At 34.7% G+C, this 67,500-nt stretch overlaps 3 protein-coding genes across 7 annotated transcripts in view; 1 reads left to right on the top strand and 2 right to left on the bottom strand.

Annotated features, from left to right (window-relative positions):
- Positions 1–9,401: 9,401 nt before the first annotated feature.
- Positions 9,402–18,133, bottom strand: LOC144958700 (ubiquitin-conjugating enzyme E2 G2-like). Its single transcript, XM_078890843.1, has 5 exons — positions 17,933–18,133; positions 14,976–15,057; positions 13,963–14,081; positions 12,603–12,743; positions 9,402–10,358 (listed from the first exon to the last, which is right to left on the bottom strand). The coding sequence occupies exons 1-5, from the start codon at positions 17,973–17,975 to the stop codon at positions 10,246–10,248; spliced, it is 498 nt and encodes a 165-aa protein (XP_078746969.1). The 5' UTR covers positions 17,976–18,133; the 3' UTR covers positions 9,402–10,245.
- A 266-nt stretch (positions 18,134–18,399) lies between these two features.
- On the top strand, positions 18,400–43,584 carry LOC144959112 (armadillo repeat-containing protein 8-like). Of its 5 annotated transcripts, none has more exons than XR_013642564.1 (20): positions 18,402–18,587; positions 22,075–22,169; positions 23,146–23,217; positions 23,878–24,020; positions 25,030–25,127; positions 25,653–25,757; positions 26,185–26,341; positions 27,503–27,642; positions 28,967–29,170; positions 30,405–30,491; positions 31,832–31,996; positions 32,511–32,597; positions 32,704–32,796; positions 33,157–33,306; positions 34,710–34,808; positions 36,079–36,174; positions 37,315–37,396; positions 40,321–40,438; positions 41,050–42,854; positions 42,892–43,584. XR_013642564.1 is itself a non-coding variant. In XM_078891536.1 (19 exons), exons 1-19 carry the CDS (start codon positions 18,585–18,587, stop codon positions 41,078–41,080), a joined length of 2,001 nt encoding a protein of 666 aa, XP_078747662.1. In that variant the 5' UTR covers positions 18,400–18,584; the 3' UTR covers positions 41,081–43,584. The 5 variants fall into 5 exon arrangements, 3 of the variants coding, with proteins under 3 accessions (XP_078747662.1, XP_078747661.1, XP_078747660.1); XR_013642563.1 differs by having other exon boundaries at positions 18,425–18,587; positions 32,677–32,796; XM_078891536.1 differs by having other exon boundaries at positions 18,400–18,587; positions 40,345–40,438; positions 41,050–43,584.
- A 5,147-nt stretch (positions 43,585–48,731) lies between these two features.
- The window catches only part of LOC144958491 (electroneutral sodium bicarbonate exchanger 1-like), a 68,137-nt gene continuing 49,368 nt past the window's right edge, over positions 48,732–67,500 (bottom strand). The window contains exons 12-20 of the mRNA XM_078890479.1: positions 65,728–66,030; positions 63,379–63,492; positions 62,680–62,844; positions 61,597–61,722; positions 59,278–59,403; positions 58,246–58,314; positions 56,674–56,850; positions 55,496–55,609; positions 48,732–49,675 (exon numbers count right to left, since the gene is read on the bottom strand). Coding sequence (XP_078746605.1) covers positions 49,385–49,675; positions 55,496–55,609; positions 56,674–56,850; positions 58,246–58,314; positions 59,278–59,403; positions 61,597–61,722; positions 62,680–62,844; positions 63,379–63,492; positions 65,728–66,030 — 1,485 coding nt within the window. The 3' untranslated portion in view covers positions 48,732–49,384. The remainder of the gene's footprint in view (positions 49,676–55,495; positions 55,610–56,673; positions 56,851–58,245; positions 58,315–59,277; positions 59,404–61,596; positions 61,723–62,679; positions 62,845–63,378; positions 63,493–65,727; positions 66,031–67,500) is intronic.

Raw genomic sequence — 67,500 nt, 5'->3', positions numbered from 1 at the left:
GGTCTTATTCATATATTCAGACATTGAATACTATTTATATAATTGATAAATTGTATATATGCATAAAATTTACACAGAGCGTTAAATTGTTTTTAGAAGCTATGAGAGAGAGAGAGAGAGAGAGAGAGAGAGAGAGAGAGAGAGAGATGGAGAGAGAGAATGGGTAGGAGTGAGGTGTCTGTTCAATGTTATAGTTATCATATAACGTTATGACAAGTGTAACTAAATGACAAATTGCCATATTTGTGGACAATAAAGATCTATTATTATTATTATTAAACGACACTTTACGATACGATTATAAAGGCTCAAGTTTGATATAATGTTTCCATAATTGACATCACGAGGTTTCTTGTGATGGTACCCTGAGATTTATCTTTAATACGTATATTAATTGGTGGGATCTATAGCGGTTTAAGATTAACTCATGACCTCCGGTGATTCATTAGCCAATTAATTGCTAAAAACAATTACTATTTAAATCACGTTGTTTTACAATTATCCCCTCTCTCTCTCTCTCTCTCTCTCTCTCTCTCTCTCTCTCTCTCTCTCTCTCTTCTTTTTGATAAGTCATTCACTTACACTCACTCACCCACTGACTGAGTCACTCACTCATTCATTGACTACTTATCAACCCACTTAGAAACAGTCTCACTTACTTACTCACTTAGTCACTCGTTCACTCAGCCATGCACTCACCGTCTTGTTTGTTCACTCGGTCACAAAATCACCTCAACTTTTTTTTTAAAATACAGAATGACGCTGAACCCGGCTCTTTGTTATTCTGCGGTTGTTTTTTTTAAACACAGTAGATATATGCAATGTTAACCAAACAGCACATACTGTGTTATTTACAACAACAAAAAACGGCAGTATTGTCTTGTCGCCATTTGGACAGGACTTTAACTCACTGAACCCTAACACCGACTATATCCGTAGTTTACCAGGGGTTACTTTTACCCCATGCCGATTTATTACTTCTTCTGAGACAAATTATTGGCGTAGTATCAAAGCTAATGTTTTTAGTTTTTACATTCTTATAATAGTTGAATCAAACTATCTATGTATATGTTAATTTTTAATACATTTTTTCCGATTTTGAAAAGTAGCAAAAATCTCTAGGATTGAGTGAGTTAATAGTCTATCGCAAAAACAAAAACAAAAATCATTCAAATACGTATCTATTAATTCCTCACCTTGATTTCAGTTCAATATCGAAGGTGATCAATGTCCAAATCAATTGAATTATGATATATAATCCACTTACTACAACAGTATGCAATAATAATATTATCTCACCAATGACTTAATGGTGTTTATGTCTCTAACACTTTGATTAACTGATTGGTCGGGATTGGACCAGTTCTTTATAAACACAAATTAATTAGTGGATAAGTTACTGTAGATCGTTATGGGTATGAGGTTTAAATCTCTGCTGTCACAACGCTCTCGTTAATGTATTAGCCTATATTTATTATAAATAACATCATCACTACCGTAGTTATCTGCTGCCAATAAAACAGATCAAGCTACTACTGTAAATATGGTTTTCTTTTGGCGAGCTTTAATGTTTTTGTTAAATATAAAATAAAATAGAGAGGGGGGGGGGGGGACTCTTTAAAAAAACATATTCGTAACACAAGACAATCTTAATCTTATAAAAAAGGTACTTTTCGCGCTATGGAAAATTGAGAATTAAATCTGATTAGAGCATAATATATCCCATGGTTTTAATTAAACACATAGGAATCGGTCAATCAGGGGGCAGCGTTGGAGCTAATTATAAAGCCACTCAACATTTGAAAGGTTTACACCACTCGTTAAGAATAAGAAAATGTCAGTCGAAAGTCTAGATTGGTCTTTCATGCTTGATTTCACTTAGTCTATAATCAAATTAGAGTCACCAAAACACATAATATAATGTTCTTGGACTAACTTCCATATAAGTACATAATAACATACACACCGCCTGGATTTGTTTGGGTCGATTGATTTAATACTAACCACTGAATACAGGCTACGCATAGTACGATGACGTCATGTGACATTGTGTGGGTTTTGTTTTGGGTGTTATAGTATTAGATGGAATTAGAATGTTAGAGCGATTAATCACTGAATGTTTATAAAGAGAGTAATTATACATGCAGTGACCATTTTTGGAACACTTTAAGCTAACAATGACTCATCCTTTCCAATTAGTGTTGTCCATCCCATAGGCTATTTATTAGTCATGCCGATAATGCAGTGGTTAAAATTGCTTTGATTTTTAAAAGGGTATTTTACGGCGCTTGCGACACATTTAGGTCATTTCAGCGCCAGTAAAAAGGAAGAAAATGAGCTAGTGAAAACATTAAAGAATTACAAGTAAAGGACCCCAAGAAAAAGCAAGACAAGGAAGACTGATTCCAGCGAGGGCCAGGACAAAACTGAACAATCTCTTTCCAAGTCAAAGATAGAAAGCAACTCGGAATACAGATATATGGTGATAGAAGACACACCACGTCAAAGGACTGTGTGGTCTTGCAGTATGACACTCGCTTTCGGATCGGAAGGTCCTGGGTTCGAGCCTCTCTCGGCGCATAGTTGAGTCCTTGGAGAAGAAGAAGTAGTAGTAGTAGTAGTAGTAGTAGTAGTAGTAGTAGTAGTAGTAGTAGTAGTAGTAGTAGTAGAAGAAGAAGAAGGGCGTGGTGAGAAAGAGGGGGGGGGGGAGGAGCGGGAGGGGGACAGCGCATGGTGGCAGAATTTGAAACCGAAAAGAAGTGGGGCTAGGTATGAGGGAGGCTGGGAGTTGAACTAGAACTGGGCGCGAATGAATGGTGGGTTAAGGCAGAGATGATTGTATGTGACACGTATTAATTATTAGTTCCTCGGGTTTGGGATAATTAAAATGGACATTTAACTAACATTTCCCTCCTGGTGGGTTCGTATTGTTCTCTTGCTGCTTTGTGTTTTAAATAATCAGCCCTGCATGAAGCTATGTGAATGTGAGCACGTTGAGTGATGTAACAACTCACAGTGTCGATCGTAGAGGAGACACGAGAGCTGATCATGTAGCTACGTATTTTGCGCCATTCATCTTTGTTTTCTGCCTTGTACGGTGTCACCCAGTTTTTTTTTTTTCTTTCTGTTGTCGACCTCTTTTCCCCCCTCCTTCCAATGTGTCCTCATTTTGGCTATTGAGTCGTGTCGTATCACATGACCAAACCACGAGAGCTTTTTTTTTTTTTCTTTTTGAAGATAGCAAGTAGATAGAAGCTCTTGTTGACCTGCCGGTGTTGTTATTTCACTGAACACAAATGCATTCGCCTTGTGTTGTTTTTTTTTTCTTCCTGGAAATGCCGAGGTGTTTTCTGTAACATCTATTCTCGAATAAATGTAGCCTCTTCGTTGACTCTGCTAACAGTGTTCGGCTATCCTTATGGATCTGAAAAGCTTCAGTTTCGTTGATGTAGTATAATAAATTTGATATTTTATATAACGTGACGCAATATCCAATAAACGTTCTCAAAGAGCTTTACAAAGGCACCCTGACCAACAGCAACATGTAATATGTAGAACGAGACATGACACTTATAAGGCGATATAACAATTTTTTTTCCGACAAAGGCAACACTGTTTAATGGCCAGGTACTCATTTTACACCTGAGTATGGTGAGAGAACGTGAGTAAAGAGCCTTTTTCAAGGCCTCAACTATGCGCCGAGCAACGCTCGAACCCAGGACCTTCCCATCCGAAAGCGAGGGTCATACCACTAGACCACATAGGCGCACATAATAAGGAATCAAAATGTATTTCACGCAAATGAGTAATAAAAATAACATGAATAAGTCAAAAGAAAAAATTATAAATAAATGAATTATAAAATAAAATAAATCGACTAATATTATTGTGAAAATTAATATAGAGAATCATCACGGATTCACCGTGTTTTATGCGCTTTACTTTACATAGCTGCATTTCTTAGATGGTTCTATAGATAGTTCGAAGTTGACGACACTCAGATATTTGTTATTGTTTTTTGCCATCAGCGTTTATGAGTAATTCTCGCTAAACTGTATTAACGAGACAAAAACGATCATGGTTACACAAAGTTTTGTGTGTTGGTCCGTCATACCTCCGGATGGCAATGTTGTGAGCTTCTTAGTCAAGCGCATAGTATCAATTAAACAAACGTATCGTTTTATACTACAATATAGGGCGTCCTATTTGTACTGGCGGAACTCCAACTCCAATGTTATCCTTTCAACATAAAGGGTAAGAAGATACTCATAAACACCCGAGTCGAGGGGAGTAATGTGTGTTTATTTTCTTGGTGACAAATTATGGATCAGGCATTGTTGTAAGTTAGATAAAGATCTGAAAAAGAGTGCATGAAACATTGCCAGGATAACATCAACTCATCTCATTCTCGATCTCGTGGCTAGGGTAGTCATAGAAGATGTTTGTTTTTAAGGGTTTTACGACGCTTGCAAAACATTTAGGTTATATCAGCGCCAGTAAAAATGAAGAAAATGGGATAGTAAAAAGTTCTAGAATTACAATTAAAGCACTCAAGAGAAAGTAAGACAAAGGGGAACTGGGAACAAATGAGGATCAGATGTATATTCCAAGAACAAACCACCAATGTACTTAGTTTGAGATCATCTTTCAGTCTCATCCGGACACAAACTCAAGATCCAACAAAGAGAAATACACTCAAATGCTTACATTATACATTCAAAATAACAAATATAATAATATATAACAGAGAACTGATTTACAAGGGAAAAAATATCATCTCCCAAAACAATAACTAGGTATGCATTTGACTGTTTCCCTCCCAGCCCGGACTCCGGCAAGGGCGGGACAAAATCAAGTAATCTCATTCAAAGACAAAAAGCATGTTGGAAAACAGATAATAAGGGGATAGAAGACACAGTAAGTGCATTCCCGCCCGCTATACGTGGTCAGGAGCCCCACTCAATGGTCATAGAGGAGACATGATAGTTGAGAGAATGCTTTACAGTAAGGGCCCTCCATCCAGATCCATCCTCAGCTTTCCTCATTAGTGTTCGGCTGGCCAGACAAAGCAGAGAGAAAAATACAAGAGAAAAAAAACCCCACCCCCCTCGTGAAGCAGACAGCATCCATTGTCTGCTTATTCTTCTTCTTTCAGCTTCTCTCGCATTTTGCAGGGTTGCCATAATGAATGAATGCCACATCTGCTCCGTGCATCTCGGTTCAGCGCATCATCTTCCTCCAAGCCCAGTTATTTCATATCATTATCATCCTTTACCTTACTATTGTCTGCTATCTGTCTCAAATCAAATGACGCTGTCTATAGCGAAATCCTTTGCATTGGCATATCCCGTCAGATCATTATTGAACTCAGCAACTCATCAGATTGAGGGGGCAGCGTGACTCAGTGGTACGATCTTTGCTACCTACCCGAAAGGTACCGAGTTCAATCACCCGCCGCTGCGTTGTGTGGCCTTGACCTCGCCCTAGCTCACTTTGCGGCTGACGCCTGGGTTATTCCAGTCTTCCTTTGGAATAGACCCTAAAGACAAATGTCCCCTTGGGGATGAATAAAGGGAATTTTATTTATATTTTTTTTATTATCACTACCGATTAAATTGCATACCGTCAGATGGGGTTAATTTGCCTCCAGAGGTGACTTTGTCTTTGCCGATTTGGAGCATTTTTTTGGGTATTCTCAGGCTTTTTTTTTTTTTTTGGGGGGGGGGGGGGAAAAATTGAGCTTTTATATAGCGCAATATCCACTAAACGTGCTCAAAGCGCTTTTCAAGGGGTACCTGGCCAACAGCAACATTTAACATGTAGGATGGGACACGACGCCTGTTAGGCGATATTACAAATTTTTGAAATAGAGACAACGCTGTTAATGGCCAGGTACTCATTTTACACCGGAGTATGGTGAGAGAATGTGAGTGAAGAGCCTTCTCCAAGGACTCAACTATGCGCCAAGCGAGGCTCAAACCCAGGACCTTCCGATCCGAAAGTGAGCATCATTCCACAAGACCACATATCCGCTCTCTCTCTCTCTTTCTATTATCTATATATATATATATATATATATATATATATATATATATATATATATATATAAAACAGTACTTAACAGAGCGACGAAACCAAGCAATCTCATTCCAAGACAATGAGAAAAACAAGTTGGAAAACAGATAATTTAGGGGTATAGAAAACAGTAAGTGACCTCCCTGCCCACTATGGGAGGTCAGGAACCCCATCCAGGCCAACCAAAGACCCCCACCCATTGACTTTAATGGAACTGGGCAGTTGATTCCAGTCCCTTTCCTTCAGTGTCAAGTGCTCTACTAATGGAGCCATCCCAGCTCTCACTTCCGAAATAACTTTAAAAACATCATTAAATTCATTGCGTGACATAAGTGAACGATCGTGTCAAAATGGTGTTATGTTTGAGTGATTGAAACACCAAAAGGTCTAAACCTATAATTAGAATGATCTAAAAATTGACATGTTTTTAGTCTTTAGGAGCTTTAAAAAAAAAACAAAAAACATTTTTTCTCCTAAACCAGTTAACTGCCGTACTATGGAAAAAAACGAATTAAAAAATTTGGCCAGAAAACAAGTCCTTCAAATAGTGATCAATCGATCTAAATGACCCTTATCCGGGCAAAGCTTCTCAAACCTGGGACCTCACCTTCAAGGAATCCCTGGTTTGAGAGTTTTTGCCAAAATGAGGATCATTTTTAAATCGATTGATATTTGAAATTGAAAAACAAGTTTTCTGGCCAAATTTTTAAATGCGTGTCTTACCAGAGAACGGCAGTGAACGGTTTAATAAACAGTGTATATGTATATTTCACCAAAGTTTCCTGTTTTTGACCGTGGATTGAATTTTCAGCATATAGTTCACTCCCACATATAACCCGTTTTGACACAGTAGGTCACATCTTCTTTATTGCGTCAAATTTTGTCACCAAATGGCGTCGCATACATAACAATAATTAGGTACAGACAATACAAAACACTAACTTTACATATATATATATATATATATATATATATATATATATATATATATATATATATATATATATATATATATATATATATATATATATATTGCATCACATTTATTCATATCAGCGCCAGTAAAAGGAAGAAAGTGGGATAGTAAAAAGTTCTAGAATTACAATTAAAGCACCCAAGAAAAAGTAAGACATAGGGGAACTGAGAACAAATAGGGATCAGATTTAGATTCCAAGAGCATACCACCAATGTACTTAGTTTGAAATCACCTTTAAGTCTCATCCGGACACAAGCACAAAATCCAACAAAGAGGAAAACACTCAAATGCTAACATTATACATTCAAAATAACAAATATAAGAATACATAACAGAGAGATGATTTACCAGGAGAAAAATATCATCTCCCAAAACAATAACTATACATTTGACTGTTTTCCTCCCAGCTAATACTCCAGCCACGGCCAGGACACAACCAAGTAATCTCATTCCAAGACAAAGACAGAAAGCATGTTTAAGGGGATAGAAGACACAGTATGTACCCCCTTGCCCACTATGGGAGGTCAGGAACCCCACCCAGTATTGTACGTTGAAATAGATGATGATGATAATGATGATGATGAAAATAATATAATGATGATGATGGTAATAATAATAATAATGATAATAATAATAATAATAATAATAATAATAATAATAATAAATAATAATAATAATAATAATAATAATAATAATAATAATAATAATAATAATAATAATAATAATATAATAATAATAATAATAATAATAATAATAATAAATAATAATAATAATAATAATCATAATAATAAATGGAACACGTGACTGCAAAACAAATAAAGGATACCTCGTAAGACACAAACAAATAAATAAATATATCCAAATATTAGGGGGAAAAAATGACTGGAGAGAAAGTCTAATGCCTGCTAAACACTTGCAGTTAGAATGCTGGTTTGACTCACTGCCAACTCACTCACAGGACTGTAGGAGTGGATGGGAGTCAACCGGTGGAACGGACAGGTTGGTCTGCTTTAATCCCAAGAGCCATCAAAGAAATCAACAAAATGTCGAGTAGAGATCAAATGACTGACTGAACAATGGTGACTGGAATTAGAAGGGATAGATAGATGGATGCCCTGTGGCTAACGTCTGGGTTATTCCAGTCTTCCCTTGGAATAGACTGTAAAGAAAAATGTCCCTATGGGATAAATAAAGGGAATTTTATTTGTTATCGTTATCTATTAGTTTTAACTGAAGTGTGTAGCAGCCATTATTCTAATTACTGGCAATGTTTATAGAACACCTTTGAAAATAAGGAGTAATTTAGAAAACAAACATCGAATATGATATGATGATAAGCATTAGATTAGATCTTCTCTCTCTCACTTGAATTTTCTCTCTCACTCTTTCTTCCTCCTCCTTTCCCTCTCCACTCTTTCCCCGTCTTCTTACCCCTACCTCCCTCTCTCTTGATTTCAATGGTCATTTAAGGGGGGGGGGGGCGGGTCCTGAAATCATGATTTTGGCAGAAGTCAATTTGGCCATTGTATGCTCATATCAAGTTAACTCACTCAATCCTAGAGATTTTTGCTACTTTTCAAAATTGGAAAAAAAATGTATTAAAAATGAGCATGTGCATATATATTTTTATTCAACCACCACTAACATAAACATGTAAAAATGAAAAACATTAACTTTGACGCTACGCCTTTAATTTGTCTCATAAAAGTGTATTAAATGGGCATGGGGAAAAAGTAACCCGGGTAAATTATGGATATAGTCGGTGTTAGGGTTGAGTGAGTTAATATATCACTGGATGGTATAAAAGTCTGAGCATATGAAATTGTGATCAATGAACTTAAGACCTTTAGGAGTGATACAATTCAAAATGGCGGCCTTTCTTTGGCAACCAAAGTAGGACAAAGTAGGACATTTTCAATGTTTTTAAATAACTTTCTAATTTAATTTTTTCTTTAAAATAAAGATTTTTTCAAATGAAGATTTTTCAAGCCACACGCATTAAGTTTATAATAAATTCATATCTTTATAAATTGTTTCCCCTTATCTATGACATATCATTTCTGAGAAAATTATAAATTTTGATGATAATTGTTGGTAAAAAAGAAGTTTTATCAACTTACCTTTTAACTCATTACCCGATGTAAATGATTTAGTATTCTCTGCAAAGTTTGATGCAAGTAAAATTAATGACCAAAAAAATATCATTATAGAGGGGCTAAAATATGGGATGACAAGGCCAAGTTTCCATTGTGACAAAAATAAAAAAAACAAAACATTTTACAACTTTTTACTAACAAAAATGAAGCCAAGCTTTACTAAATCATAATATCATCTCCTGACCCCCCCCCCCCCCCCCCCCCCCCCCCCCATCCTATCATCTCCTTAAAACAAAGGAGGCGACCATTAAAACCAGAATCTGTATTTTCTCTCGAATTTCAACCAAAATCTGTAAATGTGTTGATGTTCATACCGTGAACCAAACTGTTTGAGCATTGTTTACCTCACATGAAATACCTTTTATCTGGACAATAAAGATTATTATTATTATTATTATTATTATTACTAAAATAATCTGTTTATTCCGACACTTCTGCACAGTAGGCATTGGATCTGGGGTTCCATATAGCTCAGTTGGTGGAGCACTCACTACCCACGAAAAGTTACCAAAATCAATCCCTGGTGCCATTGAGATTTTTAACTGACTCCCTATTCACCCAGAAATTAATGGATACCTGGGTATTTCAGACCTGGTGGAAAGTACTTTACAATAGACTATCATCCTATCCAAAGGATAGCAAGCAATTTTTATTGTCTGTTTCACACTATAGAAAGCCAGATAAACTCCGGTTCGATGGGCCTAATGGCTCTTAAGGACTACTTTTCAGGTGATAGATCTCAGACTTATTAACTAACCTACCAACAACCACAATATTTTAATCTTATTTTAATCTTTAGATTTATTTTTTCATATTTTATCAAGAACAGAACATATCTTTTTATCTATTTCACTTCTTTTTGTATGAGCCTTTCGACAAGTTTTATTCTTAAAACTTATATCAATATCTGTTCTTATAGGCACTTTTGAACTCCACTTCCAGAGCATTTTAAAACAGCTTTTCTCACTCATTGTGGCCAGCACAATTCCCAACAACTCTTAATAATGAATAAAATTTATATGCAATCATCCACCAATCCTAGAAGCCAAGCGATTTCTTCACCGCTATATTTGCAATTTCCTCAAATCCTTTCCTGTCATCTCGCCACGTCTTTGCCGCATCGACATTCGCTGCACTTTCATCATTGGGTTCTGAAAAAAACAAGGAGTTTATAAATACAACAGACGTTTCACATATCAAGTTTCTTAAATGCTTGACAAAATGCCATGTTTTAACCCTCTCCTTACTAACGACTTATCTCCCTTCGACTAAAGCTAAGACTTTTCAACTCAAACGTGAAGTCTGTCCTACTGTACGGATGTGAAACTTGGAATGCACCACAGGCATATATAAGGAGGGCACAGATTTTTGTAAACAGGTGCATGCGTAAGCTACTCAGAATAAAATGGATGGATAGAATTAAAAATGAAGAAGTGTGGAAAAGAACACAGCAGAAACCAGTGGGAGAAAGAAACAGGAAGAAGACGATGGAGGTGGATATTGGACACACCCTTAGAAAGAATGACTCCACTATAACAAAGAAAGTATTGGACGGAAGAAAAATGTTTGTGAAGTCTATAAGGACTTCATGCTGTTTTGTAAAGCTCGTCGTATTGAACAAATTATGTCTAGTATGGATGTCCTTATTGCTTTTAAGTTTGAGTGTAAAAAAAATAAATCTTTGTGTTGAGGAAGTATGGCATTTCGGGAATAATGCTGAAAATAATTTCTAAGGATAGAGTTAAAGTAAAGCATTCTTTACCCAAAATTAAACTATTTAATTTTTTGGAAATTTTCTACTTCTTGCTACACTATTAGGTCATGTCTATGCCAGTAGAAAGAAAGATGATGACATGTTCAAGGGATTTTAGACCTGGATTGCTGCAACTGAGAGAAAGTAAAAGGTAACAGGGACTGTTTGTTTTGTTTTTAAGGGTTTTACGGCGCTTGCAACACATTTAGGTTATATCAGCGCCAGTAAAAAGGAAGAAAATGGGATAGTTAAAAGTTATAGAATTACAATTAAAGCACCCAAGAAAAAGTAAGACATAGGGGAACTGGGAACAAATAGGGATCAGATGTAGATTCCAAGATCATACCACCAATGTACTTAGTTTGAGATCACCTAAAAGTCTCATCCAGACACAAGCACAGGTCCCAACTAAGAGGAATACACTCACATGTTTACCAATCATATAATATAATATGTAAACTCAACATAATACAATGTATAACAGAGAGATGATTTACAAGGAAAAAAAAATAATCTCCCAAAACTATAACTATACATTCGACTGTTTCCCTCCCTGCCAAGGAGCTCCGGCAAGGATCAGGACAAAACTAAGTAATCTCATTCCAAGACAATGACGGGAAACAATTGGGAAACGGGTATGGGGGGATAGAAGACAAAGCATGTACCTCCCCGCCCACTATGGGAGGTCAGGATCCCCACCCAGCAGGGACTGTTTGAAAAAAAAAAAAGTTCCCAAGAGCAATCTCATCTGTATCAAGTGTAGGACTACTTTAAAATCCCATCCATACATAAGCCTTAATCCTTAGATGCCCTCTGAGAAAGATATTATATTCAGATTGCAGAGGAATAAACACATCGATACCTAACGATAGCACACATTTGGGATATGATTTACATGAAAAAAGAACTGAAAAAAAACCCCAACAAAAACTCATCTATCTGACCGTCTCCTACTTAGGAAAAAAAAATTAATGACATGAAAGTTCTAGCAGATGATCCAATATTATAATATTTGATCTCACTATAAGGTACGCACCTTTTAGAAATATCTAGTATTCTATTTTAATTTGTCCTTCCTTACAAAGGAGAATTCTATTTCCTGCCAACCAATGTTTTGTTTATTCATCTTAACTACGCCACTACCACATTATCTCATTCATCTGTGGTGTTCCATTCATCCTGTTTTGTTGATAAAGGGGAAACCCGAAACGTTCATTTGATCTATAATTCAGTGTAAAGTGCAAACATGTCTCATTCAGGCTGATATTTAGATTTTGTTGAGATATTTGTATAAAGGTTAAAACTGTATAGTAAATGTTCAGTACCATTAAACGTGTGTTATATTCATCAGTTATACTGGCAAACACGCTAACAATGAATAAGGGTATGCTACAGCTGAAGTAAAGGGCCTTTTAGTAATTAATTATATTACTCATAACTATAGCTGAAACAATTAAACATGTTAGACCTGTTAGTACAACTTTTTTTTTTTTTACAGAGACAACACTGTTAACGACCAGTTACTTATTTTACCCCTGAGCACAGTGAGATGTGATATATGTACTTGGTAAAGATATTTATAGTATATGGTAGGATTTTAATTGGGGGTATTCGTCAGGTTTATCATATGTGTAAGTCATACCAGCTAACATGCTGACAACAGACAAGAGAATCTTTTCAACACTCTGCACTGGGCTCCACCTTTCTGCACTAGTCTCGTATCCCATAGGGTCATCTCCTGGTGCATGTAGGATGGAGATACAAACTCGACCATCTGGGTAGACTGAGAAAACAAATTTTTGCAGGATCTTAAAAAGGGCATTTTCCTTATATTATGTGGGTTTTTTTAAATAACATATTTCCCATTTTCAGAATTTCTCATTTATTGTTTGATTCAAATGTTGAGATGTTCTGATTCATCACAATAATAATAATAATAATAATAATAATAATAATAATAATAATAATAATAATAATAATAATAATAATAATATTTGTTTGTTTGTTTGTTGCTTTAGGTCTCTTCCAACACAAGTGAGGTTATATGAGAGACCGCTGAAACAAAAAAAACAAGCAATCTAACAAAAATAGTACAAATGTAAATCAAAATCATAACCTAAAGACATCATAAGCTAAATTATAAATAACCAAGAACAAACAGGCAGAAGATTTACAGAAAAAAAAATATCCCCTGTCAAAAATACAATCACAAACCAAAGAAGCAGGATAGGCTAGTAAAGAGAAGAAGAAACGACATCACTATCGGATCGTACACCCATGCGAACATCATAGGTATATGATTCAAGGGTGATGCTCCCATCCAACCACCCGCTATAATAATAATAATAATAATAATAATAATGATAATAACAATAAATAATAATAATAATAATATTAATAATCGTGAACAGTGAACATGTGCATCAACGCCCATTAGGCTTGATGACTCTGGGTGCAAAATCAACACAATACAACTGAAAATAATATTGCATGAATCAAAATATTATAGTCAGTAAGCACAATAATAGGAGTAGGAATGTCTTGACAAATGCAATGACAAAAAGATGCATTATCAAATAGTTGAACATTCTGAGTGTGGTTGCTTAATGTACATAGTTGGTGAGCTTGTTCCATGTCTGGGGGTCAAACATTCATAATCTTAACATCACCTTGTGAGTCATTACGGTATCTTAGTTACTAAAATTGAAGTTTAACTTTCCCATTAAATCATGAAACAATGATTTCACAATTTGATGATGAAAAAAATATAACATCAGGCTTTAAAAAAAACAACATATTTTTGAGGGGGTTGAAAAAAAAGAAAGGACTTTGAACCATATAAAATTGAAGTTTAAAAATCTCAACATAAAAAAGAATTAATAAGTAAAATAAAATAAACGATAAAATAGAGGCTATTTTTTTATATCTCAAAAATAAAAAAGATTAACAATCAAAATCAAACAAACAACAAAATAGAGAATTATTGTTTTTAAATTTCTTACTGTTTGGGTGAAAAATGTCACATGTAAATTTCATCTTGGGGGGACTGAGTGGGTAATCGGATGGGAATGTCAGTCGAGTAGGAAACACACCCCCTTCAAAACAAGAATCTTGGGGTCCCCTGTGATGAGAAAAAATTATCGAAAAAAAACGAAGGTGATGAGTATATTGTTATAGTTGTCCTTTTTGTAGTCGTGTAGCCTAAGTAATGAAGACCTCTCTTAAAGCTTGAGCTCTTTGGTCAAGAGGGAAGGCAACCAAAGTCATGGAACAATGAGACACTAACTAAGAAAATCTTTGAAAAATGAAATAAACAAAGACCGAGTTTGTAGGCCTTAATCTGCGTTATGTCTTGACAATCCCGATTCCTGATCACTGATCGGAAATTTGTGGGTTTCTTTTATTTGTTGGCATTGTATTGGAGAAAACATTGTGTTGATTAGCTCTTATTCCATTACTTGTTTACCTTTGAGTTTTTACATTGCTTAAGTTATATCAGCAAAATAAAGAGAAGAAAATGAGATCATTAAATTATTCTCGATCCAAGCATCTTCCATAGGGTAAAATACAATTTTCAAAGACTTGCCAACCAACTTAAACCATTTGAAAAGATTTATAATACTTTTCCGAATATTAATGTTCAGTTTTTTATATTCTTTCCTAAAAATCATATTTTCAACAACTGCAACCATCCAAAATTTTAATTTTAACATTTTTTGATTTATGGAGTCTTATCAAGCTAGTAGGAAAATCCTGTAATGCCTGTGATAATCATTTGTCTGGCTACTCAGGTTGTCATCGAGGTGGAAATGACATTTAATGACTTCAACTATTCCACTTTTATCATTATTTCCCCCTTTTTGTTACAAACTGTTGACTTTTTCCATCATATTTTAATCAACATTCCCATATTATCATATTTTGGATCTCAAAGTGTATTAAAATATAAGAAATAATACAGCTTGGCAGGCTTGTTTCATTAAACTAAAACAGCTTAAATTGTGATATAACTTACATGATATATGCTTCCCATTCAAAGAAATTTTCTTCATCAACAGGTCCTGCAATAATGCCTTCTGGGGGATTTAAAGTCAGCTCTGTAAACACAAAATCATAATCCAAACTTTACAATTATCTTTTTTCTTGGGTGGGTGAGGGAGAGGAGGGGGGATATCGTGTAATAAATTCTCATAACAAAATATCTTGACTGCACCCCAAAACGATCTTGGTCCCTTTGTTTGTGAAGCAGTGCTAGACTATTATTATATCAACTGAGCAAACAGCAACCCCTATTGCCTATGCCTATATACTACAGTACAACCCCTGGATAACGACATTGCCCGGGCCGGGCAATATCGTTATCCAGGGGTGTCATTATTCTAGGGTTTTCAAGATGGCGGAAAAGGGGGGCATGATGAGACCTGTGAATACAGTGCCTGAGAGAAAACATGTCCAAAAAACGTTAGAATTAGTATTTCTCCTGTTTACAAAGGGTTTAGATGCTATGCGCTTGGCTAAGAAACAACATTGCCCTCTGGAAATATAACGGACTAACAAACAAAACCATGTGTAACCTTGAACGTTTACAGTCTGGCTAATACAGTTTAGTGAGAATTACTCATAAACACGGATGGCAAAAAACAATAAACAAAGATCTAAGTGACGTCAACTGCAGTACATCTATACCAGTTTCGCTTTCACTTTCAAATGTGTATTGTCTTTGTTTTGATCACAAGCATTGCTTGAATGCCATTTAACAAAACTAAGAATAAAGCAAGAAAATCAATTACCAATATTATGATAAGTCCACACAAGAACATAGATGCACACATCTAGTTTTGATTTTAATTTAAATCAAATCCATACGATACTGCTGATGATATTTGAATATTACCAAGATTCTTTTTTATGTGCACCAAAACTTACAAAAACTTAAAAATTAGAATAGTAGAACTAAATAAAAACAAAAACAAAAACAAAAAACACCCCCCCCCCAACCACAAAAAAACAAAACAACAAAAACTAGGTATTAATCATACTAAGATCCGATGTGGACTGATGCTTAGCGGAACAACTAATTTTTAAAATGAAAATAATAAAGTGAAAGAGGCTGTTACTGCTTTCCTGGCTATTTCAACATATTATTACGTATAAAAGACCATAAATATCTTTAATTACCCCCCCCCCCATTGGACACAGCATTGCCTGATATCAGTAAACCTCAACCGACCTCAGACAGGTAGCTAACATGGACGGTTAATGGACCCTTGAGAGTACCATCCACTGATAAACTTCTTTTGCTGTAAGCAAGCGCTGATTCCACAGAGTGTAGTAAACATGTGTTCTGATTGGTCAGTAACAAAGCAATCTCATTGGCATTGGGAGAGGGAAAAAAGGCATTTAGACTATGAGACGGCAATGCTATTAATCATCAACATCAACTGGCAACTATTGTTATAACGATGTCGCTAAACAGGGGTTTTACTAAAATGTATGTCGTTATTTTGGGTTTTTTATTACTAATGACATATAGCAAAAAATTCGGGACCAGAGGTCAATGTCGCTATCCAGGGGTTGTCGTTATTCAGGGGTGTCGTTATCCAGAGGTTGCACTGTATATCTAGGTAGTCTGATTCTAGCCTATAGACAGGTGGTGATTATCCATTGGAGAAGTGAAGCGCTGGTTTGGGTTATAATTTGAATAACACAATTTCACATTCACCGTTACATTATTAGGTACTTTGGTAAACGTCCATTTGGCCCTCAAGCAGGAGCCGATAAATGGCCTAGTGGCTGTGACCCGATTTTTTGGACATTTGAGTGATGGGTCTCAGAAAAAGTTCCATAGATTTTTTGTTTATGGATGGATTTTAATGATTTATGTCTTATTTTCTTCAGGAGAAATTACTCTATCGTTTGGTGTAGTTTATTTTAAAATCAATGACAATTTAGTATAACTTTTGATTATGGATAAAATAGGGTATAGTTTAGCTTTGGATAATTAAAAGATTAGAACTTGGTAAATCAAAATTTCATGCTGGCACGTTTATTTAACATCTAACTTTTTTATAAAATTAAATTCAGGGCAAAGTGGTATACCGCATCCATGAAATTCGTTCCAGTAAAATCCTTACTCAAATCTTAGCGGCCATTTTAGACCAGTTTTGAAATCCAAATGGTGGTTACTACCGAAATGCAACAATTTTCAGGTCACAAAGTCCGTCAGTAAATAACAAAGGCAAATAGAAGACCATTTTTCAGCCTTTAAACTAACATAACTTTGTTTCTGCTTATCTGATTTTCACAATTTTGGTATCATTAGAATCGTGTTGAAAAGCACTTTAAAATGATATAGGTTTCATTGAGCTCAATCCAATTTGAATTTTTTACCAAAGTACCTAACATTATTTTTCAGTTTCTGAACAGTTCTGGTATCATTTTAAAGAGCAGAGATCAAGCTTTGTGATAGAAATCAATGTAGGCACATTATATCAAAAATTATAATTTGATAAAGATTATGTTATTTTAAAACTTTTGTAATATTTTTCAAAATTGAGAAAATGCATATATCTACATAGAGTAACATAATTCGTTTATAATTTATCTATGTCTATGCCAAATTTCATCAAGTGAAGGCAGCGCAGTATGTTGAATTTTGACCACCAGTGACCAACCCTCCTTTCTCCGTGTTTCAATTAGTAGTCAGGTTATTGAGAGGCTGTCCACAGATTTTGAGTTGAGTAATTTGAGTTTGAGTAAAATCATCATAACAATAACAATAACGTGAGAACCGTTTATCCTTGATCTAAAAGTAAGCTATCATATTAAATGTTTTTAAAAAGCCTATTTGTCTATATAAATATTTATTTGTTGTATGCAGCATATAATAAATAGGCCTAATAAATTAAAAAATTAAAATGACAACATTTTAATTTTCATATTAAAAATTTAAAAAAAAAAAATCAGCATTACGTTTATATTCGGCCATCAGCCTTTTCAAAGCAGCTCCAGCCATGTCTCATGGACTTTGAAAGGAAAATTTATCTGGTTCTTTTCCTCTTTTTAAAATTCAAAATCACCGGCAAAAATATCACTTCGAGCAACCAGAAGGAAGAAATAAAATGTTGCTCCCTACTAGGGTAATTCACCGAAAACTGAGTTGTTATACCGAAGGATTTTATTGACATTTCAGCAAATAATTTCGGAGTTCAGTCCCTTGGCACACTGACGTTATTTTTTACATTCGTAGAAAATAGAAAGAGAAAATTACATTCAGTTACTATAGTCGTAATTATGGCAGTATTAAATCGCTTTGGATTTTTTTTCAATATAAAATAAATGTTTATTATTTCATTTTTCGGTTGTTTTTGTACTGGCTTGCAAAGGAGGTAGTCGTCCCTGCATCCCATAGAATAGGGAGGCTTCGTACCGAAATAAGAGAGGTCGCAAGGCAGAGTTGTTTCCGGTTTCGATTTTGAGCTGGTGATCAGTGATCAGTGATCAATATAGACGCTATTATCTACTATGTTGAGGAAAATACTGATGTTTACATCCAATCCTTTGCGGTTAAATTATTAAAGGCATTTCAAAATTTCCAACACATCTTTATTTTTTTCATCAGATTATGGTGAGAAACTGATGCATATTGTTGACGCTCTGGGACTGGGATATATTTCTTCTCTGCCTTTGCCTTTGACTGACTTTGTCTTCTTTGTTAGGCACTTTGATAAAATTTTCAATCTCAAAATATCTTGATTTGACTCAGTCAGGGGGATGGGACTTGAAAAAAACATAAAATTTGATACTTTATTTGTTTCTCTACGACCTACGGTTCCAGAGTTATTTATATTTTTCTATTGAATTTTTTTGTCAATTTTACATTTTACAGAGAGAATCTGTGATCTCACTGCTGCCTCAAAACCAGCATCTCGCGGCGATCGGGAAATTTTGAGTTTTACAGTCAACATGGCCCACTTATTGTTTTCAGTAATTTTGTTTCAATTAGAAAATAAATGGCAAGTGTTAGGTATCATTTTAATGGTCAGAAAATAAGCTTTATTTTCATATAAATCATTTTCATGGATGAAAAGTATGGAAAAAAATTAAGGGTAAATGAACATGGAAAAAAATTAAATATGAGGTTTTTGTCCTAAAAAGTGGGGTTGATGGCGGAAAAAATAAAATAATGAGCGAGTGTCTCAATGTTGGTGAAATTTGGCAGAGATATTCTTCAATTAATTGTCTATCGATGTATGAAGTATAATTAAAATGTATCCATAATTTAAAAAGTTCTTATAATTCAAATATTTATGAATTTTTATTACATAAGATTTCTGAGAAATACAATCAAGAATTAAGAATGAAATACACCGTTAGAAAGCTTGTTTTGTGCCCTTTATAATGATACCAAAGTTAGTCACATAGGTTCACAAATAACGCCATGGTGACCAAAACAGTAAAGGGTCAAAAATAAAGTTCCAAAAAACGAATTTCACCTTACAGTGAACCTATCGGCGGCCACTGGACTGGAGTTATCAAAGTGCCTATCTTTGTTGACCACCGCCGGCCGCTGGTTTGGAGTTGGAAGTTTGAGGCAGCAGAAAGATCGCAATCACAGATTCTCTCTAACTTTTTGACTAAAATTTCCAACAGAAAAATATCAAAAACCAGAGAACCGTCCGGGTGGTTGGATGGGAGCATCACCCTTGAATCATATACCTATGATGTTCTCATGGGTGTACGATCCGATAGTGATGTCGTTTCTTCTTCTTTTTACTAGCCTATCCTGCTTCTTTGGTTTGTGATTGTATTTTTGACAGGGGATATTTTTTTTCTGTAAATCTTCTGCCTGTTTGTTCTTGTTATTTATAATTTAGCTTATGATATCTTTAGGTTATGATTTTGATTTACATTTGTACTATTTTTGTTAGATTGCTTGTTTTTTTGTTTCAGCGGTCTCTCATATAACCTCAATTGTGTTGGAAGAGACCTAAAGCAACAAAAAAACCAGAGAACCGTCTATGGTAGAGAAACGAATAATGTATCAAATTAAATGTTATTTCAAGTTCTAAGTTCTATCCATCTCCATGACTTCACTTTCACTTTCACATCTTATCTAATTAATTAGAATTATCTAGTCTATAGTTATTATTATAGGTCAAAACCTAGGTGTAGGAGTAGGAGGACTTGGGCTAGACTAGACTGTCTATTATTTATTAGTATTATTAGTAGTCCTCAGTCAAGTCCTAGGCTCCGTAAATAATACCTACTGGTCAGCAGGTGTTTTGATTGAGTCAAAATTTTGTCAAATTTTTATCAATTCAAAGTTCCTACCATTGCCATTGGTCATAGTCATAGCCATAGAGTAAGAGAAATAGAAAAGGAGTAGAAGAGGTTTGAGTTGGAGTGTATGAGTATGAGAGAAGAAAGGAGAATGTGAGTCCAGGAATGGAGATAATGGGCTCGATACTGACTAAAGATACAAAAATAAAATATTTAATTGGAACTCTTTGAATTTGAATTGATCAACAAACTAATTATGTTTATACATCAGGTTTCTTGTAAAAGAAAAATTGGGAGTAAAAGATCATTGAAAATATCTTCATGGAAATAGCGGTGATCTTGGAACATAAACAAGTTTTTTTGGGACGCTATTTTCACTGTATGTATCTGCCAATCATAAGCACTGCAGCACTATTATACCATTGTCATTTCGTTTGAGTCCCATCACTAGCGCTACTACCCACCTAGTCCTTCCCACCAGCAATATCATTATTGTTCACTGAGTCCCTACTACCAGTATTAGTATTATATCACTCATACATACGCATAAACAAGAAGAAAAATAGGTGCCATTCTCGAAGCAGATCTACCTCATGTTATCTGTTCTTGTCGCAGACCTACCCTCTACCAACACGCATTTCTGTTCTCATAGCAGACCTGCTGCATGTAGCAGAATGGCACAGAAAAATACATTCTAGTTTTAGTAACATCATCAGTGACGATTCTGACAGTGACTTTTCGTATTTTTAACCGGCACGGTTCGTGAGCTGAAATTTAATAGAAGGGGCGGGGGAAGATGCTCAAAAGTTCTAAGAAATGCACGTCAACATTTCAATTCTGAGTTATCCAATGATATCTTATATTTGTGAAAATAGCATACCATACTATTATTATTATCACTGTACGACTGTACGGTGAAAACAGCGGCTTCGTTTTAGTAATTCTTCTTTGATTTTGATTTGTTAAAGTTGTTATATAATGTTAAGCTTAGTTGTAAATAGCTGGCTACTAAATTGTATAATTATTCACTCTCAAAGACTTTTTTTTTTACAGGTGAAAAAATTTTCCTCACTTTTTTGACAATATTTGAAGAAAATATAAGTTTTACCCCAAAGCTATTCAATCGAAACAAAATCAAAGTAGCCAGCTATTTGCAGTAACATATCATTTATTTTAGTTCCAAATTTCAAAGCTCTAGCATTAAAATTTTTTTAATAGAGTCAAGTCCGAAAAAATGTTTACAGTGATTACATAACCGTTTTGAGAAAAATGCAATATTTATCAGATTTTGAGCCCACTAACGGTGGTTAGGGGTTTTGAATTGCATTTTTTGACTGTTCCAAACTATTCATTCATCAAAAATATGGGTTGAAATGAAATAAGGAATGAATAAACTGATCAAAAACAGTCACTTCCAAAAATTTATAATTTTCACCCAAACTGCCTCAATTTGAATCCGCGAGCCCCCTTAGTTATATGATTTTATTGTAATAGATAGTTAGGTATAGAGTGAAGGCTTTATTTCATTTTCATTTTTCAGCTCAAGTAAGGGAGATATTCCAAATATATCAACTACTTACATTCATTATAACAAACAGTCGGGTAAAAAATTAAGACCACACTCAAGTTATAACCCTTTTAAAAAATAGACTCTAATTTTAGACATAAAATTTTCATAACCAGACATATTTACCAGTATCAATCAAATGAGAACATGGGTATATATAGTATATATTTACTTTCTGTGTATTTTGTAAGTGTCCTCCGCTTTTGGAATTTATCCCTTCCCGAATCCTTTTGATAAAAAATTGATTGAAAAATTTTAATTGCAGGAAGTCGATGAAGATATTCAACAAGACCCAATTCCAGCGTACCTAACAATTCTGATGGGAGATTCCAGCACCTCTCAATGGCTCTCTTGTATTATGTAGGTGTAGTGTCTGCATTTGTCATATTCATCTGACAACCACATATAATTATAACTCACCTGACACAGTATTGGAATACAATCAGCCATTGTAAACCTATCCCCTTCCTGTTCCTTCCTACTCTCCTACACTACCCACGTTTGTCTTGTATTATACAGCTACATTAGTCAGTTACAGTTTGTAATTAAACATGAAGCCATGAGCATCTATGCGTTTGTATACTTTTTATTATATGTTATAATAGGTTATATTATACAAAGTATTTAAACATTAAAACAGGATTCAAGATTTGTTTTACTTTTACCAACTGAATGTATTTCTAAAGTTGTAATTTTAACAGGTAAATCGACTCCTTAAGCATGTCCATTTGGTTGGATCAGCTAACTGTGCTATTAAATTTAAATCTCGTTATTTTCTATTCTTTAAACCCTTCTTTAGATTTAGGTCCCTTCTTTTTAAATCACGAGATGTATGGGAGTATGAAAATTTGCTGTCCTTTTACTTTTATCAAATAACTTCGCTGAAGGCGAATTTTTTTTTATTTTGATCTTTCCATATAACTTTTCTCTGGACAAGAATTTGGATGTCCCAATTTTTTTCCAAAGATTGTGACCCACTCTTCCCCATTGGAACATTTGGTTTCTTCAGTTAGAATTAGTAAAATTGTAATGCTATCTGTTTTGTTTTTTTTCTTTTTTGTTATTTGTTGAACCTAAAAATGGTTTTAATTGTAGGCAACAAATAAAGAAATAATAAAAGGAAGAAATTTGTGTGTTGCTTCCTTTAAAAAAGAAAAAGGGAAAAAAATAGAATATTGCATATAATAAGGAAAGTTTCAAAATATTTCAAATGTATTTGTTTTATAGTGTAAAAATATGATGATAATAAAGATCTTTATTGATTTCCATGACATGTTTTGTTAGGGTTTTTTTTTCATTGTATTGTTCTTGCTGTATCTTTTGTTTTGTTTTTCAGAGACTTGAAGAATGCTGTGATAGGTAGCAATAGAGAAAAATCTCGAGCTGTTGAGCAAGGTTTAGTCCCTAGGTAAATCTAACACTTTGTTTTTACTGTTGTCGTGGTAGGTGGAAAATTTTCTTTTCTCTCTTTTAAAAGTAAAAGTGGTGTTAATGTTTCATTCTTGTCATTACATAGATGTTCATAGGATTTTAACAATGGTAATAGTAGTATAGAATTTTATTAAAAAATTTTTTTTTTTTACTTTAAAAGAAAATATTTAAATTATTATGATTTGCGTTGTCATGTTTGTCATACGTATTATCCAAAATCAGAGGGAAAAATAAAGTTTAGTAATTATTACTTTTGTTGTTTCTTCAAACCAGTCCCCTTTCTCTTGCTTTTTTTTTTTTTTTTTTCGGTACTTGTGGCTCAAGAGTGTTTCAAGTATGTATATATGTACAGGCGAGGTGACTTGCTCAAAGCCACACAACGCAGCAGCGGGTGATAGAACTCAGTAACGTTTGGGTACGAGGCAAAGACCGTACGGCTGAGCCATGCTATGTGTATATCTATCCTTCACTGGTCTATATTATTATTTACGTTTATCTACTTGCTAATATTTAGGATCACTAATTTGATTCAATCTGTAATTTCAAGTGATGGTGGTGTGGCCATAGAGATGAATGATTGTGAGTGACACATCTTTAATTTTTATTGTTATTTATTTATTTATTTTTTTTTTTTTAGATTGTTAGGCTGGATAGAGGATGGACTCTGTCCTTTGGATCTCAAGACAGAGGCAGCCATTGTGTTGGGGAGTTTGGCCAAAGGAGGACAGGGAACTGTGCAGAAACTGGTGGATGCTAAGACAGTCTCTGTCCTGCTTAAATGTAAGAGATATGATAAATAGGAATATTCGCGCCTACTGCTACCACAAAAACATTTTTTTAAATGAGAGATTTATGAATTTTTTGGCTCCAACTAGAGAACTTGTGCGGTTATATGGTCTTGTGGTATGACACTTGTTTTCAGATCAGAAGGTCCTGGGTTCAAGCCTTGCTCTGCGCATGGTTGAGTCCTTGGAAAAGGCACTTTACTCAATTCTCTCACAGTCCTCAAGTGTAAAATGAGTACCTGGCCATTAACAGCGATTTCTGTGTCTGAAAAAATTTTAATATCACCTAACAGGCGTCATGTCTTGTTCTACATGTTATATGCTGCTGTTGGTCAAGGACCCCTTGTAAAGCACTTTGAGCATGTTTAGTGAATATTGCTCTATATGAAAGCTCTAGAACTAAAGTAGATTAGAGGGAGAGGCGATGTAGTTTGTTGGTACAACACTTGTCTTCAGACTAGAAGGCGCAGTGTTCGAGTCCCACTCCTGAGCAGTGCATTGTTGAGCCCTTGGAAAAGGCTCTTTACTCACATTCTCTCATGGTAATCGACTGTTAAATGATCTGAGTACATGGCCATTTACAGTTTTGTCTCTGTCGGAAAAAAATTGTTATATCGTCTAATACTAATAGGTGTCATGTCTCGTCCTACTTGTTAATTGTTGCTGCTGGCAATGGCCCTATGTAAAGCGCTTTTAGCCTGTTAAGTGGATATTGCTCTATATAAATGCTCAAAGGAGAGAGAGAGAGGGGGGGGGGGGGGGGGGGAGACTTTAGGCTGAAGTCAAGCCAGCCAACTATTTTACTGATTTTGACTGTTCTATTTTATTTTAGAAAAAAAAAAAAAAACCATCATCATTACCATTGACAAAAACAACAACAACAGCGTCCTCATCACTACCACATTATTATTACATCTACATTTAAACCCCACATTTTCCCAAATGTTGTCTGAAAAGTTGACATGTTTGGATTGTCTTACATTTATTATTCTATATATTTCTAGCCCTGAACACATCAAACCAAAAGTACTGTGAGGCTGTTCTAAGATGCTTGAGATCGATTTACATGGAAAACACAGAATGCATCAATATTCTATATGAAGTGAGTGCCACGAATATATTATTTCTAATATTCACCCTGTCAGTCCTTATAACAATGGTTACAAACAATTTTCTTTGCTTATAATTGTCTTTGTGTGTATGTCCTGGAAGAAGGGATATCTTCAGATTTGTGTTAATTTAATAATAATAACAATAAGTTAATTATGTAACACTCAACTTCCACATAAGTGCTCAGCGGCGCTTAATATTTATTTATTTTAGCAAGTCTTGCACTTTTCATTATTCACCAACCCGCTTCAAGTGAACACAAATAATTCCCCAATGTCCAAAAATACAGCGTATCACAAAGTAAGTCGTCTAAGTAATTTACAAATTTTCGCCTATATTATTATGACAATCTATTATAAATATATATGATATGTATTCTGTGTTAACTTGAAAAAGGGCCGAAACGTCGTTTGTTTTGTGTTGTTCATTCATGAGTCAGATTTATTCTCTTTATCTTGATATCCAAGTCGTCGCTGTATTTGAACATATATGCTATTCTGTTTTGTTTTTTTTTCAGGAAAACAGTTTTGGATCTTCCTATATCCCCACCCTGTTGGCAATGACGCAACAGTCCCTTATATGTCAAGAATGTGTAACCAACATTTTTGTGTGTTGTTGCAAGGTGTGTATAGCTTTAATACTTAAATATCCAATTTGGTAAGAACATTTTTTTTTTTTGTAGGCTACCTTTTTCAACACGTTTTTTTTAAAAAATTTATTGGGGTTTTTTTTGGGGGGTTTTTAATAATGTTATTATTGTTCTTGTGATTGATGTTGTTGATACATGTTTTGAAATTGTTCATAATCAATCTGTGGTTTGTATTGTCCTCTATCTGCAAATAAGAAATTTTAAAATCTAGTTATAATAAGGATCACAATATGAAAAAAAATAGTTTATTACCTAGGCTTTTATTATATGTTATCATTTTTTACATGCAAGACTTCACCACAAATTATGTTTATAATGCAATCATTCAACAAACTGCACAGGTCACCAATGACAATGATTCCAGTATTTACTCCAAATTGCATGTATTCTGTCCCCACAGACAAAAGAGCACCAAATGTGTCTTTTAAACAGCCAAGCTCTTCCAATCCTGTCCCCTTTACTACAGTCCAGCCAGTACAAAATACAGATGCCCACTCTTCGGTTCTTTGCCAAAGTGTGCTACAAGAACACTGAAGTCTGCAATGCCATTGCTAAAGGTAGAGTTTACAACAGACCATGATCATGATGAAAACTAATGTTTCAGGTTTTTAACCCCCCCCCCCCCCCCCCCCCCACACACACACACACACACACCTTCCCAAAAAAAAATGTTTTGTCCATTTATTTGTCTGTTTTAAAATTTCACTATTTTAATGGTATATTATAAGTCTGGTCCAAAAAACTCAATACTTATGAGAGAAAAATAACCCATCCCAGTTTCATAAAAATTTAGATTTATGGCCTTTCAAATCAAAGATTTATGCTTAAACTACTACACAATAGGCTTTTACTTTGTTTGGTCAAATTGTTTATATTCTTTTTGGCTAGTTTATGTATTTTTGCAAACTTACCACATTTCTTCTTTTTTTTTTTTTCATTTGATTTTTATGTTTATAATTACGTCTTATTTTCATTTATTTTTTATTATTTATTATTTTTTTAGACCTTTTTGGTCCTTTTATAACGGTTACTTAAACATAATAAAGTTGTGCTTCAGGTTTGTTTTGTTTTTTAAAGCACATGTGAATGTCTTGTGGACTTCACCTGTTGCCACTCAAGTTTACTTTTCTTCCTGGGTGGGGTTCCTGGGGCACGGAGACACTTCTTCTATCCCCCTGTATCTGTTTTCCGAAATTGCTTTCTGTCTTTGTCTTGGAATGAGATTACTTGGTTTTGTCCTGGTCCTGGCTGGGAGGGAAGCAGATATTCTTTTCCTTGTAAATCATCTCTGTTATTTATTGTATTATTTTTTTCTTTTACATATATTATAAACATTTCAGTGTCTTCCTCTTAGTGGGGACCTGTGTTTGTGTCTGGATGAGACATTCATTGATCTCAAACTAAGTACTTTGATAGTGTGCTCTTGGAATCTACATCTGTTTCCTAGTTGAACCAATTCCTCTTTGTCGTACTTTTTCTTTGGTGATTTATTTAAAATTCTAGAACTTTTTACTATCCCGTTTTCTTCCTTTTTACTGGCGCTGATATGACCTTAATGTGTTGCAAGCGCGTAAAACCCTTAAAAGCAAACAAACAAACATTACTTTTCTTCTTTACAATTTAAAGGAGTTTGCACAGGTCGTACATTACTTTAAAAATTAATTTACCTGTTCTTACTCGGGGATATTATGTCCTTCTATCTGAATCTGTAATCACAGAAGCTCAACTGGTGGAGACTTTTGTCCACTTGATGAGTCGAGACAAGCCAACAGAGATGCAAATGGCAGCAGCTGAAATGTTGACAAACTTACATCGATGTGGGGTCATACCTGCCAGTGACTTTATTATCAGCAGGAAGGTAAGTTTTTTTTAATGAAAATATAATTTCCTACTATTCCATGATGTTATTTTTTTTTCCTTTGGATGGTCTGTTTTATAAAAAGGCTGAGTTATTGATGTGGGGATTAGCTGCAGGATAGCACAGGAAAGTGAGCTATACGTTGTTTCTAATGATGTGGTTTTTTTTGCAACTGATTTTATATTTATCACTCTACATTTTCATAATTGATGTGTTTTGTTGTTATTGTCCCTATTATCAAAATTTTGTATTTAAAAAAAAAAACTTTAAAAAACTAGCCAATTTATTAATGTTTGTATATTTGTATATCAAGCATAGCGTAAAGCGCTCTGCTTAATCAATTACTATTGAATTCATGTAGTTTAAGATATCAGTCAATTTTGCCAAGAAATTGTGTAAACAGTAAAATATCTTGAAATATTTATACGCAGGCCCATTGCTGTCGTCATTATTTTTCGTTATGAGTCACAATAGTTTAATAGTAAACCATGAGTCTGTGCCAGAATCTGTGTGCACATCAGATCATGTTTTACTTTCAACAAATTCATTTGAGTATCTTAACCTTTTGATCAAATGTAATTTGCCTTTGATGAATGACAAATTTATAAAGTTTCAAGAAAGGATGATGTTTAACTTGTCTCAAATAAAACATGCACCAATAGGCTGCATTATAACGATGATGATGTGTCACCATAATATGGGTTATGAGAAAATCAAAACAGAGGAGATAATGTTGATAACTTTTGTAAATTCAATCTATTCAATGCTTGTATCCAAACTATCATAACTGATGAATGAATTGTTCAACTGTTGGAAAAATCGAAAAGATAAAGTAGAACTCATTCCAGTTATTTATGACAATAGTATGATGTGTTATTTAAAAGAACATGAGCCAACAGCAACGTTTAACTTTAAGGACAAGACAAGACGCCTGTTATGCGATATTACAATTTTTTCCAACCCATAGCCACACAATATAGATATTCAGCTTCTGACACTGGCTTACTTTATTTCCCACTGTCCGTTACACAATTGTCTTGAGTTCAACACTCTGTTAATGCACTCTTTGAAAATTCCAATTTATACACATTTCTCATTTCTCATGCATTGAAAAGTTAAAAGTCGAACAATATTAATATTAGAGAGCACTTTAAAGCACTTGGAGGATGATACTAATACTAATACAATAGATCAATTTTTAATATAAATTCAAATGCTTTTTTTTGTTTATTTATTTGTTTTTGATATTCTAGTTGTCTTCCCAACATGCTATTGTTGAAATATGTATTTTTTGTATGCCCTTGTATCTTTATTTCATTTTCAGACTTTGGGTACTCTTGTGCGCATGTGTATGCGAGACCGCACTGTTGAAGAAAATGTAAGAGGGGCAGAAGTCTTGGCTTACCTGATAGAAATAGATCCAGATCTACAACTTACAGCTAGTTACACTTTTCATTTGATAGGCGCCTTGGCCACTTGTCTCCATTATCAAGACACTGACAAGCCAGTCCCTTCCAGTGGAAATAAGGTGAACCCCCCCCCCCCCCCCCCCTCCCTTTTTTTTTTTTTTTTTCATATATTAAGTTCTATCCATTCTGGTGCTTTTTTGACCTCAAAGAATGTTGTTCCAGCATCTTTATCACTTGAGTAACAGGCTTGCCGACCAGTATGATTTCTCATAATGTAATACGCTTTGAGGTCCAAAATATGATTATTTTGGAATGTTTACTAATATATGCTAAATACAGAAAGTCAGAGTTTGTATCATAAAGGGGAAAAAATAATAAAACTAAAAGAGTTGAAGGTTATTAAATATTGTCTTCACATAGATGAGGATCTGAACAGCTAGACAGATGATTGACATAGAGGAACTGCAACTGCAAGATTTCCCCACCCTGTACTAGCTTGATAATTCTCCATAAATTCAGTGAATGTTAAATTTGAAATTTTGGATGAGTGCACGTTTGAAAATGTGTCTTTTTAAATTTTTGGAATAAAAATAAAGATCATCCATCCTTGATCTTTATGTCCTGATACTAGAATAGTTAAGCTACCTTATGATTCAATATGTAAACTGTTCATTGTTTATACATTGTCCTGAGGGCCAGTTACAAACTTCCTGGGAGTTTTGAACTGGAAAAGAGGAGGATGTGACATCACGACTTCTCTGTCCTAAATTTAATAAACTATGTTGAGGTTCTATGTGCGGCTGTGTGGTCTTGTGGTTTGATACTCGCTTTCAGATCGGAAGGTTCTGGGTTCGAGTCTCGCTCTGCGCATAGTTGGAGTCCTTGGAAAAGACTCTTGTGGTATGATACTCGCTTTTGGATCGGAAGGTTCTGGGTTCGAGCCTCGCTCTGCGCATAGTTGGAGTCCTTGGAAAAGACTCGTTACTCACATTCTCTCACCATACTCAGGTGTAAAATGAGTACCCGGCCATTAAAAATGTTGTGTCTGTCTGAAAACTATTATTGTAATATCGCCTAATTGGCATCATGTCGCGTTCTAGATGTTGCGTGTTGCTGTTGGTCAGGGACCCCTGTAAAGCACTTTGAGCACGTTTAGTGGATATTGCGCTATATGAAAGCTCAAGTTTTTTTTGTTTTGGGGGGGATTTTTTTACTGCAATAAAATGCTTAGTCCATTGAAATATGACATAAAACATTTCTTTGCAAGAGTTAATATGATTAGATATCTAGGCCTTATGGTAATTTCTTTATTCAGTTATTTTACTTGTTTTGATTTCCAAATTCTTCTCTCAGGATGTAGACTGGGGCAGTGAGATGAGAAGAGCTTCATTTTTGGCCTTTGCCTCCATCAGTGCTAATGATGAGGAAATAAGAGAAAAGGTAATCTATGTATGAATGGTTGATATTGTTTCAACCCCTTGTTTTACATGAATTACTATATTATAAGACAAGGAATGTGAATCGTGTGATTGGATGTTGAAAAGGTTTGAAAAGTTTAAAACTTTGTGGAACCATCTCTGATATTCTATTGGTGTTTTTCAGTTTTCGATTGTTTTGTATAATTCAACCAAATGAAACAGATGAAATCAAAGTCTTCTTACAGTTTTTCAACTTGGCTTTCAATAAAGTATTTTTGTTAAGATTTTTAAGGAAACAATTTTTTTCACACAGCCTCACAACACATAATGAACATTTTTTTCTGTTTCTTTGTGAATATAGTGTTCAATCTATAATATCTTCAGGGGTGCCAGTTTTCCGGTTTATGCCAGAATTCCGGTTTCACGATATCTCGAAGTCAAATACCTCCGGTTTCAGTGTTTTGAGTAAAATAACCTAATAGTACGGTAAAAAGAATCAAATTAATTTCCTCATTGTGTCAATGTGTTTGCTGTGTAATCATTTAATAATGGTATAAAAACGGTGATGAAATAAGAGTAAAGTTTAGGCCACATTTTCAGTAGGAACATTTTCAGGTTTGGCAAAGTGTCGAGATTTTAGTTTCAGGTTTCAGCATTCTTCCTGCTGGCACCCATGAATACCTTTTTTTTAAAAAAACAAAGCTTTTGTCTTCTATTCACTGATCATTTTAGGGCTCCCAGTAGCTCAGTGAAAGAGCACTCATCTCGCCATCAAGTGGCTAGTGTAAATTCTAAGTACAGTTGATATTTTTATGACCTTTCCTCTCACCCCCCCCCCCCCACACACACACACACACACACACACACAGACCACCACCACCACATTATATCTTTCCACTCATTAGTAATTTAGATTTACATCTTATCAGATTGGTGGTAAGAAATTGGATTCAAGTCTGATGTTACGTCCGCCCAGCAACGAGCAGCTTGGTTCTAAACAAAGAAAATCGGTACTTTTTATTCTTCGTGCTGGCTAGAACTTTTTCACATGTCATGTGATCAGAATGTATAAAAGTCAAAACATGATCAGATTTATAATGTTTTTCTCCTCCGGATACACTTTTATGCTTGTCGGAGAAGTATTTCATAAGGGCATCCATCATTTTCCGTTTGTTTAGAAGTAGTTACTAAGTTACTATGCGTCATGACGAGGGATGTGACGTCACGACTGTTGAAGCCTATTGCTTCTGGTCATGTAACAGGATAAAACTCATGCTGCACGAGTCTGATGGCTCTGAAGGACTACTTTTTCTGTTCACATATCGGCATCATTTCATCATTCCTTTTATTTATGTCTTCAAGGTGATCAAACAAGAAGGCATGATAGAACACATCCAGACATCCTTGAGCAGTAAGAACGATGGGGAAGTCGCAGCAAGTCTGAGGTGTCTACAGTCTTTGACACGCTCGGTTCAGCAAATAAGAACGGTGTTGCATGATAATGCAGTGTGGAAACCTTTGTTAGAGGTAAATGACACTGAAGTCAATCATAATCATCATCATCATTGTCTTTGTCTTTGTTATCATCACTTTATCTCCACCTTCACCATCATTACTGTCATATTTTTTTTTCCCCATGTAAACATTTAATGCACTTTTTAAAATTGCATATCGTTAATTATAACAGCAACACCCATTGTAAATTTCTATAAATGGCTAGATAAAGTCATCTTATCATCACCATCACCATCATAATTGTCATCATCATCATCATCATCATCATCATCATAATCCTAACTCCTTATAGTTGAATTGTACAATACACTAAACTATATAGGTAGTTATTGAAGACTACTGGGAAGCTTTTGTATTTACTTATTCTGTAATCCTCTCTCTGCTGCGTTCCTTATCCTTTGATGAGGCTCCTAGTTAAGCCATGGTCGGGGGTTAATTCTGTGAGAAATAGTTGGATATGATTGTGTTTTTCTATTATTCTAAGTTGTTAATATTAATTATATTTTTCTCATTTCTTGTTTTGTAGAAAGTGAGATCTGGCAACAAAGAGATCAAGGTGCTTGCTATGTCATGCCTATGTAATCTTGTTTTGGAGTTTTCTCCCAGTAAAGAGGTTAGTAGATGATAATGTTGGAAAGGATCTGTCTCTATTTTATGTCAATGTTTTGAGTTACAACAATGAAGATTATTAGTCTTTTCGTTCCTCCGTTTATCCCCAGGCTCTTGTGGAGAACCATGCTGTGGATGTTTTGTGTGGCCTGTGTCAGAGTGAAGATAACATTGTGAGATTGAATGCTACCTGGGGTATTATGGTGAGTAAATTTATGTTTTTTATCAAATTGTCAGTATCAATGGCCTTTATTTCAGAGTTCCTCACTAACTTAAAATGATAATATAATTACAATTTGAGCTGCCTCATTAAGATAGCAGTCTTTTGCTTGAGACTTACTATCTTTTAAAGCCTCTTAGTGATTTTATGAAACTCTACAACAGTCTTGAGAAACTATTTAGTTTTCAGCAAATTTGTCTTTCTATTTTATAAATTAACCAAAGTGAAATAGGCAAATAAAATGTTTTTTTTTTGTTTTTTTTTTTGTTTCTTTGTTTGAAAATTGCAAGAAAAAAAAACTTAAGTATAACTAACAATTTTTGATATATTCTTTCCATCCAAGTCTTTTTCATACTATGCTTCGGAAGAGTTACGCACAAATATCATCAACAAGCTTGGCACAGACACTCTAGTCAGACGTATTCAAGATCCTGTGTTGCTAATCAGGGAGAAAGCCCTTTGTATTGTAAGAAATCTACTGGCTGGGAAAATGGTATGTACTTTTTTTTAAAACGCTGGTCAAAGTTTTGGTGGCATTTGCTTCTTATGATTCAACGGAAGAATTAGCAAGTAAGGTATCCAGAAATAAGGGATATTGCTTTACTGGTCCCTGACTGTTGGTTATTTGTCCTTGATGTGTAGCGAATTGAATAAAGAGGAAAATGATGGGTTGCCTATGAATCTATAGATAGCATGCGCTTGGCCAAGGAGTTTACAACATTGCCATCCGGAAGTATAACGGACCAACACACAAACTCTGTGTAACCATGAACTTTTATAGTCTGATTAATACAGTTTAGTGAGAACAACTCACAAACGCGGATGGCAAAAACAATAACAAAGGCCTGAGTGACGTCATCTGCATACTATCTATAAGATGCATGTGAATCATTTCCTTTGCCACCAAGTGATTTATTCACAGTCAAGCAAGTATCAAGCTGGATTTGACTCTCACTCCAGCAATGATCATTTAAAAAACTGTCAGCATGCATCGAAATAGCCTGTTAACATGACGGGTTTGTGATGAATAGGCTTTTGTTGGTATAAATGATGCAAAACGAAATATTTCATATTCAACTCATTATTGCAACCAATAACCATCAAAGGCAAATGATTTCAAATGGAAAGCCGGGATCATGATCAGAAATAGTCTCTTCAACAAACTATCATTTTTAGCATAAAATTTATATTATGAGCCAGTGCTTCAATCTGGTATCAAATCTGAATAAAGACTGAATTGAAAATTTGATTATGCTTTTATTGAGAATATTAAATATGACTTTGCAAAGGCTAATAAGGAAAAAAAAGTTGTTAAAAAAAGAAACGAAAGTAAATTTAATATTTCGATCATTATGGTTTTAAATTAATTTTTTGCTCACCTTAACTTGATATCAGTCTGAGGAGTGGAAAGTAAGGGGTTCATAATTGCCACTCATGGGGATAATGGGAACCAAGAAAATTGAGTAATTGAGCTTTTATATAGCGCAATATCCACTAAACGTGCTCAAAGCGCTTTACAAGGGGGCTCTGACCAATGACATTTAACATGTAGGATGGGACATGGTGCCTGTTAGGGGATAATACAATTTTTTTTCGGACAGAGACAACGCTGTTAACGGCCAGGTACTCATTTTACACCTGAGTACGGTGAGAATGTGAGTAAAAAGCCTTCTCCAAGGACTTAACTATGCGCAGAGCGAGGCTCGAACCCAGGACCTTCCGATCCGAAAGCGGGTGTCATACCACTAGACCACATAGCCGCACAAGTATGTTGTCCAGTTTCGTTTTGGTGTCAAGTCTATTATTTTAAACATCAAGTTGGATGAACAACTGCTTGCCGTTAACCAAAGTCACAATTTTTTTCTCCTTTTTATTTTTTTCACACTTTTTCAACAGAGCATTGATAACACGGTCAAACTGCTTGGTAATGAGGTCATCGAGGCTGTTTTTAAGATTTTGTCAGAGGACAACATGCCTTCTAACGTGGTCACTCAGGTAGGTTTCACAATAATTTTTATTATTAGTTGAGCTGGCCTTTTAACTGGAGATTAGAGATAATGAGTTTGTTTATTGTTATCATATGCCTTTGAGATTGTGTTTCTTGGTTAAATAATTGAAGAAAAGAAAAAATAGTCCTCTGGTTTTGTTGCATTAGCATACCTGCCAACCCTTCCTCTTTTGGCAGAATCATTACTATTTTCACCCGTCCTTTTCGCCATTCCACCATTGTCTCTAAGATTCCGATTACCAAATAAATTTGATGATAAAAAGAAGAGGGGGGGGGGGGTTTGTGTGAAAAAGGTGAAATAAACGTATTTTTAATAATTGCCAAAAGAGAAATAAGTAGTAAGCAGGAAAATTAATTGCACTCCTCCTTCCCCCCCCCCCCCCCCCCCCCCCCCCCCCATTCCATTACCTTACATATGTGATAGTTTTTGCCAGTTGTGCCAGGATACTGTCTTATGTTTTTGGTGACAAAAATTGTGGCAATTTCGATAGGGAATTTTATCCCTACTTAGTGACAAATTCCTATTTTTTTTTTGTCTCAAATTCGTATTTTCTGATGTTTTGATTCCACTTTTGGAATGTGAAGGGTTGGCGGCTTTGCATTAGACAGAAGCAATTGTTTAATACCTTTTGAGTCGGATGCTGGTCGATTGCACAGTACTTTCCACTAGATCTAAGAATGAATGAATATGGTTGCTCTGTCTCTATGGATGCTTGCCATGAATTCTTCGAGTGTGTCAGTCTGTTTCTAGTATCCAGTTAGTAATTTGTTTCCATAAATCTCTGTCCAGTGCAAATGTTCTTAGCTTTTGAATGTCATCATGTGTGTGTTAAGGTGCTGAGGTAATTGGATGTTTCCTTGTGTTGTTGAAATCAGTACTAGATTTAAGAGGCCTGGCTATTTACACATTGCTCGGTGTGGACAGAGGAACACGAGTGCAAAAGGCCTTTCCTAAGGGCATTTTGTCAAGTTGTCATAAGCTCAAAGCCTCTAACCTTATCTAACTCATGTTGTGAGTCCAAGACCTTATTGCTACATAGCAGTGATACTCATGTTATATAATGTGTAAGACAAATTATGGTAAATTACTGGAAGGATTCACTTCACGATAAATACGATGATATGCATTACGAAGCATCACAATATCAAATGTCAAAGGCAAATTGAATCAACATCATCATCATCATCATCACCACACACTGTCACCCAATGGTCTATATATGTTTTGTTCTATTATTTACTATCCAATTATCACAGGCTCTTTGTGCTCTCAGCAACATGGCGGATGGCCCATCTTGCAAGGCTTACATGATTGCTAAGACGGACGAAATCAACTCAGTCGTGAAATATTTGGTATTCATTTTTGATATTTAAAACTTTATATAGGTTGTTATGTTTCTATCATCAGTATAAAATAGGCTTGATGTTTATATCGATTCTTCTGTTTTGTTGGGTTTTTTTGTTTTGTTTTTTTTTCATTTATTCTTTTTTTTTGGGGGGGGGGGTCTTTTTTGTTCTGTTTTATTTTGTTTTTTTCTCTTGTTTTTGAATGTTATAGGCTGGTAAAATCCATCCAAGCCCAGTTGTTGAAAATATATTCTCCTTTACTGTCACTTTCATTGTAAGCTGAGGATGTGATTTTTTAAATTTCATGTCATTCTTCTTTTGGACAGTCTTATACAATTCATTTGCTCATAAGGATCCTTCATTCAGTTCCTTTTTTTTTTTCTTCTTTTTTTTTTTTTTAAATTTCCGAGCGAGCGTGCAACAATCTGACTTAGTTTGCTCTTTAAACCATACCAACAACAGAGAGGTTTGCACTCTTAAAGTTAGAACTTAAAGATGTGTTATCTACAATAAAACATAAGTTGGAAGAGATGAGTGCTCTCATTATTTTTTAATCAAGGGAATTTACACGAGGCACACGAATTCAAAAGTCTATTATGATAACCTGTGCATGTTGATATGTTTCCTCTCCTGATAAAACAATTGGATTTTTTCATTGTGGTTTGTTTTGTTTGTTTTTTTTTTTTCTTCTTTTCAATGCCTGCTAAACATTTATTTTTAAACAATGGCTGGTACAAATTAATATAAAATACTGGAGTGCTGATATAATCATTGTGTTGTCTTGGCGTTTAATCATCTTTTGACTTTGTTGCCTTACTACCAATTCTCACTTATTAGGTAGATAATAAGAGAAATAATGACTTGAAAGAAATCTCATTGTGGAAGGTTTAAATGTGAAAATGTTAATATTCAAATAATTGCTCAAAGAATAAGCTATCTAAAAGCAGTAGTCTTGTATTTTTATTTCTCAAATTTAGTGAAATGGATTTAATTTTTTTTCTTTTTATTTGTATGTGTGTGTTTGTGTGTATGTATCTGTAATTTATTCTTAATTGAGATTTTGAAGTTTAGAATTCATTTTAATCTGCCTTTCTTTTCATAAAATTTATGGCATGTATGAACTGTGGTTTTGTTGTTTCTTCTCAGCAATATACAGAATATCCGGACAAAAATCTTCTGTTGCCAGCTATTCAGTTCGTCAGTAATTTAGTGGACACTAGTGATGATGGTAAGGGATAAATGATGGTTTATTTTCTTAAACATAATCATACCTTGTCACCAATTTTTTTTTCCTTTGGTTTCCGAAGTGTGAAAGCTGAAGACCATTATTTGCTATCGTCTTGAAAGTTGAAGAGAATGGCTTGTTATCCACTAAATATGATGGTAAATAACAATGTGAAATTGAATGTAAGCTTCAATTTACAAAACAGATTAAATGAATGTTGTTTATTCGTCTTAACAATGCCACTACAACATTATCTCATTCGTCTGTAGTGTTTCATTCATCCTGTTTTGTTGATAAAGGGGAAATCTGAAATGTCCATTTGATCTGTTTTGTATATTAAATTGAAGCTTACTTTCAATTTCACATTGTTATTTATTTCATCGAGCTTCGAGCAGCAACATTTACATTAAATACGATAGTAGTAAGTTTGCACAGTTATTTCTGCCAGATTTATATTAGACTCATTATTTCAATCAGAATCAAAGATGAGTGGACAAGAAGATCAGTTTTAAAAAAAAGTATTTCATTGTGAGGTAGATCAAAGCAGGTTTATTTTGTCTTCTATTTGAAGGATTGCTCTCTCAAAAGAGGATAAGAAATTAGTGAGTGGTCCTCCGAGCTATACAGTCATTGGAAATGGGTCATGGAGTTTATCCAATTTTGTAGTGTTAAGGGGAGTGTATTAACTAGCCATTTTCAGAATTTTACTCAACACAAAAACAGACATTTGTAACTCAAACAGAAAAGCAACAAGCACATTCTATACATAATATTGTTCGACAATATGGGCTCTTTTACAGAATGTCATGTTTTTGTAGCTAAAGTAAAAAAGAAATTAAATCTGGATGAGAACAGTGAAGGTTGCATCGTAACAAATGTGACTATTTTCCAATCAGTGGTATGGAGAGGGTTAATTACTTGATTGCTAGCTGCCCTTTGGATATGATACTAATCTATTGCAAAGTACTTTTGATGGCTTGGTCATCTGACAGACCAAACTACCAGCTGTGTGGACAGAGGGGTCATGATATGATACTTGACTGCAACTGGAGCTAATACTGGTCTCTTTGCTTATGTGCCAAGTGCCCTATCAAATGAGCTATCAGAATCCCCTTGTGAAAGTTCAAAATATATATATATATAAATTTTATTTTATTTTTAAATAGATTTTGGAAATAGGGGTTTAAAATTGTCTCATTTGTTGGACTTTTTATATACTTCAAAGAATTGATAAGACACACTTATGAAAATAAAACCATTTAGTATTTAGGACAATTGGTGTTTTTTTGGGGTTTTTTTTTTTTTTTTTGCATATATATGTATGGAGATATATATTTTTATATGTCTTATTATTTATTGTAAATGTGTCATGAGGCTTAGGCAAAAGGTGTTGTGTAAATTTACCCACCATTACCATTGCCATAAGAAATCAATTATCAACCATCTTATTTTATCTTTGTCAGCAAGGGATAGGTTGTTATTATTTTGAATTCACAATTTTCAGTTGTTAGTTTATTGCCTTTCTCAATCACTTTCATTGCAAACAAATGTATGTAATATGTTACACATCTCCTCAAAACAGTATTATTTATGACAGCTTAGATCCTGAAAATTCAATTTGTAGTCAAAACTATGAGGTGGGTTAGGTTTATTTGTTTAACTGAAGAAAAAAAAACATATTTCTGATCTTTATAAGTTTAAATGCAATTTTCAACATCTGATTAACCTTGACATGATACCAAAAAATGTTAATGGCCAGGTACTCATTTTATACCCGAGTATTGTGAGAGAATGTGAGTAAAGAGCCCTTTTCCAAGGACTCAACTATGCGCTGAACAAGGCACGAACCCAGGACCTTTCAGTTGAAAGGAGAGTGTGATACCACTAGACTACATGGCCACACCGAATTAAGATGATGGGTCACAAAATACGTAACCCAATGACTCCATCTGATCTTGTTGAAGGGTTTACCAGAAGTTGTCAATTTAACTCGCTCAACCCTAACACCAACTATATTCGTTGTTTACCTGGGATTACTTTTACCCCATGCCTGTTTATTACATTTTTATGAGACAAATTATAGGCGTAGTATCAAAGCTATTATTTTTTAAAGTTTTTGCATGTTAATGATAGTTGAATAAAACTTTATGCACATGCTCATTTTTAATACTTTTTTTCCAATTTTGAACTTTTAGCCAAATTCTCTAGAGTGAGTTAAATAAAAATCTGAATTCTGAAATTTCAGTTAACCAGTTTTGAGGAGAATAAAATTCAGTTGATATTCAGTGTGAAATGATAAAACGATTGAGTTGAAGGGGGAAAAGGATGGAGGGGAGGGGGAGAGTGTGGCAGATTTATGTCATGTTCATATGATATTATTTTGTTTGGGTTTTGACTTTAAGTTTTACTTTTTTTTAGTCACTTAAATCATTTTCAATGCCTTTCCGTAGACACAAGTTCTACACAAGATGTGCGGCTATGTGGTCTAGTGGTATGACACTCGCTTTCGGATCTGAAGGTCCTGGGTTCGAGCCTCACTCGGCGCATAGTTGAGTCCTTGGGAAAAGGCTATTTACTCACATTCTCTCACCGTGCTCAGGTGTAAAATTAGTACCTGATCGTTAACAGTGTTGTCTCTGTCGGAAAAAATTGTAATATCGCCTTACAGGCGTCATGGCCTGTCCTAAATGTTAAGTGTTGCTGTTGGCCAGGGACCCCTTGTAAAGCGCTTTGAGCATGTTTAGTGGATATTGCTCTATACTATATAAAAGCTTTATTTATAAGACCAAGACAATGTCGTCTTTATTTTTAATGATATAATAATATTATAACGCGTGTTATTTTGAGAAAGGCACAAGACTAAGAACGAAAATGACATTGATTGAAATTAAGTGCAGTGACAGTACAAGAGTATAACGCCTTATCAGACTTCGGTCTATTCCCTGGTGCAGGCTCTTACCAAAGAATGTTGCAGTTGAAGACCCTCGGAGTTCAAACCCTGTTGGAGAGTCTAGTCGGTATCGGCTTGGATGAAGTAGAACCCAGGTTGGTTAATAAATGTCTGTTTGTTGTAGTGCGTCCTTTTTTATAAGTATTTTTGAAATAATAATGTGATTGATAATAATGATACTATTAATAATAATGATGATAATAATGTTAATAATAATAATAACAACACAAAAGTGAGAAGAGGAAGAAGAAAAGAAATAATTGCTGTTGTTATTATTTTTATTGTTGTTATTATTATTATTATTATTATTATTATTGACTTAAGGCCTTTTGCTTCCTTGGCTGCCTCTCTAATCATCTGTGTCAATTCCTCCCAGAGTTCACTGTCTTTTGCTGTGCATGCTAATTTCATAAGATCTTCCTTTGATTTTGATTCTTCGTTATTTTGGGAGGTGTTACGGGTCTCTATGACGTGGATGATCTGCCTTTAATTTAATTTCTTGTGTCCGTATGGGCTGGAAAAAGTATTCATGCTTTATTAGCTGGCATATTTTCATCTCTTCTGCCCAAAAAGCATCTATTATTATTATTATTATTATTATTATTATTATTATTATTATATATTTTATTATTATTATTTTATTTATTATTATTATTATTATTATTATTATAATTACCATCATTATCATATGTGTTTCTGTCCGCAGAGCTCAACAAGCCCTCAAGTATTTTGCATGATGGTTTCAAATTATTGCAAAACAAATATTTATAATGCTGGAAATTGAAAAGAATCTCTTTGCACTTCATTGGTTTCGAAGGATCAGCTTTACTCGATTTTAGATCATATCTAGTGATCTACTAATTAATCTGCAGTTGTAATGAGAAAATTAAATAGATACGTTGATATGCCTTGGAAGGAATAAAAGAATCAGTCTTGAAACCGTAGAGAGAAAAAAAAAAAAAAGAACTTTGGATTTATTCAATATTAAGACCGACAAAGGAATTTTTTTGAAAAATAGTTTTGATACATTCAGCTGGGCTAATTCTTATAGGCCAATTATCATTCGCAGCAGCAGCAGCATCTGATGTGATGATTATATTATATTCCAACTTTTTAAATGGGAATCCCAGTTTGTTTCAACACATGGCAGTACAGCTTCAGACGGATGCTCTTCAATTTTATGGTGCTTTAAAGGAAGTAGGAGTCACCCCCCCCCCCCCCCCCCTCACCAACAATGGAATTAAATCTGATTGTAAAATACGTACCCCACTATACTGACAATTCGCTGCTGTTCAGTTACAAGCAAATATATTGAGATCTCAGTAGTTAGTTTTAGTTTGTTTTTTTAAAGATTAGTTACCATTACCATGCTGAATGGTATGTGAAGCAGTGGGAAAGATTTTGCTTTTCCACGTGTCTTTATGTTATTATTTTTCTATTTAAATTAATAGTTAAGTGATGTTGAATAATAGCAAGTGATTTGAAGCATACTTTATGATTGTTCACTTGGTGAAAATTAGGTTATAAATGGTGTGAATTGGGTATTGGATGGTGTAGATTGAGCATTGGGTTGTATTGTCATAAATTGGACGAGATGGTATAAATTGGACCGTAAAATATCTTCATATCAATTTTTTTTTTTTAATTCATTGTATCAGACAGAATGTGATACGATATTGTAAGTATATGGACCTATTGTGATTGTGAGTTGATTATCAATATGTGTCCAGTTTTTGAAAGGCAAGATGGTGTAAAGTCCTTAAAATTTGATTCTTGTTTGCTTTTAATGGTGTTTCAGTATCATTATCATGAACATAAATCATCACTACTAACAGTACCTTGCCACCACCATCATCATCATCATCATCATCATCATCACATCCATCCTCATCATTGTATTTGTCATCAGCATAAATAAAGATTATCATCATCATAATAATTATCACTGTCCTCGTCAGTCAAGCAGTGGAGGTGTAAGACTTCGCTCTTGTCAGTGAAGGATTTTTGCAACTTTTACATAGAAATGAAAATTATATTCCGTGGCATCTGCAGTGAGAGTAATTGATGTGAAGTGCATTGGGTCTGTTTAAAATAACATTTGAAATTTGTTAATCAGATGTACTTACTTTTATTCACAGTGTTGAACAGGCGATCTTTTAGTTCTTTACCTGCACCGCGGTCAAAGAGGTCATTTACTTCATCAAATTCCTGACCAGTGCAATGGGTTATGTCCCGTGATACTTAACAGATTTGTTACTGATATCTGGTTAATTTACAGTCGCTCTTGCACAACCACGGTCAATTTTACAAATATAAACAAATTGGCAACAGATTGAGTTTGAGAAAACTTTGATCTTTCTTTTGGTACCAAACACTCTATCATTAAGACTTTATCTTTTTAATGTGATTAATCTCTTTACATAAACATTTTATGAAATGATTCTGAACTGATGACAAGCATTTCTTAACGAGTGTATGGCTGGTTGATAGTTTTGATTGGTCTTAACGAGTGTATGGCTGGTTGATAGTTTTGATTGGTCTTAACGAGTGTATGGCTGGTTGATAGTTTTGATTGGTCTTCTTAACGAGTGTATGGCTGGTTGATAGTTTTGAATGGTCTCAGCACAGATAGAAAGTGAGAGGTTTCATCAAACACGGTATAGTATTTGAAATTAAATTTTTCTCTCACTTTTTTGTCAAGAAAAGTTAATGTAAATTAATGTGAAAAAAGAAAAAGAAATGATAAAAATAAAGATGAGAGAGATAGAGAGAGGTTACACTCTGTATGTGTGAGTGTATATAATATATATATAGTGTGTGTGTCTCTGTATCCGTAAGAGTCCTATGTATTTCGTTTCAGTTGATTATTCATGACCCCTTATTGTTTTGATTTTGAGATGTGAAAGTAGACTTGATTATTTTGATTTATCCAATTCCATTTGTGTGTGTGTGTATGTTGAATTATTAGTTCTGTCATGTTTACAGGTATTATAAAGTGAATGAGTTTATAAAATATATTTTTATTTGCTCTTGAAATAATTGCCATCCATTTTAGATTAACAAAAGTTAAGAAAACTCAAGAAAATGTTGATCTTGGTTCTGGGTGGTAAAAGTCATCCTAATTTTTATATTTTTTTTCTGTTTTTACTAACAATAACAATGCTCATCAATCGCATATTTTTGTAAGGTGGTTTGAGAGAGAATGAAGTAATTAAACTTTGTGTAAGTTATTTTACTTTAATTTGTGTTGCTTGTAATTTTGTGCAACTCTGGAGTCTAGTCGTATGACACTTGTTTTTGGACCTGTGAGTGTGAGTCCCTGATTTGGGTGGATATTGCTATATATTATATATATATATATATATATATATATATATATATATATATATATATATATATATATATATATATATATATATATATATATATATATATATATATATATATATATATATATAAAAGTATAAGTAAAAGCTCAAGTTTGCTCCAATGACTTCAGGCCCCCATGACTGGGGTCTTCTGACCTCCCATGGTGGGCAGGGAGGTCACTTGCTGTTGTCGTCTGTCCCCCATATCAGTTTTCTATTTCCACATTGCTCTGTATTGAGATCACTCAGTCTTTTTCCTGGTTCTGGCTGGGAGGATAATACCTATCTTACTGCCTCATATTGATTGTTTAAAGGGGTTTTGCAACATTTACGACACTTAAAGGTAATTTCAGCAACAGTAGAATAGAAAATGTCAGAAAAGAAAGACAAAAAAATCTTTAAAAACTATCGTTTTGCCTCTAACTCTAACCTTCCCTTTTTATCAAACATTCTTGAAAAACTGGTTCTAAACAACTTCTAGCTCACCTTAAAAAAAATGTCATGGAAGAAATCTATGTCTAGAATTGCTTTTACTATCCCATTCTCTTCCTTTTTGCAGGCGCTGAAATGACCTAAACGTACGCAAGCGCCATAATAATACCCTTACAAACATAAGAAGTGAAAAATTCTCCATCTCCGAAAAGATGCAATAATGCTTTGACTTTGGTGAATTAATCGATTCCCAAATAAGATTATAATTTAAGTTAACTCACCTAACCTTAACACCGACTTTATCCGTAGTTTATGCGGGTTGCTTTTACCCTTCCCAATTTATTACATTTTTATGAGACAAATCATAGGCGTCGTATCAACGCTAATGTTTTATAGTTTTTTTCCATGTCAATGGTAGTTGAAAAAAAAAAAATCTATTTACATGCTCATTTTAATACATTTTTTCCAATTTTGAAAAGTAGCAAAAATGTCCAGGATTGAGTGAGTTAAATTCACATGGTATTCAGAGGTCAGTCGTGAAATGATAAGTTGTGATATTTGTAAATGATAAAGAAAAACAATTCTCATTTAATTTAATCATTTATTATAATATTTTACAATCAATGGTTATTATTGTAAGGCAGAGATCATTATGTGACTGCCTGAAGCCTGGAATTGGAATGATAAAAATGCGGACAGTGGTGACATTACAATAGCACTAACAAATAAAAATTCTGCACCCACTCCTTGTTATCATAGAAAATACAAATCATTAAAAGAATTGGAAAAGAAATATTGAGAGAAGCCTACAAATAATAATATTATGGAATGCTGTATTTATTACGTTTTTATGTGTACTACAGGGAGAACGGACAACTAGCAGCGTTTTATATGATTTGCCGTCGCCTTCTTATTCTTCTTATCCTCCTTCCTCTTTAACCGGGGTGGGTTGGGGGGGGGGGGGGGGGGGGAGGCAATGCACACTGACGAATGGACCATTCGTCGGTACTGACGGACTGTCCTGATCAAAGTAAATACCTAACTGTAAAAGCAGGTATTAAAAGTAAAACAGAAGATGATGAATACTATTCTTGGTAACATTTTCTCAACTGAAAACATTTTTTTTAAAAATGTTTAACAAGGTATTCAAAGGTCAGAGGGTCTTACTACATACCTAACATGATACAATATGGAAGATGAGTAGTTAACGTTTTTGTTTTGTACACAGGTGAATGATGTGGATGTTTTGTGTTTCACATTACTCAACAATATAAAATATTATATCATGACACACACAATGGAAATCGAATTAGCGTCACTTCCCTCGTAATGACGCATGGTAACTTAGTAACTGTCTCTAAACTCTAAACTATCGGAACAATGACGGACGCCCTCACAGTGAATACTTTTAAGAGGACAGCACACATGTCAACACTTTTTTCAGGGCTCGATGATTTCTACAAATGAACAAAACTCACAAAATCACACAAATCATTTTTATAGATAGAATGCGCTTGGCCAAGGAGTTCACAACATTGCCATCCGGAAGTATAACGCACCAACACACAAACTCTGTGTAACCATGAACTTTTATAGTCTGGTTAATACAGTTTAGTGAGAACAACTCACAAACGCGGATGGCAAAAACAATAACAAAGGCCTGAGTGACGTCATCTGCATACTATCTATAAAGAAGCATTTACACGGAGATACCAGTCCCGTGTGGAGAAGCCATTGTAATTTGTCTTTGTCCACAAACTAAGGGACTGAATTTGGTAGATATAATATAATGAATGCATTCACTCAATAAGTTAGCTCGTAAAATAATGGCCCCTTTTCTTCAGGTGCAGGTGTATTTTGGTTTCGACAAGTAAAAGACACATGTAACGTAATGATGATGTGAATAAGGCGTATAAAAAAAACAATATTAATATCGTCTCTATTACATATAATATAATACATACATGAATATTAATGAGTATCTATATTTGCTTTTAGCATAGTATAGAAGGCACCTATGTTTTAATCAGTTGATTTTTTATTTACATATGATAAATCTCGAAACATGGTATGTCATTCATGCGAAAGATAATGGGGATCGTCGGTTAAGAAAAAATATTAGATAGGCCTATATATTTTTTTTAAACATGACCAAAAATATTTTTCACACGATGGAAAAGATTATAATCAAAACTGGCAACAACAAAAAATATTGTGTACATATCATGGCAAAAGCAACCATGATCAGTTATAACTGTAACATGGTTAACATTCTACAGTTATTGTAAACTCTTGGTTAATATGAGATGTGTGCGGCTATATGGTCTTGTGGTACGCGGTACGATAACCGCTTATGGACATGAAGGTCTTGGGTTCGACTCTCGCTCGGCGCATAGTTGAGTCCTTGGAAAAGGCTCTTGCTTTACTTACATTCTCTCACAGCACTCAGGTGTAAAATGAGTACCTGGGCGTGAACAGCGTTGTCTCTGTCGAAAAAAAATTGTAATATCGCCTAACAGGCGTCATGCCTCGTTCTACATGTTACGTGTTGCTGTTGGTCAGGGACCCCTTGTAAAGCGCTTTGAGCACGTTTAGTGGATAATGCGCTATATAAAAGCTCCATTAAAAAAAAAAATAAACATTTCCAGATGCTCAAAATAACAATAATTTAATAATTCAAAATTTCAAAAATGCATCGCAAGTTCCATTCATTTCAAAATCTTATTTTCGAAGTGTTTGTTAGGAGATGCAAATTCATATTCTTACAGGTTTTTGTAAATTGTATAAATAGTATCAAACAAATGCCTTCAAATTATGCTGGAATTTTATATATCTGTCAAATTGTTACTTGATAAAATTAGATTTCCTATACATGAATTAAAAGGAAAACAAATTCATCTTGTAAGAGAGCAATACTAAATTAAATGTGCTTAAAATATTTTACAAGGGGTCCCAAGTCAACAGCAATACTGAATATTATGCAGGACGAAACATTGTGTAATATATTGTTATTGTTATTATCATCATTATTATTATTATTGCTATTATTATTATTATTATTATTATTATTATTATTATTATTATTATTATTATTGCTATTATTATTATTGCTATTATTATTATTATTATTATTATTATTATTATTATTATTATTATTATTATTATTATTATTATTATTATTATTATTATTATTGCTATTATTATTATTATTATTATTATTATTATTATTAATTATTATTATTATTATTATTATTGCTATTATTATATTATTATTATTATTATTATTATTATTATTATTATTATTATTATTATTATTGCTATTATTATTATTATTATTATTATTATTATTATTATTATTATTATTATTATTATTATTATTATTATTATTGTTGTTGTTTTTGACAGAAACAACTTTGTTACCGGTCAGTTACTCATTTTTTTTACATGATATGAATATGGTGAGAAAATGTGAGTCGAGAACCTTTCCCAAGGATTCAATTTTGCTCCGTTCTTAGACGGAGGCGAACCTTCAATCTGCACGTTACAATCACGAGACCCACAAAGAAAGCCGCACGTATACAGAATGAAAATGATAAGATTTCGTTACTCTAGAAATGGTTTATGACGATGTGTACTTATATGCAGGTCTGACATCCGAACCCACATAATATGGGCCTAGTTTAATATTGTTGTAATGGTCAATATTTTGCGGGGTTTTTTTTTTTTTTAGATTTCCATGACAACAATGAGCCCATAAGGAATTGGGTTATCAGAACTGCAGATAAGTGCACGTCGGGTTATGATATTCTGATTGAAATTTATTGGTTTTTTTTTGTTTTGTTTTTTAATGCAGTTTTATTAGCTGTAGGCATTTTGATGACGAGTAATGAAAAATAGGAATGTTGAAATTGAAAATTTCAATATTTGATTTACTACTCACTTATTTGCAGGTCTGATAACCCATTTTATTATGGGCTCATTGCTGTAATGGAAATCTATTTTTAAAAATTGTCCATTACAACAATGTTAAATTCTAGACCCATAAATTGCGCTCGGATATCAGACCTGCATATTATATGTATCTATGCACACGCTGGATTTAGTCATTGGGAGGAAATCTTCACGCCAAGAACCCCTTACAATTCTTGTAATACAATACACATAATGTTCATTGTCCGTTAAGTACGAAGGCACATCAAGTTTTAAATGATTCTATAGCAAAATTATCTACAGCGAAAGGTTTTACTAAAGAGGCATTATATTATCTGTTTATATATCTAGTCTTTTTTTAAAATATCTTTTCTTTTCATATTTTTTTATTTTTTTGTGATTTTATTACGCTATTATTTGGAGCCTTTTTGTGATTTTTTTTTTTTTTTTTGTCTTTTTTATTGTTTAATTAATTTTTTTTTTTGTTTTGTTTTTTTGTTTTGCTTGTTTTTTTTTTTTGTTTTTTTTTTTGTTTTTTGTTTTTGTTTTGTTTAATTGTTTTGTTGGGTGTTTTTTTTTCTTGGCCGACCAAGGGGTGAACTGATTTTATACTTTTCTTTATTTGGTTCTTTTTCTTGAGATTTTCTTTAAATCTGTATTTTGTTTTTAGTTGGGGTGGGGTTTGGAGGGGGGGGGGGGTGTCTAAATATGTGATTTCACTTTTTAATATTACTCAACTGGGGTATATAGGTTGACTGTTCGGGATTAGTGTGAACAGGGGTGTAAGAAGACTGCTTTTAAAAAGCATTTTACAGCATCTGTTTATTATAGTCTAGTTTTCGTTTGATTTCTCATTTAATGTTTTTGTTATTGTTTCGCTTTGTTTGTTTTTGTGTTGTTGTTTTGTTTTGTTTTTGGATGCTTTATTATTATTAATTTTTTTTTTTTTTTTTTTTTTTTTGGGGGGGGGGGGGTCTCGTTTGATATTGTGATTTTATTTATTTGTTTATGATTGATTCATAAAGTTTTTTTGTTTTGTTTTTTTTTTTTCTATTGTATTTTGTTTTTAGTGTTGAGGGGTCCGGGGGTGGGGGGTAAATATTTCACCTTGTAATAGTACTGAACTGGAGTATGTCAAATATTTTGGAGGAGGGTGGGGGGGGGGGAGAGATAAGTGGAAGGGGGAGGGTCAGAAGACTAATTCTTTATTGTATTCTAAAATATATACAAAAGTCAATTTAAGATATACCAATTAAACACAAGATATCAGTGTATATTATGTACATCTGTCGCATTATAAGGAATTAATTATTAACCAATGGTAATTTTGACCGTCTTCGTCGGTTTTTCTCCGTTTACTACCGCCGAGTCGTTCTCCTTATCATTCACTTTCCCATTGCCAATCCCATCGTGCCCCGAGTCACTTCCGTTTCCGTCATTGGGGCTGCTGTTGTTACTATGGTAACGACCCGGCGTGCCCATTTCAATGGCGTCATCGAGCACGTTGATAGTGGGAACGGTTACTATGCTATTGTGGTGGTCGTTGTCATCATCAACCGCTTGTCTCCCTGCTGCCGCCGCTTTTGCCCCCATGAACCCCATCTGAAAATATAAGGATACAGGGTGATTCATAATTCTTATTCAGATTTAATTATGTTTATAAGTATATAAATCTGAATGAAACCGTTATCAAAATATAAAGACTGGGATGCTAACATTTTAGATGTTGATGCTTTGTTTGGGTTTTTTTTTCTGTTTTCTGTTTTTTTTTTTTTTTGTTGTTTTTTTTTTTTTGTTTTGATTGGTTTTGACATTCCAATTAACTCAACGACCACTATTCTGATTGATTTGACTTTTTAAAAAAAATACATCTGATATTGAAGCAATAGATTACAAGGCCTTACATGGTCTAGAAAGATGTCAAAGGATGCCAATGACAACTTTGCAACAAAGAGACTTTGATTTTTGTGTTCTGGCACAACCCCATATTTGCCATAATAATATGTTATTTCATTCCATAAGTCGTGTGTGTGTGTGTGTGCGTGTGTGCGTGTGTGTGTGTGTGTGTTCCACCGCGTGAATCTGGTATTTGATAGGTTTAGCAGATCTTACGTATCATGCATAACGTATAACGTATCACGTATCTATCTATCACATGATCATTCTTATTAAATGTAAAAATAGTGCGTGCAGCTATTCGATTTGTGATTGGATGTAACAATGTCTAAACATTTTCGTGACTCAGGTGACCCATATAAAAATTGCACAGCGGCACTATTTTTACGTATAATGGGAAGGATCATAATATGATCTATCATGATCTATTATAATACTATTATTATTATGATTATTATTCTGTGACTCATCGCCTCTAAACGGTATTATGTCGGGATGATAAAGATACTGACAATTGAATTTATAGTAAAAAATATCAGACTTGGGTTGAGTTTATATGCTATATTGAGTAAAATGAAAATGTTGCTGCTGGAAGCTCGAAGGAAAAAAACAATAATGATAAGTGTTGAATTGTAAGCTTCAATTTATTAGACAACGACAATCTGCCTTCGTCTCTCTCTCTCTCTCTCTCTCTCTCTCTCTCTCTCTCTCTCTCTCTCTCTCTCTCTGTGTGTGTGTGTGTGTGTGTGTGTGTGTGTGTGTGTGCATTTTGCACTTTTTCTTTCATCTTTGTCTGTTTACGTATATTATGTATATGCTGTAGCCAAATGAAAATTCGCCTTTATGGACAAAAAAGATATATTATTATTATTATTATATTATTATTATTATTATTATTATTATTATTATTATTATTATTATTATTATTATTATTATTATTATTATTTAGGAAAATGAACATCACATTTATTTTGTGTGCTAAATAGCTATTATTTAAATTTTCGACCAGTTTAACTTTAATTTGACTTTTTAGCATCTTTTCCATCCCGATATAATACTGTTTTGAGACGATGGGAGGGCGGGGGGGGGGGGGGTTGATTTCAATGCGTTTTGGCGGAGAATAACCAATTTTAAACTCACTTTTCGGAGTCTGATACATTCCGATTTAATACCGTTTTGAGAGAATGGGTAAATTAACGTTTTATGACCAAAATGAAAACAAAACAAAACAGTGTTTTGCTAGTGTACCTACAGCTGATTTGTTTATCTAGTCTTCTAAAGGGATATTATAAATTTTGGTCTAAAAAGAATGGCTATTTTCTGTAAACTGTTAATCAGAGTGGCTCAGGAGTATGGTCTTTGCTTTGTACCCGAAAGGTACCGAGTTTGGTCACCCGCCGCTGCTCTGTATGGTCTTGAGCAAGTCACCTCTCCATAGCTCAATTTGCGGCGCTGCACTGCAGCTGGCGCCTGGGTTATTCCAGTCTTCCCTTGGAATAAACCCTAAAGACGAATTTCTCCATAGGGATGAATAACTCCTGGGAGGGAGGATTGGTGGATGGCGTCGACTACATAGCGTTCCTCTCACGGCCAGGCGGAGTTGTCGAATCAATAAGGGCGTGGCTTCGAGCTCCCATCGCCGCGAATTGAAAAATATTCTCTATTGTCTTCTGGCACTTTTCTACTCACTTCATTTTCTGTTAATGAGTTAGACTTTTGTTATTGAAGTGATTTTGACTTTAAATTAAATTATCGGTATAAATTTCGTTCCGACATAGTATCACTGTTTTGAGACGGTTGGTCACAGTTAATTGTGCTAGCGATGTGTTATCTAACATCACAACGGACGGAATGAATGATAATTAATTAGTATGAATCACCCTGTATACTATTCCGGGATCCTGGAAGCTAAAGCGATTGAGCAATGGAGGCACGACAAGCAAAAAGAACTTGTTCCAATCCGCGTATCCTAAATCGGGGTTATGTTGTTAATTTTTCTACTATCCACCCTGTCAGTGGCGTGGCATGCTTACAGTATAGGGTGGTGCCAGAACCAGAAGAAAATGACTTAAAACATGCTATTAATAAGTAAGAGACGGCATATACCATTTCTCAGTTTTATTTTTAACATATGGTGTAATCCATTTTTAAAAGATGGAAATGGTGCCAGGCAACAAATCAACCAATATAGCCACGCCCCTGCACCCTGTATTGACTGTGTATTTGGATTTTGTGAATCTTTCAATGAACGCTGCATTCAGTCTATTCATTAACAAGCTGAAACATTCGTACTTTTGCCGAATCAAACCGAGATTTAATTATAAAAGGCGGCCATAGAAGGGCTTGCATGATATATGTTTTAATCACTTTTTTTTTAAAGGAAGGAGTTGGGAGGAGTGGTGACAAAATCACATTAACATTTTTTATTCGTGCGGCTATGTGGTCTAGTGGTATGACACTCGCTTTCGGATAACTGAAGGTCCTGAGTTGTAGTCTCGCTGGGCGCATAGTTGAATCCTTGAAAAAGGCTCTCTCTCTCTCTCTCTCTCTCTCTCTCTCTCTCTCTCTCTCTCTCTCTCTCTCTCTCCTTCTCTCTCTCTCGCTCTCTCACCGTAATCAGGTGTAACATGAGTACCTGGCCGTCAAAAGCGTTATCTCTGTCGAAAAAATTGAAATATCGCTCTAATAGGTGTCATGTGTCGTTCTACATGTTACGTGCTGCTGTTGGTCGGGTATCCTTTGTATCGCGCTTTTAGCACATTTAGTGGATATCGCTCTATATAAAAGGTCAATTTTTTGTTGTTGTATTTTTTATTTAATTTGACATCAGGTTAACCACGCTTCATTACCATCTGAAGCATATCATCATCATCATCGTATATAAAAGTTACCGTACATTTCACATTGATTATGCTTATCAAAAACAACATGCACACCATTGAACGAAATTAAGAGTTTAGCTGTAAAAACTAACGATAAGTTTTGAAATGTAAGCTCTAATTTATTCAATGAATACAGATACTGTGGACGTTTCGGGTTTCCCCTTTATTAACAAAACACGATGAATGAAAATGACTGTGTTGTTGATAAAGGGAAAACCCGAAACGTTCACAGTATATCTGTATTCGTTGAAAACATTAAAGCTTACATTTCAATACTTATCGTTGTTTTTTTCCTTCGAGTTTCAAGCAGCAACATTTTCATTATGCTGTTAATACTAGACGTCTATCAGTTAAGAGTGCAAAATCATTTAGTGATAATGGTAAAATTGTTCTATCTTTAATCACATGTGGCCAACTTGCACGTATTTGCAGGTCCGATAATCCAATTCCTCATGGGCTCATTGTCGTAATGGAAATCTCAAAAAGCGACGCAAAATATTGTCCATTACAACAATGTTAAACTAGGTCCATAAGTGGGTACGGAAGTCAGACCCGCATAAATGTACACGTTGCGTATGACTCAAATATAAAATCTTCACGCAGAATTTAAAAATAATGTGTATACATAAGAACCGTTCTGTATTCTAACTGTTTTGGGTATGTACAATATACATTATTGTATTAATCAATAATGGATATAACATTGATTGACTTCGTTTTGAATATCACAGATGAAAAAAGGAATAAATTGATGAAAACATTAACAAGAATGGCAAATCGAAATCAAATCTCTGATTATCAAGGAATGAAAATAATATCCATGGGTGTTGTCTGTCTGGTTATTTCGTGTGTCAAAATATATGTAATATTACCATATACAATAAAATTATGTTAAGCCGAAATCTAAGGGATTTACTCATCTCTTTTGGATGACTTTTTTTTTTTTAAGGGTTTGGGGGAGGGGGTAAAGCAGCGCTGTATTAAAACAAACAAATTGGATTTTTAAAAAATTACAACGATTTTAAAATGTATTCGTTCTCACTGTACAGGTTCTCAATTCAAAATCATTGCATTCTGATTAATCAATATTAAAAAATGCTTCAAGAGATAAGATAGATTGAGCGAAACAAAAACGCAAATTTTAATGTCACCCGATTTCTTATTTATTTTTAAGATAAAACTTAAAAACTTATTGGGATTTCACCGTGTAAGCTTTTTTTTAAAATATCAGGGATTTCAAAATTTAAAAAAACGACATTAAAGCAATCAACAACATCAAAAACAAAAACAACAACAACAACACCAGCAACCAAAACAAACAACATAACAACTTAATAATAGTTTGTATGAAAATTATCACAAAAATCAAGCACCCGCACTTTTTTTTTTTTACAGAATTCTGGATCTCAGACAGTATTTGGACTCATTTCTAAAACAAGGTAGTTTAGTGTGAGTCATAGATAAATGAAGCAGGCCTTCAGAATAGTCTTCAATTAAGAATAATAATATCGCTGGATAGATAGATCGTAAGTAAGGCAATGCCCCTATCAGTTCTCTCCGCGATTCGCCACTGACTTTGAGAGAAATATAAAAATGTGCCCAACAGTGTCAATCCGGTATTATGTCGAATGAAATACTCTTCAACAGTCATGACGTCACTTCCCTCGTAATGACGAATGGTAACTTAGTAACTGGCTCCAAACTATCGGAACAATGGCGGACGCCCTTATGAAATATTTCTCCGACGAGGATAAAAAATTATTCAGAGGAGAAAAACATTATAAATATGATCATATTTTGACTTTTATACATTCTGATTACAAGACATATTATGAAAAGTTCTAGCCAGCATGATGAATAATAAGCACCGATTTTCTTTGTTTAGAACCACGATGGCCGCCGTTGCTGGGCGACGTGACATCAGACTATTGCATCCAATTGAGGTTGAAAGTTGAGTTTAAAATCAAAATGATCAAGGTTTAAAATGTAAGGTTCTTGGAATTTAAGAAACAATAAATTTCATCATCTTCAATAACGGCAATAATATTTCAACTCAAATGTTATCCTAATAACTCGCTCTTGATTACTAAGATCACTCTTAACATCATTCTGTTTTGAGACACGGGGTAAAAAATATAGGATATATTCAATGCGATTGCTATGAGAAGTCTTTGACAGTAAAATGATGATATTATATTTTTTAGCATTATAATATTATCTCTCTCCTTACCAGCTATTTTTAGAATTTTACTCAAAACCTCATACTCGCCCAACACAAAAATATATTTTTTCAAACAGTTTAACGAGTATATTCTATATTTTGTTCAGAAATGAGCTCTGCAACACAGTGTCGAATTTTTATAGCTATAACTATAGAAAAAGAAATCAGAATAAGAAAATTGTTGGCTGCATCGTAACGAATGTGACGATTTTCCTATGGGTGGTAAGGAGAGGATTATAATGCTTGCTACTTTCAGTTCAAAAGACCGCTCAACCTAGCGTCAAAGATGATTTTCATTTTACGTTTCATGGGCGGATCCTCGCCTCTTGGGAAAGGAGATCGAGGACGTTGGGACGCTGGTGGCGTTTGGAATATACTATACTTCCGTTTGGTTTCCATGGTAATGGCTTGTACAAACATTACCTGCTTAAGCTTCTTCCGATTGTTCATTACAGGCAGAAGATGATCCAACCACACTAACTCGTACTGGGTGAACACATTATCCAGAAGTTTTCGGACGAAACAAGTGGCTAAAACCTGTCAGAGAAAAGAAAGAGTGTTGAGTTATATCGACCTTTTAATACATGACATCCGTATACCAATTTAATAGTTGATGATATCATCTTTGTAGCAGACTATAGCTAACTAAATTTCTATGTTATTTACCAACATCAAAGTAACAAGTTTTTTAGCGAGAGGAATTGATAGAATATATTAAGAGATTGAGCCAAAGTGTTTCTTTTTATGTTTGTTTGTTTGTTGTTGTTGTTTTGTATTTTTATTTTTGTTCTGTTTTGTTGTTGTTGTTTTGTTTTGTTTTTTGTTTAACGATGCTAAATGATATCATCACTAAGTTATTTTTAAAGCTGCGGAAGAATACAGCATTAATTAGTTAGTCTGGGTTCAATACTGAAGAAAAAAAACCCCAAATCCTATTCTTTAAGAATTTGTGCTGGAAATCATCGCTATGTATTGCTAAATAAGTAAGTAATAGAAGAGCAGAAATTGTTTTATAAAATGTCAAAAAAGTGGAAATACATTTTGATGGCAAATCCTAAATTTACAAAAAGAAAAATCATTCGCCATTTAAAGTGGGTTAAACGTTTTTTCTTTGTTTGTTTAACTTGTTTTGTTTCTGTATATTTTTTCTTGTTTGTTTGTTTGGGTTTTTTTTTTTTTGGGGGGGGGGGGGTTGTTTTTTAATGTTTTTCAGTGTATGCTTTCCATGTGTTTTTACACGCTTTATTACACGCGTGTATTCATATGAAACTCTGATAACCAAAATTGCCATTATTACATTCCGATCACATGGCATGTGAAAAGGTTCTAGCGCCCAGCATGGAGAGTAAAAGGTAATAACGAAAGAGTGAAAATGGAGAGGCTTCGTATGTGAACAATACGAAGCCTCTCTCTCTTTCGTTAGTATTTTCACGATGACCAGCTTCAGGCAGCATCACCGTTTTCTACTTTAGAGTAAAAGGTACCAATTTTCTTTGTTTCGAACCAAGCTGCTGGTTTCTAGGCGGAGGTGACATCAGACTATTGAATCCTATTGCGTTTCAGTTATGAGATCTGCAAAATATGTGCACATGGACACTTACCATGAGTGGGAAGGCGATGGAGGTTGTCTTGATCATCTTCACAATCCATAGAGCAGCTAGACACACCAGTTGTATCATGGTGTAGATGTGAACACGCGTCAAAGGCACGTGTCTCAGGTACGCGTAGTCAGGCTGGTACTTGGGACTCACGAAGTATAACATGAAACGGTCTGCAAGCTGAAATTTAAGTTGTTAAAAAGAGAAGATGAGGCGAGACCTATTAATCCCCTCCTTACCACTTCCAGCAAAATCATCACATTTATTACGATACTATATACATTTTTCTTATTCCGAGTTATTTTGTACTTCACAAACTTTGAAGAGAATGATCTTTGTTTAACCCTCTCCTTACCAGCCATTTTCAGGATTTCCCCTAAAACTTCACATCTAACTAACACAAAAATCTATTTTTTTATCACCCAGACATAACAGCAGTAAAATTCTTGCGATACATAGTTTCTTTAGCAAAACATTCTCTACAACACACTGTTCATTTTTTAAAAACTTTATAATGTACAAAAGAAATTTGAATAAGAAAACTGTTGGTTGTATCGTAACGAATGTGACGATTTTCCTATGGTTGGTAAGGATAGGGTTAATTACTAAGAGCATAATGTTGTTTTCTAGAGAGCTTGTTTGAGTTTTTAAGAAAATAAAATTTTCTGCTGGGTAAGCCCGCCATTTTGGGAAAATACTGAAAATGATCGGTAAAGAAGAGTTAAGGGACGTGAAAGAGTGATGAGGGATGCTCTTTATTGACTACCAGAATTTATTTAGACTAGAAAATAAGATATCATCACTCTGAAACCAGAAGATCAGTTACACAAAGTATGTATTCAGTCCTCCGAAAAAAATGGTTTTTACACCTTCAATGAAAAAGGAACCAGTTTTTTTTTAACATCATACTTATCTTCCCTATTCCTTTCTGACAATACCTGACGTACTGAAGTCTAAAATCATTTGTTTTAAAAATGGTGAACAATATTCCTGATATGGAGGGTCAATAATTTGGGCTGACAAGATTTTTCTGTAAAAGGACTACAGCTGAGACTGCTGTACTCTGATTCCCCCCTCCTACCCCCCCCCCCCCCCACCCACACACACACACACATTTTAATATTTTTTTTTTTTTTGCCAGAACATTCGTCTGTCAAATATCAATCGATTAAAATGACCTTCACCTTGTCGAAAACTGTCAAACTCAAACCTGGTACTTCAAGTTGAAGTTAAAAATGTATTGTTCTACAGATTAAAAAAAAAGATATAGAGATATATCAGTCTGATATATAATAATAATAATGATAATAATAATAATAATAATAATAATAATAATAATAATAATAATAATAATAATAATAATAATAATAATAATAATAATAATAATAATAATAATAATAATAAATATATAAATAAATAGATAAATAAATAATCAATTTTCAAATTTCTTATCATTTCTGTTCTAAATTCACTTTCCAGGATCTGATCCATCCCAACATAAAACCGTTTTGATATGACAGGTCACGTATATATATTACTTTACTGTAATCGTAATTAAGGTAGTCAAAAACCAACCTGCATTCCATTGAGTGCTCTTATTCCCATGAAGAGGAACACACCGTACAGCACTGGAAGTGGGATGAACTGTTCAAAACAAAAACATGACAGATTTAAGCAAAATATATTTTTTGAAATGATCGAGGAAATAACATTTGAATACCTCAAAATTATAGGAAGATGAATAAGGGGGCAATCGCATTAGGAGGATCACACAAAAAGGTACAACCAACATCAGGATTTCTTCGATGCAATCTGAATGCTGTCAGAGATCATGCCGACAGAATTATTACCACCACCTGTCAACCTCCCAAATACTTCCCGCAGAAAAACCTGACTGCTTATACGAGTATTAACATCAAGCTTCTGAGCAATATTGAACGTTTGTTAAATATGGACTACATTTTGTCTAGAAAGTACCCTTTTTATATTTCTCTTGGATATGAACATCAATATTAATAATCTGACGGAATCTTCTTTGTTGCAATTTGAAATTCTGTTAACTATCAAGCCGACGGAATGCATCTTACCTGCCAAAGTCCCAACTACTTCCCGCAGGAAAATATGACTGATGGTACCAAGCATTATGAGCAATATCGATGAACGACAGACTATCAGGAAAGTACCGACTGTTTCTCTTTTATTTTCTTGGTCACATCATATCAGTAGTAATAAACTTACCGAATAAATCGGTTCTTTTGAAGAAGAAGAAGAGGAAGGAGAAGAAGAAGAAGAAGAAGAAGAAGAAGAAGAAGAAGAAGAAGAAGAAGAAGAAGAAGAAGAAGAAGAAGAAGAAGAAGAAGAAGAAGAAGAAGAAGAAGAAGAAGAAAAAGCAGAAGAAGAAGAGGAGGAGGAGGAGGAGGAGGAAGAAGGAGAAGAAGAAGAAGAAGAAGAAGAAGAAGAAGAAGAAGAAGAAGAAGAAGAAGAAGAAGAAGAAGAAGAAGAAGAAGAAGAAGTTAGACCTCTCTGAAGATTGCGATGTAGTTGTGTCGACTAAAACAGCGATGATTTAAAACATATACTGCTTTGAAAGAAAAAAAAAGGTCATACCTTGAGAACTCCTGTCAAGAAGACCGACAGACCACTCAATATTCCAACAAGGAGACCTGTAACTCGCTGTTCCCTAACACCAAGAAATTCTGGTTTCTCTCCTGGAGCTGTGCAGTCAGACTCCACCTGAAATAGGATTAAGATAAGTATGTGAGTCAAAAAGAAATGGGAGCGATCTATATTCATGTTGTCGTCCAACCAAGTCATCAATCACATGATTTGTTGCTGTCCAACAATTGGACATTTCTTCAGAAATGTAAACACGCTGCTTTGTTTATGAAAGTTGTAAGCATACCCATGTGTCAAGCTGAACAAAATGACCAATTGTGATGTTAGATATTTCAGAAACTGTGAACACTTTTCACTATGTGGGTTACTTTGAGCACATATCCCAATGTGACCAATGACCTCGAGCATATTGAAATGTAATATAGATCATGCCCATTAATATCATAAAAAGAAAATGTTCTTTCACATGTCATCCACCACCTCAAAATGGTGTAATAATATATGGACGACCAAGATTCTTAAAATTGAATCTATAAAGGAAAATAGCTGACTGAGTTGCTTTTATGGTTTCTTGATGATAATCAAATGTATTTCTGAGCACTAAAAACCAAAATGCGCTTATGTGGTCTTGTGTTATGACACTCGCTTTCGGATTGGAAGGTCCTGGGTTCGAGCCTCGCTCGGCGCATTGTTGGGACCTTGGAAAAGGCTTCTTTACTCACATTCTCTCACCGTACTAAGGTGTAAAATGAGTACCTGGCCGTTAACAGCGTTATCTGTGTCCGGTAAAAAAAAAATTAATGTCGCCTAACAGACGTCATGTGTCGTTCTACATGTTACGTGTTGCTGTGGTCAGATACCCTTTGTAAAGCTCTTTGAGCACATTTAGTGGAATTTGCGTTATATAAAAGCTCTTTTAAAAAAATGTTATATCTATTTATCAGTTTAACTTGACTATTTAGCATCGTGTTCATCCATCCAAATAGTTCTTTGAGACGATGGCCCACAAATAGATGAAAGCTATTTCAACAACTTGAATACAATACTTCACTGCTCTTTAGTTTATTCCGCTAACAGACTATTTGGTTCCCAGGATTATTTTTCATACCGTGAAATTCAGTTCTTGGCTCCTTTTTGTGATTACTGGTACTTGCATTCCATCCTCTCGCTGGGTAGATATTCATTTACACCTAACTTGACTGGTATATGGGGTTTTGATAGCTCAGTGGGTAGAGCACTCGCTTCACGAGCAAAGGGACAGAGATCAATCCCGGGGGTAGTCGAGATTTTTTCTGACCTCTCTTTCCACCCATCAGTAATTGGGTATCTGGGTCTGTTAGATATGGCGGAAAGTGCTTTGCGACAGACTAGCGTCCTATCAAAAGGGTAGCAAGCAATTGCTGTTGTCCGTTTCACGCACAGAAACTGGGATAACTCCGACTCCACGGGCCTGGTGGCTCGGAAGGACTGCTTTTTTTTTTACTGGTATAACGTGTGCACGCTGCCTTATTTAGGACAAATCCTGAGCCTACAGTTTACAAAACGGCCACGTTTCGGTCATTAACGTGTTGAGATTTAACAAAATATTTGATAAAATGCTAGACACACACGGGTTAGGGCATAACAGACACAAAAATAAATTTTTATTCTCATATCAAGCAATTTTATTACAAATACCGTAATATTGCTAGTAGAAGGATAATTCTTTGAAACGTCAGTGCACGAACCGCCACTGATAAGAATAATGAACCTTGATATAAACTATTAACATATTATGATGCTGAATTAATTAATCTATTGACGGCAATTATATAAGAGACCCAAATCGTCATTTCGGCAATATTTGGTTATGGACTAGACGAAGAAACTGTAGCTTACGGTGAAAATAATCAGGATTCGGCAATTTAAATTTGTTTGTTTTTTTCTTTTCTCATTTGAAAGTTTAGAAAAGAGCAAATATTTATTAATTTAACATAAATTTTTTTAAGTGAAGATTGAACGAAAGTCACTTTAGATAATCAGATTCGCACCATATATAATACCGTTTTGACAGGTTTTGTCATATGTGACCCATCGTCTCAAAACGGTATTGTGTCGGGATGATCCAGATGCAAAAAATGTCAAATTAAAGCCAAACTGGTCGAAAATAAGAAATGATAGTTTCTAATTTTAAAATTCTGTATTCATTCTCCTTGATAAAATATGTATAAACATTACCCGAGGCTGGTATTTTTAGATATAAATTCAATTTTCATTATTTTAGAGACGACTGGTCACAAATATAATTAAATGCAAGTCGTGTTATCTTACCTTCAAACTCATGACGTGGGCTAGGGCAGAAACTGTTGCAGCCACGTACCAAGGTAAACCCAAAATGGACATAATGGTGATGAGGATGGCCAGAACAAGGATGTCCAAGTGGTAGCCACTTCCTTTCTGTTGGAGGGAGAAAAATCAGTTTGAAATTTTATATAAAAATTGGGGGTTTTATTCTGAGGGGTTTAATAATCGAAAGATTTCGTCAATCAAATTGAAACAAACGATGTAGTTAGTTCCAGGGTACCAAAAACCACAACGAAAATAATAAGTTTAAATATTGGCATTACATATACTTGTTGATAGGAAAATAAATAAATAGACTATAGGACAGGATGTGGATGGATAAATAGATAGATAGATAGATAGATAGATAGATAGATAGATAGATAGATAGATAGATGGATAAGTAAAACTAGATAAATAGCTATTGGCAAACAGGCAGGAAGATAGATCGATTGATAGATAGATAGACAGATAGATAGATAAATATATAGACAGATAGATAGATAGATAGATAGATAGATAGATAGATAGATAGATAGATAGATAGATAGATAGATAGATAGATAGATAGATAGATAGATAGATAGATAGATAGATAGATAGATAGATAGATAGATAGATAGATAGATATTGACAGACAAGGCGGCAAATGAATAGCCAAATCGATCGATTGAAATGATCATCATCTCGCCAATAACTCTAAAACCTGAAACTTCTAGGAAGCCTCAGGAATTAAAATAAAATAAATAATAAAATTCCCTTCATTCGTTCCATAGGGGAAAATCCATTTTAGGGTCTATTCCAAGGGAAGACTGGAATAATCCAGGCGCCAGCCGCAGTGAAGCGCCGCAAATTGAGCTAGGGCGATGTGACTTGCTCAAGGCCACACAGCGCAGCGGTGGGTGATCGAATTCGGTGCCTTTCGGGTACGAAGTAAAGACCATACCATTGAGCCACGCTGCCCCTTAGAGTTTTTGACAAGATGAAGACGGGTTTTCTGGCCAATTTATATATTTTTTAAAATCTATACGTGTTTTTGTTTGTCAGAGGACGGCGGTATTGACCATTTACCTTAAGCTTATGTTCTTTCCTGTTGACAATAACAGACGTAATCTGTTGGTCCATGAAAACCAATATGGTGGCAAGGAGGGCAGGAAGGAAGGCAGCCAGGACAAGCCACCAGGGATTCTTATCACTGGCGGGGTTGATGAACCAGGGACGGTCTGCTCTTGTAGGCTGGAGTTACACACACACAAAAACTACAGTATTAACCTGATGGAATCAAAAGTGACCCACCGTCTTTGAGGTCTTGGGTTTAAGCCGCGCTTCTGACACTTTCATTTATTTTTCATTAGACAAGATATAATCCCCCGAAATTCTCACTTTGGATGACATAGGTAAGTGATTTTTGTTTTGGTTTTTTAATGTTAAACACACTAAAATATATCATTATTAAGTTAATTTGTAAAGATTCAAATGAATACAGTTTCCACCAGTAACTCTTGGATAAATAAATACAATGTGTATATCAATATTAATAATTCTTTACGAAAAAATTGTTTAAAACATCGATTAATTTGAATCGAAACGAGGGAAAATATATCTAACAGGAGCCTAATCTGTTTGTTCTTCATACAAAAAGAGTTACTTCCGGTAGTTACAGAATAATCAGCTGCAAGCCCATGAAAATGGGGTTTCCTTGACTATTATCTATGGCCGGACCTATCGCCTACCGTTTTCGAGTCTTTTTGTCACAGATTATCGACTTACCGAAAACGTCTGGGGCACTTCTAATTTGGGTGTGTCAATTCCCAAGAGTGCATCGATGCCCACAATAATCAAGATGGCGATGAGAACAGCAAAATCACTCATCATTCGCCGGATCTGTCACACGAGAAAAATACAAAACATTCTATTTATGTACTCCTAAATCACCACACAATCAAAAGACACGTCCTCTTCTTGTCCCTTAACTCCATTAAAAAAATAACAGACTACTTGCTTGAGTGTCAACCTCTTGAAGACCTAAGATGCACCTTCTCCCACCATATCCAAACATCAGTAACACACTGTATAGCCACCTGGAATAAATACTTTTAGTATCTAACTATTATGTCATGGCACAAGACCGAAGGGCTAGAGTTAAGCTTGTCGCTGGTTCGAATAAGTAAGTAAGTAAGTAAATCACAACACATGGGCGCCCGATAACTCAGTTGTTAGAGTGTTCTCCAAGAAACGAAGAGAGACCGTCATTGGTTTCGGGTACAATAAGGGTTCTTTCTGATCCTTGAGTCCAGTGGCGTGACATGCTTACAGTTTAAGGTGGTGTCAGAATCAGAAGAAAATGACTAAAAACATGCTATATTTGTAAATTTTATACAAAAGAAATAAAAACAATTAAAGAAAAGACTCATTCAAATAAGTAAGAGGCGGTATATACCATTTCTGAGTTTTATAATTATTTTTTAAAATACTGAAATCCATTCATTTCTAAAAGATGGATGGGGTGCAAGGCACCAAATCAACCAACATAGCCACGCCCCTGCTTGAGTCCACTCAGCATTGACTGGGTAGTTGTGTTGATTGATTCTGGGAGGAAAGTGCTTTGTAACTGACTTGTGTCATGTCCAAGGGCAGCAAGCAAGTGAAAAATTTAAACATGCAATGCAGAGAACCAGGATGATACCAACCATTTTCTTTTTATTTTAGATGTGCTCATCGTTAGTAATATTCGGTTTGACTAAGCTTAAATGAAGAAGAAAAGTAAAGAAAAAAGAAAAAAAAGCAGTAGAAGAAAAAGAAGAAGAAGAAGAAGAAGAAGAAGAAGAGGAAGGATGAGGAAGAAGAAGAAGAAGAGGAGGAGGAGGAGGAGGAGGAGGAGGAGGAGGGAGGAAGAGGAGGAGGAGGGGGGAGGAGGAGAGAATAATCTTAGCTCTTTCTATGTCTGGAACTGATTATTCTAATACACACTGTTCAGAACTTTAGATCACACCTTTTACTTCAAACTCGCTATTTAAATTCTAGTAAATAGTATAGCTTACAATTTTGAACATACCGAGCATAAATTGACCCCCCCCCCCCCCCCCTCAAACTTTCACTAACAACCTTTTTAAAGATATTGGTTTTGAACACTAAGTCTTAAAAACAGTTTGTGAACTGCGGATTAAAAGAAGACCATTTTGACACTGGCAACGAACCTTGATTATTTGATTTTGTAGCCAAAATTCCATTTCATACAGTACATATTATCTGTCAGGTGTACTTTTGTACTATACTCTTATAATATCGGTCACTTCCTATAACCATCTACTCATTCAAACCTGAGTCGTGTAAAGCACCGTGCTCAATGACACAATGCCTGGCCCAGGATTTTGTCACCCATCTGGACACTGACTATGCATTCACTACATTGCTTGCGATTGTTGAAGGTCAAAACATCAGACCACGGTGCAACTGTCGATCAACAAAATCCATGATCCCGAGTCCAGCATGGATCATTTTGATATTTTGTACCCTATATATAAATACCATCTTTATTGGGGTAAATACTGTTCCAAAAATAGATCAGAATGTAGGCGGTTTTAATAGTAAAAATGATATACGTCAGGAGCGTGACTATCGAAATAAGAGAGAGAGAGAGAGAGAGAGAGAGAGAGAGAGAGAGAGAGAGAGAGAGAGAGAGAGAGAGAGAGAGAGAGAGAGAGAGAGAGAAGAGAGAGAGAGAGAGAGAGGAGAGAGAGAGAAGAGAGAGAGAGGAGAGAGAGAGAAAGAGAGAGAGAGAGAGGAGAGAGAGAGAGAAAGAAGAGAGAGAGAGAGAGAGAGGAGAGAGAGAGTGAGAGAGAGAGAAAGAGAGAGAGATAGAGATAGAGAGTGAGAGAGAGAGAGAGACGGCCTAGTTAATTTAAAACTTCTGTATCCTATAGATAGTATGCGCTTGGCTAAGAAGCTCATAACATTGCCATCCGGAAGTATAACGGACCAACACACAAAACTGTGTGTATCCATGAACGTTTATAGTCGGGTTAATACATTTCAGTGAGCATTGCTCATAAACGCGGATGGCAAAAAACAATAACAAAGACCTAAGTGACGTCATCTTCGAACTATCTATACAAATACCATATTTGGGAAGTAGATACTGTTCCTGAAAGAGACCAGAGTGAAGGCGATTCCAAAAGTGAACAGAAACTCCAACAAGGACAGGAAGAAAATGTCAGGGGCGGAACTATCGCAATGGGAGTCATCAGCACCGGTCTTTGATGGTAATGAAGACGAGTTCAAGGTCGTGTTGTACACGCTGGGCGTTGTCGTGACGTCGGTGCTGTTGCTTCCATGTTGTGCCTTGGAATCTGTGAAAGAGCATCCTGGGTAGGTATCGAGACTGCCGAGATGGACAGGATAGTCCCCGGTGATTTTGAGGGTCTGGGGAAATACATTTAATACATACAAAATTCGATATTTAAAAGTTTATTTTAGGTAATTTGCCAATTGGATTCAATAGTCTGGTGTCACGTCGCCCAGCAACGGCGAGCAGCGTGGTTCTAAAAAAGAAAATCGGTACTTTTTATTATTCATGCTGGCTAGAACTTTTCATATTAATATGTCTTGTGATCAGAATGTGTAAAATTCAAAACATGATTAGATTTTTTATGTTTTTTTCATCTGGATACGCTTTTATGCTCGTCGTAGAAATATTTCATAAGGGCGTCCACCATTGTTCCGATAGTTTAGAGCCATATTTGCTAAGTTACCATGCGTCATTACGAGGGAAGTGACGTTACGACTGTTGAAGCGTATTAAAAACTACCGATTGACTTGGATTGTCTAATCCACGAATGAAAACAAAGCAAAATCAATGACATTATAGATTAAAATTATAGAGATTCAAATACACATTTCTATTTTTTTTCTATGTCAAAAAAAATCATAGATAAAGAAAATAATACAAACCAGAATCGTTCAAAATATGATTAACAACTTAAACACAAAACAAGTCGAGAAATTATTGCCTTGTAAGCGAGCAACTTAGATAAAAGCAAGTCACATTTTAGGGAACGGAATCAAAACCAACAAATTAACAATCAATCGTAATTATGGTTGATACGCAAAATAAAACTTCACTAGCATCTTAAAAAGAAAAGAACAACGTAGGGGTCTATAGATCTATAACTATATGAATAATAATCAATAATCTATTAACTCAAAAAGAAACACCATTTCTAGACTTTATAGTATTGGGTTCTTAGACCATAGAACTTTGGATGACTTCCCGACTGCGGTCCAACCTGTTGGGATTATTTTGTTGTTGATAATTTTATTAGATCAGCATGCATTTGGGAGGGCATTCCTTACTTTGGAGGTGTCAGATAAAATTATAGGCCACTCATTAAACATTCCTTGGCTGTCGTTGCTTATGAACACACCATGGGAGCATAATATTACAACAAAGTCCTATTCTACGTGTGACCACTTGCCTCAAAACAGTTTTATGTCGGGCACAGCCAGAAGAGACCCGATTTTAAAGTTAAATTGACAATTGGATTCAATAGTCTGATGTCACGTCGCCCAGCAACGTTGTCGTGGTTCTAAACAAAGAAAATCGGTACTATTTATTCTTCATGCTGGCTAGAACTTTTCATGTCTTGTGATCAGAATGTGTAAAAGTCAAAACATGATAAGATTTATAATGGGTTTTTTTTTCCTCTGGATACGCTTTTATGCTCGTCGGAGAAATTTTTCACAAGGACGTCCGCCATTGTTCCGATAGTTTAGAACCAGTTACTAAGTTACCATGCGTCAATACGAGGGAAGTGACGTTGCCACTGTTGAAGTGTATTGCGTAGATATTAAAAATCTATTTATAGCGCTTTAACACTGTCTTTATTCACATTA

This window comes from Berghia stephanieae, chromosome 13, assembly GCF_034508935.2.
Source record: "Berghia stephanieae isolate SIO BIC M18660-M18661 chromosome 13, UCSD_Bste_1.3, whole genome shotgun sequence".
Classification (NCBI taxonomy): Eukaryota; Metazoa; Mollusca; class Gastropoda; order Nudibranchia; family Aeolidiidae; genus Berghia; species Berghia stephanieae.
Note: the sequence above shows the minus strand (reverse complement) of the source record. Positions and strands in the feature narration are given on the sequence as shown.

What these genes read in the sequence shown, in the direction of transcription:
- LOC144958700 (XM_078890843.1), bottom strand. Translation starts at nt 17,975, where the DNA reads ATGGCTGGAGCTGCTTTGAAAAGGCTGATGGCCGAATATAAAC. An exon ending in GAATGGGAAGCATATATCAT is followed by an intron (nt 14,082 to 14,975) that starts GTAAGTTATATC and finishes TTCTCATCACAG; the next exon opens with GGGACCCCAAGATTCTTGTT. An exon ending in TGTTGTCAGCATGTTAGCTG is followed by an intron (nt 10,359 to 12,602) that starts GTATGACTTACA and finishes TGTTTTTTTCAG; the next exon opens with AACCCAATGATGAAAGTGCA.
- LOC144959112 (XM_078891534.1), top strand. An exon ending in ATGAGGAAATAAGAGAAAAG is followed by an intron (nt 30,492 to 31,831) that starts GTAATCTATGTA and finishes TATGTCTTCAAG; the next exon opens with GTGATCAAACAAGAAGGCAT. An exon ending in ATGCTACCTGGGGTATTATG is followed by an intron (nt 32,797 to 33,156) that starts GTGAGTAAATTT and finishes TTTCCATCCAAG; the next exon opens with TCTTTTTCATACTATGCTTC.